Raw genomic sequence first — 72,089 nt, 5'->3', positions numbered from 1 at the left:
TTTTCCTGCTTTATCAAAGTTGGTTGGTCATACACTTGTGGGTCCATTTCTGGGTTCTCTATTATTCTATTCTATTCTATTCTATTCTCTATGTGTCTGTTTTTGTATCAGTACCATACTGTCTTGATGACTACAACTTTATAATATAGCTAAAAGCCCAAAATTGTGATGCCTCTGTTTTGCTCCCCCCCCCCCAATATTACTTTGGCCATTTGGGGTCTTTTGTTTCCATAACATTTTTCGAATTGCTAGTTCTAGCTCTAGGAAAAATGTTGATGTTATGTTAGTAGGGATTACATTGAATGTGTAGATTGCTTTGGGAATTATAGACACTTTAACCATGTTTTCTCTGCCAATCCATGAGCATGGACATGGACTCTTTTTCCATTTCTTTGTGTCTTCTTCAAGTTTTTTCATAAGTGTTCTAGAATTTTCAGCACACAGATAGTTTACCTCTTTGCTTAGGTTTATTCCTAGTTATCTGGTGGCTTTTGGTGCAATTATAAATGGGATTGATTCCTTGATTTATCTTTCTGCTGCTTCATTATTGGTGTATAGAAATGCAACAGATATATTTACTTTGATTTTATTTCCTGTGAATTTGCTTAATTCATGTATCAGTTCTAGCAATTTTTGGTGTAGTATTTGGGTTTTCCACATACAGTATTATGTCATCTGTGAAGAGTTAAAGTTTAACTTCTTCCTTGCCAATTTGTATGCCATTTATTTTCTTCTGTTGTGTGATTGCTGAGGCTAGTACTTCTAGTACTATGTTGAACAAGAGTGGTGACAGTGGATATCGCTGTCGTGTTCCTCACCTTAGGAGGAAAGCTCTTAGGTTTTCTCCCATTGAAGATGATATTAGCTGTGGGCCTTTCACATATGATTTTTATGATATTGAGGTACGTTTCTTTTATTCCTATTTTCTTGAGTGTTTCAATCATGAAAAATGCTGTATTTTTCAAATGTTTTTTCCACATCTATTGATGGGATCATATGATTCTTATCCTTTCTTTATTAATGTGGTGTATCACATTGATTGATTTGCCAATTTTGCACCATTCCAGAGGCCCAGGAATAAAGCCCACTTGATTGTGGTTAATAATTATCTTAAAGTACTGTTGAATTCAATTTACTAGTATCTAGTTGGGAATTTTTGAATCAAGGTTCATCAACGATATTGGCCTCTAATTCTCCTTTTCAGTCGAGTCTTTGGTTGTAGAATCAATGAAATTCTTGCCTCACAGATGAGGTTGGAAGTTTTCTTTCGATTTCTATTTTTTGGAACAGCTTCAAAAGAAAATGTATTTTCTCTTCTTCAAATGTTTGGTAGAATTCCCCTGGGAAGCCATCTGGGCCTGGACTTTGGTTTGATGGGAGATTTTTGATTTGTGATTCAATTTCTTTACTGGTTATGAGTCTGTTCAAATTTTCTATTTCTTCTTGTTTCAGTTTTGGTAGTTTATATCTCTAGGTATTTATCCATTTATCCCAGATTGTCCATTTTTGGCATATAATTGCTCATAATATTCTCTTATATATTTATGTGGTGTTGGTTGTGATATCTCCTCTTTTATTAATGATTGTATTTTGGGGGAGTTCTTTCCTTTTTTTTTGAGAAGTCTGGCTAGGAGTTTGTCAATTTTGTTAATTATTTCAAAGAACCAGCTCTTAGTTTTGTTGAATTGTTTTTTTTTTTTTAATTTGATATCATTTATTTCTACTCAAATCTTTGTTATTTACCTTCTTCTGTTGGTTTTGGGCTTTATGCCCTGTTCTTTTTCCAGCTTCTTTAGGTATAAAGTTAGGTTGTGTGCTTGGTACTTTTCTTTTTTCTTGACTTAGGCCTGAATTATATATATATTACATATATATAATATATATATAATTATTTATTTATAATTTATAATTATATATTTATAATTTATATTTATAATTATATAATTATAATATATATAATAATTATATATATATATATATATATATATATATATATATATATATTCCTCTTTTGACCACCTTTGTTGTATTCCAAAAATTGTGGACTGCAGTGTTTTCATTTTCATTTGCTTCCATGTAATTTTTAGTTTCTTCTTTAATTTCCTGGTTAAGCCATTCAATCTTTAGTAGGAGATTCTTTAATCTTCATGTATTGGTGGTCTTTCCCAATTTTTTTCTTGTGGTTGACTTCAAGTTTCATAGCATTGTGGTCTGAAAATATGTATGGTATGATTTCAATCTTTTTGTACTTGTTGAGGGCTGATTTGTCACTCAGTATGTGATCTATTCTGGAGAATGTTCCATGTGAACCTAAAAAGAATGTTTATTCTGCTGTTAGGTTGAAATGTTCTGAATATATCTATTAAGTCCATCTGGTCCAGTGTGTCATTCAAAGCCATTGTTTCCTTGTTGATCTGCTGCTTATATGATCTGTCCATTGCTGTAAGTTGGGGTGTTAAAGTGCTCTACTATTATCACATAATTATCAATGAGTGTCTCTATGTTTATTATTTTTTTAATGTTTATTTATTTTGAGAGAGAGAACACACCCATGCATGCATGCTTTGTGCATGCATGGGAGTGGTGGAAGGGCAGAGAGAGAGGGCGAGAGAAAACCCAAGGCCCAATGTGGGGCTCAGACTCAACAAGTCACAAGATCATGACCTTAGTTGAAATCAAGAGTCAGACACTTAGCCAACTGAACCACCCAAGAACCTCTGTTATTAATTGATTTATATATTTGGATTCTTCTAAGTTGGGTCCATAAATATTTACAATTCTTAGCACTTCTTTTTGGGTAGACCTCTTTATTATGATATAGTGCCTTTCTTCATCTCTTGTGACAGTCTTTGATTTAAAATCTAGTTTGTCTGACATAATTATGGCTACACAAACTTTCTTTTGACCTCCATCAGCATGATAAATGTCTCTCCACTCCATCACTTTCAATCTGAAGGTGACTTTGGGGCAAAAAGAGTCTCTTGTAACCTTCATATTGATGAGGCTTTTTTTTTTTTTTCATCCATTTTGACACCCTGTGTCTTTTGATTGGAACACTTAGTCCATTTACATTCATAGTAATTACTTATAGATATCTACAGTATTACATGTAAAGTCGCTCTTCCTGTAGATTGTCTCTGTTCCTTTCTAGTCTTTTTTGGTTTTGGCCTCTCTTCCCTGATCAAAGTGTCTCGTTTTATAATTCTTGCACAGCTGGCTTAGTTTTCATGAACTCTAGGTTTTGCTTCTCTTAGAAACTCTTTATCTCTCTTCTATTCTGAATGACTGCCTTGCTTTATAAATTATTCTTGGCTGCATATGTGTCCCATTCAGCATATTAAATATACCATGCCACTCCCTTCTTGCTTACCAAGTTTCTGTGGACAGGTCTGCTGCTAACTTTAACTACCCATGTAGGTTGTGAACATTTTGTGCCTAGCTACTTTCATAATTCTCTTTATCTTTGTATTTTTCAAGTTTCACTATGATTTGTCTTGGTGTTGACTTGTTTTGTTGATTTTGAAGGGAGTTCTCTGGGCCTCTTGGACTTGAATGCCTGTTTGCTTCCCAAGATTAGGGAAGTTCTCAGCTATAATTTGTTCATATAAATCTTTTCATTTTTCCCCACTCTTATTCTTTGGGGACTCTATGATACAGATATTATTGTGTTTTAAAATATCTCTGATTTCCCTAATTCTAAATTTTTGATCTAATATTTTTCTTTCTTTCTTCTTTACCGCTTCATAATTTTCCATAATTTTATATTCTATATCACCTATTTGATCCTCTGCTTCTTCAATTGTAATTACATCCAGTCAGCTTTAACACTTTTTATTTTGCCCCAAGTAGTTTTTAGGTCTCTTATCTCTGAAGCAAGGGTTTCTCTGGAGTCTTCTATGCTTTTTAAAAATCCATCTAGTATTCTTATCACTGCTGTGGTAAATTCTTGTTCAGATATATTATTTCTATCTGTTTTGAGCAAATCCCTGGTTATGGTTTCTTCCTGATCTTTCTTTGGGGGAAAATTCCTCCATCTCATCATTTTGTCTAGGTTTCTGTGTTTTGTGTGTTATGAAAGTTTGTTATGTTTCCTGCTCCTGAAAGTAATGCTATATTAATAAGGGATTATACATTGTTCAGGGTCCAGTGCTTCAGGAAGTGTTTCTGGTGTAAGCTGTGTACACTCTGTTGTTGTATTTTGGATTCTCTTTCCCACTGGTTAGTCGCCTGCAGAGCTCCTTTTTGTTTTCAGTAGGGAGTGTTTGGACTTTTATCTAAGTGTGTTTTGATATATTTGTTCAAACAAGCATGTTTTTTTTTTTAAAGCCTTATCCAAAAAAAAAAAAAAAGATAAAAATTAGGGAACAACAACAAAAAAACAACAGACACACAATCATAAAGTTATAAGCCTGATTTTAAAGAAAAATAAGGCAAAAAGAAGAAAAAGAAAGAAGAATCCTGTTCCCAAAAACAAGAAAAAAAGAAACAAAAGAACAAATAAATGAACAACTACAACAACAACTATAAGCCTGATTTAAAAAACAAAAACAAAACCAAAAACCAAAAAACAAAAGACTGATCTTATTACTGAAGGTGATACTTTGGAGCACTCTGTGATCAGTAGACTTGGTGCATGCAGGGGTTCCTGTTTTGGTCCTCTAGGGAGAGGTCCACTGCGAGACTTCCCTCATAAAGATGACCCTGTAGTGCGCAGAGTGGGCGCGGGGGAGAATGGGTGGGTAGGATTTGGTGTAAACAGTTCCAACCTCCACTGGGGACACTGTTACTCGCTGAAGTCTGACAATGTTGGTGGGCAAGGCAGATGGCGTCACCCTACTCTCTTGTCCCCAGGGAGGCAAGCTGTTTCCCACCCTTGCCCTGAAAGACAAGGGAACAATCTACCCTCCTGTGTCACAGGCTTCCATTAGATCCCTGACCTTAACCCTTCTGTGCCTTGGTCATAGACGTGCCTGGTGCCATAGCTCCCTGGTGTTTTATCTCTGGCACATGACTGGGATTCAATGCTTCAAATCTTAAAAGGCTGGTCAGGACACAGACCCACTACACCGACTCTGGAGGAGAGCCTCACAGTGTTGCGCCTGGCAGTATTCTGTCCCAGAAAAGCAGTCTCACAACTGAGCAAGTGTCTAGAGTTTATGGTGAAGAACAGTGAAAAGCTGTGGCCACTTTATCTGTCTTCTGCAAACACTCTTTCCCCTGAAGTTGAACTGCCACTCAAATGCACCAGCTGAGTCTTTTGTCCTTGCAGAGGCAATATACCCTCTTCCAAATGCACTCAGGGAAGGGAAACTTCCCTGCCATGTGCAACCCAGAGGATTCCCCACACCACGCTTTCCACTGTCCACTCCAAGGCTTCCCCTCCTTCTACCCAGGAGCACCATTTGTCCACTCCAGAAAATGGTGTAGATTTCCAAAAACTCAGAACTTCAGGTCCACTGTTTGCAAAAACTTGCAATATTCAGTTCCTAAGGACTCCCTGTCAATGGTTTGGAGGGAATGTTTTCCTTCTGCAAACCCAACACACTGCTCTCTCTCTCCCTCTGTTTTACCTCTCTGCAAAAAGGGCTGCCACCTCTCTGCAGCACCCTTTGCAGCTTTTCTCTCCCCCAGTTTCCTCTCTGCACCATGTACCTCCCATGTTTTCTCCCACAAATTATGCAGATTGTTCTCTTAATACTCATATCGATTTCCTAGGTGTTCAAAATAATTTGAGGTTGATCTAGGTATGTTAGAGGGACTAGACAAGCCCAGCGTCCCCTTACTACATCACTATCTTAATTCCTCTGACTCATTTTCTTTTTTGTTATTGTTGTTTTAAATTTTAAATGTTTTCATTTTAATTCCAGTATAGGTAACATACAGTGTTATATTAGTTTCAGGTGTTCAATATAGTGATTCAACAATTCCATACAATTGGATTATATTTTGATGTTGAGTTGTGTAGTTTCTTTATATGTTTTTGATACTAACACTTTATCAGATGTGTCATTTGCAAAATCTCCCATTCTGTAGCTTGCCTTTTAGTTTTGTTGATTGTTTCCTTTTTTGTGCAGAAGTTTTTTTTTTCTTTTATGTACTCCTAATATTGTATTTTTGCTTTTTAAAAATGTTTTTTATTGTTTATTTATTTTTGAGAGAGAGACAGAGTGAGAGCCAGAGAGGAGCAGAGAGAGAGGAAGACACAGAATCTGAAGCAGACTCCAGGCTCTGAGCTATTAGCATACAGCCTGACAAAGGACTTGAACCCATGAACCATGAGATCATGACTGAGCCAAAGTTGGATGCTTAACCAACTGAGCCAACCAGAGGCCCATATTTTTGTATTTATTTGCCTTCCCTCAGGAGACCATCTTGAAAATTTTGCTGCAACTGATATAAGAGAGATAATTGCCTGTGCTTTCTTCCAGGACTTCCATGGCTTCAAGTCTCACATTTAGATCTTTAATCCATTCTGAATTTATTTTTGTGTATGGTGTAAGTAAGTGGTCCAGTTTCATTTTTCTGCATGTTGCTGTCCAGTTCTCCCAAAACCATTTTTTGAAAACACTCTCTTTTGCCCATTGTATGTTCTTTCCTCCTTTGCCAAAGATTAATTGACCATTTATTTTTTAAACTTTTTATTTAAATTCCAATTAGTTAACATACAGTTTAATATTAGTTTCAGGTATACAATACAGTGATTCAACACTTTCTACAATACCCAGTATTGTACATCACAAGTGTACTCCTAATCCTCATCACCTATATAACCTATCCTCCACCCACCTCCCCTTTGGAAACCATCAGTTTGTTCTCTATAGTTAAGAGTTTGCTTTTGGTTTCTATTTTTCCCCATTGTTTTGTTTCTTAAATGTTATATATGAGTGACATCATATTGTCATCTGTGTTTTTCTGACTGACTTGTTTCACTTAACTTTATACTCCTTAGGCCACCCCTGTCTTTGCAAATGGCAAGATTTCATTCTTTTTTATGCATGAGTAATATTCCCTGTGTGTGTGTGTGTGTGTGTGTGTGTGTGTGTGTGTGTATGTATCACATCATCACTCTGGCTGCTTCCATAGTTTGGCTATTGTAAATAATGCTTCAATAAACATGGGAGTGAATGCATCCCTTTGAACTCATGTTTTTGTTTTCTTTGTGTAAATACCCAGCAGTGTTATTAGTAAATCATAGGGTAGTTCTATTATTAACTTTATGAGGAACCTCCACACTATTTTCCAGAGTGGCTGCAATACTTTGCATTCCTACCAAAAGGACACAAATGTTCCCTTTCTTCCACATTCCTCACCACCACCTGTCATTTCCTATGTTTTTTTTTTTTTTTTTTTAATTTTAGTCATTCTGACAGATATGAGGTGCTATCTTATTGTAGTTTTGATTTGTATTTCCCTGACTGGCCATTTGTGGGTTTATTTCTGGGTTTTCTATTCTTTCTTTTAAATGTTTATTTATTTTTGAAGGAGAGAGAGAGACAGAGGGAAACACAGAATCCAAAGCAGGCTCCAGGCTCTGAGCTGTCAGCACAGAGCCTGACACGGGGCTCGAACTCACAAACAGATCATGAGCTGAGCCAGAGGCAGATGCTTAACTGACTGAGCCACTCAGGTGCCCCCGGGTTTTCTATTCTGTTTCATTGATTTGATTCTATTTTTTGTGCCAGTACCATACTGTCTTTGTCACTACAGCTTTCTAATATAACTTAAAGTCTGGGATTGTGACACCTCCAGTTTGTTCTTCTTTTTCAAGATTGCTTTGGCTATACAGTCTTTTGTTGTTACATACAAATTTTAGGGTTGCTCTACATCTGTGATAAATGCTGTGATAAATATTTTGATAGGTATTGTATTACATCTGTAGATTGATTTGAGTATCATAGACATTTTAACAATATTATTTTTTTCCAATCCATAAGCATGAAGTATCTTTCCATTAGTTTGTGTCATCTTCAATTTCTTTCATCAATATTTTATAGTTTTCAGAGTACAGGTGAATTTGCTTCTAACTCCACAACACTTAGATCAGTTAAACTTCCATCTGAATATATTTGATGTTTTGAATTAAAATCATTCCCAGAAAAAGAAAAAATGGATTATTACCTATGGCATATTTTCATTTAGAAAATCTGAAATACACATATATGTATATGTATGTATATATACATATATACATACATATACATATATATGATATAAACATATTTTGTTCATGGATATACATTTCCATGTATATATGCACATGTGCACATATATTTAGCATCTGTGGTTGCAGGTTTGAAATACCTTAATGGAGACAACTTGCTTATCTCGGACTAAAGGTAGATGTTTATCTTCTATCATATCCCAGCCGTATTGTGTGCTTTAAGCTATGTGTTTATAAAGTACCATTTATATTTGACATTCAACCTTTAACTTTTAAGCTTTTCAGCCCCACACCATTGTCTTCCACTTCTGCCTCACAACTGGGTGAGATGATAAGAAAGCCTGCATCCTCCTCCCTTTGGAACATGTGATAAATTCAATCCATGCATGTCCAACCACTGTACAAACTTCAAGCCAGTCTCTTTCCCCTATTATCTCAAGGCATTTTTGGACCTGCCTGGGAGCTATGCTACTCTCTTAGAAAGCCTTCATTTTGTGAGTAATAAACGTTTCCATATGTTTTTGGCCTGTGTGTGTCATTATCAATCTGGATATCCAAACAAAATTTGGAGGGAAGGTTTATCTTATGTCTTCAAGTTGGCTATAACATGATATTTCTGTCATATAGTGTCTTTAAATTTCCTCTGACTCAATTTTGAGGTCCTGCACAGAGGCCAGTCAGTTCCCCTTTTTGAATAGCTGATTAGGTCCACACCCCAAGTGGCTTTACAAACAGGACCACTAGACCATTCACACTGACTTTTGGGTAGCTTTGTAAGAGGACTGCTCTAGGATTACTATTGGTTCCAGACCACTGCATAAGTGGCTTGGGACAGAATTTCCACCTGGTGATGTAACTACAGTTTAGCCTTGCTGCTATGTCTGCTGCTGGTTGCCATACATACCTCTCCTTTCCCAAATTTCCTGGGTGTCCAAATATTCAAGATGATTACTGCTAATTGGTTAAACCCAAGGGACTGTATGTGGCCCAGGTGGGGGGCCAATTTAGGGCAATCAGAATGATAATCCACTTGAGTCATATTTTCCAGGGGTGGGCATTCAGCTGCATTTCCAGTCACACTCTGTGTTTGGCAGAGGCCTGTTCTAGGTGTCTGTTACTTTTGGGGTGTCAGTACTTATTATTTGGGGAAGAACTCTAGTTTATCCTTGTGTTCTAGAGAAAGTCCTGTGGTAGAAGGTGTTAGTAGAACGTGCTCATGATGTAAAAGTGGCACCCAAATCACATTGTCAATGTTGTTCAGGCAGGGGTAGCAAACTACCTGTCTTCTTTCCTACTATGTACCCTGCAGCTGTCACGAGCTGTCTTGCTACCCTTCAGGTGCTACCTGAATAAGGTGCTATGTAGCACACTTTGGGGCCAGTAGCCCAATGTTTAATCCAAAGGGGAGAAGGAAAGAAATATTCAACCCCTGAACCCTTCTATCAGAACAGTTGCCAAAGTAATTCTATCACTTGAAAATTGCAAGACCTCTTCCCATGTTCTCTGAACTTAATAAATGCAGTTGAATATCAATATAAGAAGGGACTGATGGTTTGTACTAAAGGGCTAAATGTGCTGTCCCAAGGAGAGGTTTCTTTAGTTCTCTAAGTGCAAACCCCAATCCTGGGAGGTATATTTGGAGGCTTGGAACAAGAGGCAGTTACTACTGGCCTATCCTCCTCCCTTTCCCTAACCAAGAAAGTCAGTTCTAGTGATTTATCAGAGACAAACTGATGGCTACCAGAGGGTAAGGGGTGGGAAATGGGTTAAATAGGTGGTGGGGATTAAGGAGTTCACTTGTCATGATCAGCACCAGGTGTTGTATGGAATTATTAGATCACTATACTGTGTATACCCAAAGCTAATATTACACTGTATGTTAACTAACTGGAATTTATTTTTTTAAAATTTTTATTTTAGAAAGAGAGAAAGTGAGCACACAAGAGGGGGAGAGGGGCAGAGAATCCTAAGTAAGTTTCAAGCTCAGTGGAGAGCCCAATTTGAGGCTTAATCCCACGACCCTGGGATCATGACCTGAGCTCAGATCAAGAGTCAGATGCTTAACTGCCTGAGCCACCCAGGTACCCCTTAACTAGCTTGAATTTAAATAAAAACTTACACAAAAAATACATGGCTTTAAGTGAATAGAAGACAAAAACAGAAAAATAAATAAAATTGAAGAGCAAATTTAATGATAAAATTCTATAATTTAACCCAGTTGAAAACCAAAATTTATCTGAAGTTCATTCCTATTTTATTCTTTTTGATACTATTGTTAAAGGGTCTCACTGATGTCTTCTATTATTTCTCAAGCCCAGTGAGTATCCTTATAATTATTGCTTTAAATTCTCCATTAGACATGTTACTTATATCTGTTTCACTTACATCTCTGGGCCCATGGCCCAGTCTTGTTCTTTCATTTGGGATAAATTCCTCCAACTTCACTTAGATAAAGAGGCCTTTATCTAAGCCTCTACCTTGTTATTTGTGTTTGAAAATCCAGTTATGTCTCCTGTTCCTGAAAGTAATGGCCTTATGAAGAAGAGGTCATGCAGTGTCCAGGGTCTTGTGCTTCAGTAAGTGTCTCTGGTATGTACTGCATGCTCTCTGCTGTTGTGTTTTGGTTGATCTAGCCTTCAGGTTAGTCATCTGCAGAGGCTTTCCTTGCCTGGAGTGGACAATGTTTGGTCCCTAGCCTGAATGTGGTGAAGTTTAACTAGGTATTCTCTTGTCTGTTTGTGCAATGATACCTGACACCACTTCCACCAGAACTGAGGCCCTTGCAGAACTGTCTGGTTAGGAGACCTGTTGTAGGCAGGGGTTTTTGCTGGTCTTTCTGGGGGAGAGACCTGCTGCCCTAGGACTGAGATAAGTTACTACTGCAGAGTGCAGGGCAGTGGGTCTTGGTATAAGCAAATGAGGCAGCCACTGTCAGTGCTGGGCTACTTCCTAAGGGTTGCTCTGTGTTTATGCTAAGGAGTAGGGGAGGGCATTGGTGCCAGCCAGCTCATTTATTCACAGAGAGGCATCTCTGTGATCACTGCTTCTCGGTGGCACACTCCCAGAAGAGCAAATAACCTCCCTACCATGAGCCCCAGCATTCTTTAGATTGCTGTTTCAACACTGTCTGCCCTTGTGTGTTTTTGCCTGCCTTCTCTCCATAGGTAGGGCAGTGCCCTTTTGGTTCTATCCCAGTCAATCCTGCTGTCCTTTAAAACTCCAGACTTTAAACCCTACTAGTTGCAAGAACTCACAAAATTTAGCTCCTCTCATTTTCCAAGCCAATGGCTTTGGGGAAACATTCTTCTTGTGCACTCCGCTGAGTGCACCTCTCTCTCTTGCCTTTCTCTGTGACCATGGCTCCTTCCCCTATGCAGTACTGGGATTCATTTCTCCCCTAAACCACATATCCACACTTCCTACCATCTTCAATGTGGCCTCTTCTCTCCTTTAGTTGTGAAGTTTGTTCTGTCTGTCTTCAGTTGATTTGTGGAATATTTAGGATGATTTGATAGTTATCCAGTTGTGTACATGGGATGAGATGAGTCTTGGGTCCTTTCATTCTGCTTCCATCTTCTTGTTGCCCCATTCAAAGTAACTATTGATAGATATTTATTTATTGTCATTTTATTACTTGTTTTATTGGGGGTTGTTTTGTACTTTTTCTTTGATCTTTACTTCTCTTGCTCTCTTTTATGGTTTTCTGGCTTTGTTTAGTGATATACTTGGACTAATTTCTCTTTATTACTTGTATATCTGTTATTGTGTTTTGATTTGTGGTAACCATTAGGTTTGTATATAACATCTTCTGTATATAATAATGTATTTTAAGGTGATGGTCAATTGAATTTGAACTCATTCTTTATTCTTATCCCTCCACACTTCAGGTATATTGTGTCATAATTTACATCCTTTTATTTTGTGTATCCCTTGACTGATTTTTTGCAGATATACTTATTTTTACTGCTTTTGTGTTTCCTACTTTTCATAGTCTTATTCATGGTCTTTCTTTTCCACTCACAGAGTAGCCTTTACTATTTCCTGTAGGGCTCATTTAGTTATCAAAAACTTTTAGTTTTTATTTGTCTGAGAAACTCTTTCTCCTTCTATTATTAATGACAACCTTGCTAGATATGTCATTCTTGACTGCAGATTTTTCTTTTCCATCACTTTGAATATATCATGTCACTCCCTTCTGGCCTGCAGTTTCTGATGAAAAATATGAGAACCTTATGGGATTTCCCTTGTGTTTAATTGTCTTGCTTTCTCTTGGTGCTTTTAAATTTTTTAACATTACTTTTTTACTTTTTGCCATTTAATTACTATGTGTCTTGCAGTGGACCTCCTTGGTTTTATTTGGTTGGGGTAGCTGTATGTCTCTGGATCTGGACATTTGTTTCCTTCCCCAGGTTCGGGACATTGCCAGCTATTTTTTTCTCTAAAAATTTTCTGTCCCATTTTTTCCATCTTTTGGGATTCCTATAATGCACATGTTATTATGCTTGATGGAGTCACTGATTTTCCCGAGTCTATTCTCATTTTGCCTATTTTTTTCTCTCACTTTCTCATATTGATTACTTTTCATTACTCTGTCTTCCTGTTTGTTAATTTGTCTCTCTGCTCCCTCTATCCTGCTATTTATTCTATCTAGTGTATTTTTGCATTTTATTTATTGTGTTCTTCATCTCTGATTTTTAAAAATCTCTTCATTTAGGGTTTCACTGATGCCTTCCTCTCTTTTCCCAAGCCCAGTGAGTATCTTTATGATCATTACTTTAAATTCTCAATTTCAGCCCTAACAGAATAGCAAGGGCAGTCAGCTTGTCCTGGACCACAATTCTGTGACTTCTTGGCATTCAGCTGGGATTCAAAACCCAAAATCTTAAAAGACCCAACACAGTGCAGATCCAGATATGCTCCCCTCCTCCGGAGTAGAGCCCCACCACCTGCTGATGAAAGGCTTTTGGCTTGCACCTGCAGGGTCTTTTTGTCCTTGCGGAGGCAATAAACCATCTTTCCAAAGTACTCTGGCACGATTGTTCTCCCAGTGTGCCCTGGAGATTGCTACACCACACTATGCACTCCAGGGCCAGCTCCTTCTTCCCCAGGAGTGCACGCCACATCTCCACTCAGGGGAATGTCGTGCACCTCCAAAACCTCTGAGTCTCAGCTCCAAAGGCTGTTTTCAAAAAGAACTAGCACATCCCATACTTCTTGTTCCCCAGTCCATGATACAGACAGGTTTTCCTATTGTGCTAACTCAAAGCCACACTTTCACAACCCCTCTCCCTTTCTCTCCCTTTTGTCTCTCCACAGAAAGGGTTCCCTCTCCTCCATGGTTATGCCATTTTATCTCCTCTCTTCACTTCCACACACCTCACTCCTGTCAAGCTGTCTTGCTCCAACTGTGGAGGTCCTTCTACCCTCCACAGATCAACTTATTGGGTGTTCCAAGTGATCTGATCCCAATATAGCTGTGTTTGAGGGACAAGGAAAATCCCTGCCTCCCTACTTCTCCTCTGGAGTTTAAGCTGTATTACAAAGCTATAATCATCAAGACAGTATGGTATTGGCACAAAAACAGACACATAGATCAATGGAATAGAATAGAGAACCCAGAAATGGACCTACAAATATATGGCCAACTAATTTTTAACAAAGCGGGAAAGAGTATCTAACAGAAAAAAAGACAGTCTCTTCAGTAAATGATGCTGGGAGGACTGGAAATCTACATGCAGAAGAAAGACAGTGGACCGCTTTCTTACATCATACACAAAAGTAAATCCAAAATTAATGAAATAGCTAAGAGTGAGACAGGAAACCATCAAAATCCTACAGGAGAAAACATGTAGCAACCTCTTTGACCTTGGCTGTGGCAACTCCTTATTTGACATGTCTCTGGAGGCATGGGACACAAAAGCAAAAATGAACTATTGGGACCTCATTGAGATAAAGGAAACAATCAACAAAACTAAAGAGCAACAGATGGAATGGAGAAGATATTTGAAAATGATATATAACTGGTTATTAACCAGAATCTATAAAGAATCTATCAAACTCAACACCCCCCCCAAAAAAAACAAATAAATAATCTAGTGAGGAAATAGGAAGAAGACATGAATAAACATTTTCCCAAATTAGACATCCAGATGGCTAACAGACATGAAAAGATGCTCAACATCACTCATCTTCAGGGAAATATAAATAAAAACAATGAGATACCACCTTACACCTGTCAGAATGGCTAAAATGAACAGCTCAGGAAACAACAGATGTTGGTGAGGACATGGAGAAAGGGGAATCCTTTGTGTTGTGGTGGCAAGGGAAACTGGAGCAGCCAATTTGGAAAGCAGTATGGAGGTTTCTTAAAAAATTAAAAATAGAACTACCCTATGACCCAGCAATTGCACTATTAGGTATTTATCCAAAGGATACAAAAAATGCTGATTCGAGGAAGCACAGGCACCCCAATATTTGTAGCAGCACTATCAACAATAGCCAAATTATGGAAAGAGCCTAAATATCCATCAACTGATGACTGTATAAAGAAGATGTGGTATATATATATATATATATATATATATATATATATATAATACTACTTAGTGATGAAAAAGAATGAAATCTTGTCATTTGCAACAACCTGTATACAACTAGAGCGTATTATGTTAAGCAAAAATAGTCAGAGAAAGATATATGATTTCACTCATATGTGGAATTTGAGAAACACAACAAATGAAGATAGGAGAAGGGAAGGAAAAATAAGGTAAAAACTGAGAGGGAGGCAAACCATAAGAGACTCTTAAATACACAGAAAAAACTGAGGGTTTCTGGAGGTGAGGTGGCTGGGGGGATAAATTAAATGTGTGATGGGCATTAAGGAGGGCATTGCTGGGATGAGCACTGGGTGTTATATGAAAGTAATGAATCACTAGGTTCTACTCCTGAAGCCAAGGGTACACTGTATGTTATCTAACTTGAATTTAAATTAAAAAAATAAATAATGTCATCAAAAAATTAAAAAAAAAATAAGTACATACACATGCTACAACATGGATGAAACTTGAAAAATTATGCTAAGTGAAAAATGTGCAATTTTGCCTCTTCTTTTCTAATCTGGATTTATTTCTTTTTTGTGCATATTATTCTGCCTAAAGACTTATATTTGAAACACTTTAAATAGATTAAAATTATCTGCCACCAAACATAACTGGCTCAAAAAAGCAAAAGATATGGGGTACCTGGGTGGCTCAGTCGGTTAAGGGTCCGACTTCAGCTCAGGTCATGATCTCACGGTCTGTGAGTTCGAGCCCCGCGTCGGGCTCTGTGCTGACAGCTCAGAGCCTGGAGCTTGTTTCCAATTATGTGTCTCCCTCTTTCTCTGACCCTCCCCAGTTTACGCTCTGTATCTCTCTGTCTCAAAAATAAATAAACGTTAAAAAATTTTTAAAAAGCAACAGATAATGATAATGTACAGAATAAATTTTTCCATATTTTTATACAAAGTAATCAGAATTCAACTAAAAATCTGCATGCATACCAAAAAAACAAGAGACTGGAAGAAAAGTCAAAAGGAGTACCATAGGAACTCTAGATAAGAGAACAGTCAAAATAGCTTTTAAAATACTAATAAATATAACCAAGAAAAGATTATAAGGTTAAAATTGCTGGCATAGAATAAAAACAAAAAAGGATCAAATAGAAATTCTGAAGTGACAAAATAGAATAACTGTAATTAAGAACATACAGATAAAGCATCTGATTGAACACAGTTCAATAGAAAATATTCCAATAAGCTCCAAAAGACAAAGAGTATGAAAAATACAATAATAAACAAAGGAAACATATAAAAATGATTGAAAGTCTACTGTGTAATTTGAGTATTATAAAAGAAGACAGATGAATGCAGCCAAAGTAACACTTAAAAAGACAATAAGAATTTTCCAAAGTGAGAATTTCCAAAACTGGCAATAAACATCAAGAAGCATATTCAAGTGTAATGAAATATAAGCAATATAGAACAACAACAACAACAACAAAAATGAAATATATATCACATCAAAGTACATCCTAGCAAAATAGCTGTAAGCCAAAAGAGGGAAAATCTTAAAGGGCAGTCCAAGAGATGAAGGAAGGAGAATCTTAGTATATTACCTTCAAATACAGCAACAAGAATATTAAAAAACTCAGTGCCATGGAAATTATGCAATCCGGAATATACTTTTTTAGATAATATTCTTTTAAATACTGAAAAGGAGTAATTGCCTACCTAGAAATTGATACCCAGTAAAAATAACCTGTACCAGATACCTTTCAGTACAAAGCAACCAAAGCTTAGTGGTATAAAACAATAATGATCATTTATATTTATAATTTCTCATGGTCCTCGGGGTTGATGAAGTTCAGCTAGGTAGTTCTCACTCAGGAGTCTCTGCTATAGGCAGGAATCATCTCAAGAGCTTCTTCACTTCACCATGTCTGGTGCTGAGAAGACTCAAAAGTTGGGACTTTTCCAATATCACTTTCTATGTGATCTCTCTGCAGTGTGGCTTGTGGTAGCTAGACTTCTTACATAATGGTCAGGGATTTAAAGGCACATGTCCTAAAATGAAGAAAGCCCAGTGGAAGCTATATCACCTTTTTATGGCCTAGCCTCAGAAGTAACACAGCATCACTCCCACCACATCCTATTCATCAGAAGTGAGCCAACATGACAAATCCCAAGAGAGGGTATTAGAATCAATCTTTCAATGTGAGAAATTTCAATGAATTCATGGGCATTTTTTAAACTAACCATATCCCTTAAAAATTAAGATAAAATAAATATCATTTTGAAACAACAAAAAAATGAATATTAATTACCAGCACATCCAAATGGAGATATTAACTCGAGTTAATTTACACCAAAGTAAAATGATCACAGCTTAAAGCATAAAAATGAATAAAGGAATGAATATCAACAAATTGTTAAATATTTAGCTAAGTTTAAATAGCTATACACTCTATAATGGTATCTCGGGTTAAAATGTACATAGAAATAAGATACACAACAAAAACAGTCTAATAGCTGATGTTAAGAAGGAGGTGGTGGTTAATGACCTTATATTGTTCTGAGATCTTTGTAGTTTCCAGAAACTGCTTGGAGTATCAATTTTTATTTGACTCATGATATCTAGGATGCAAGCTTTACTCTCTCTCTCTCTCTCTGTCTCTCTCTCGATCTCACACACATACACGTTATTACATATATACTTACTTATTACATATATTAGTAATATAAACTAAAAACCTATTAAAAAGGACAGATATTTAAAGAAACTTGGTTACTCAGATAAAAAGAGCAAACTACAAGAAAAACATCGATAAAATGGGACGAATATAAAATGTAAAATGCAAGAAGGATAAAGCTTAATCTAATGAGACTAATGACCTATAGGGTAGTTCAGATGAGGAAGACAAAGTAAATAATGAATAATAACTCTTCATTTTAGTACATTTCTAAATTGTAGAACCATGTCAACATTATAAACAAAAAAAAATCAACAAGGATGAGGGACATTTTCTAAAATGTAATTGTATTAGTTTGTTAGGTCTACTATAACAAAATACCACAGTTTGGGTGGCTTAAGCAACAGAAATTTAATTTGGGGGCTAGTTTTGGAGGCTAGAAGTTCTGGAGTCTAGAAATCCATGATCAAGATGTTGGCAGGTTTGATTTCTTCTGATATCTCTCTCCTAGCTTACAAATGGCTGTCTTCTCTCTGTGTCCTTACATGCTCTTTCCTCTGTGTACACCCATCCCTGGTGTCTCTTTGTGTGCCCAAATTTTCTCTTGTTATAAGGACACTGGTCAAATTGGATTAGGGCCCACCCTAACAGCCTCATTTTAACTTAATGATCTCTTTAAAACACTACCTACAAATATGGTCACATTTCGAGGTACGTGTGTAAGAGTTTTACTATATAAATTGGGTGAGGGCACACAATCCAGCACATAATAAGAATACAAAGAAAATCAAATGAATATAACTTAATTTCTAATGAATAATATACATAATACCTACACTAAAGGGGAAGAAAAATAACTTACCAAAGTAATTTCTGAACCAGTATTTTGACTATATTCCCTCAGTCTTAGGATATAAGAACTATAAACAAATATTGAAGCTAGTAGTTTTGCTTTTCATAGGCATATGGGCTGGAAAAACTACTTTCTGTGTATTCTAGGATTGAGCAAATAAGTAAATATATTTAGGATAATGAGAGCCAGTTTTCTCATTTTGAAGAAGGGAGTTACAAAGAAAGCAAGGAAGAATACATGAATTAACTCTATGGTTTGGACTGGTATTGGTATGAATTAATGGCTTTTAATATATAGATATAGTTATGTATGTGTATATATATATGTAACATGTGTATGCACATTTGTATATAGATTTGTCCACTGGGAGGGCCTATAAGAAATAACATCATTGTAGTAGTGAGTACACCTAGCACCCAGATTTGTTTTCTACAGTACCAATTTCCCCTTAAAGCAACCAAAACTCCTTGGAGAAGTGGCTGATTCCAGAGTAGAGCCAACGAAAGAATAAGATGATTCTAAAAGTATCTTGTTGTGATAAAAAAAAAAAAAGAAAATACACTCAAAAAATGATAGTTACATGTCAAAAGAATACAGAAGCTGGTATGAATGGACTTCCACAGAGCGAATTTGGGTAATTTCAGTATCAAAATCAATATTAATAGTAACATATTATAACCTATTGAATAAAGATCTGTGAGTTCCTGCTGATATAAATAAATGAATAGATGAAGTAGAAGGGACAGCTCTTCCTTATAGTAAAACAATATTAATGTAGAAAGAGTTATTAACACAGTTATAAAATCACCGGTTTTCAATAATTGTAGTAATAACTGGTTTACACAGGAATCATAAATGAATGTTATATGTATTGGATGACATTCTGATAAACAAGAGATTTACATAGCATTAAAATATTTTATCATTTACTTCAAAAAAATTTAATCTTTATTTATTTTTGAGATAGAGACACAAAGCATGAGAAGGGGAGGGACAGAGAGAGAGGGAGACATAGAATTTGAAGCAGGCTCCAGTCTCTGAGCTGTCAACACAGAGCCGGATGTGGGGCTCGAACTCACGGACTGCAAGATCATGACCTGAGCCGAAGTTGGACACTCAACCGACTGAGCCACCCAGGTGCCCCTACTTTTTATATTTTACAGTTCCCCTAGGACATAAATACATGAATTGTTAAACTGTTTAAAAAAGCCTGATGGATATTAGGTGCTCACTAAATGTGAGAAGTGTTTCCTCTCAGAAAGTATTCTGGCTGCTTAGGGTGTTTCTTCCTCTTACACTGTCTAAAATTCTAATTTGCCCTTTGCGCAGGGCTGTGCGTGCATAAACAACACCACTTTGTGGGGGCTGGTATTTACTCTGAGGACCAAAATTAACTCTCTATTCACTTGCCAAATGATTAGCGCTTATTCTACAAAATAAAGGGTCACAATTCTATTGGATCTCTGTCTCGGAAATTAATGGTCTGGCCTCTTCCATTGAGGCTTGGAAGAGGGCTTTGGCAGAAAGGTTCTAGCAGGTTTCGCCCACTGCCAGATCCAACCTACAGACGGGTTGGGTGCTCCTGAGAACAGTGCAGGTGGTGCGCAAGAAGAGACTCATGGAATGAAAGTGCCTGGGAAAGGGTGTGCTAGGGACACACAGATCAGTAGGACACACCCTGGCTTCTAGGAGCTCAAGATTAATCATAAAGTCACAGGACTGTGAAACTTGCCTTCTTTGGGGAGTAAAGTTCTTATCGTGTTGTTCTGAAATTAACCATTTGGTGTGTCTTCCCCGTTAGACTTGTAAAATCTGAACGACGGCAACCCTTTCCCGTCTCAGGACCCAGGACAGGTCCCAGGCATCTAAGAAAGCCAAGAACTGATAGCTACGCTACTGCTCTGCGGAGCATGCGCAGCGCGCTCTCTAGGGGCCGACGCGCGCTTCTTAGCACCGGCGCGCACAAACGGGCTGAGCTTTTCCAGTGTCACCGTTCCACTGCGCCAACACCTTCCTTCCATTCCCGCTCCCAGCGCTCCTTCAACTCCTACGACCCGGCCTGGCTCCGAGCACCATGCGGCCTAAGTCCGTTTCGGAGCAGGGTCAGACGAGATCCAGGATCTGACAGGGCAACCGGAAGCGGAAAGTCTATGCTGAGGCTTCCTGAACTACAGTCCCCACAATGCCCCGGAGCGTCCATCTGCGCGCTAATCTGTGGCTACCCCTCCAGGGGTCTGGGCTCCAGTTCCAGGAATGCAGCGGTGCAGTGACCAAGTACGGTCTGGCTCTGCCCCGTTAATCGCTGAAGTTCTGTTATTTTATCATTAACCAACCTCTAAAGGGGGGGGGGGGGGATGTTTTTCTTTCTGGTGTGGATTAAATATATTGAATATGTATTTATGCTCATATTTTTAATACATATTTTCATATTATTTGCTCATTTTTCTATGGGGTGTTTGTTTTACTGTATTTAAGTACAGATTGCATATTCAAATCTATTTATTTTCTTTATATTATGGCTTTTAAAACCTCAAAGTTTAACTTACTAAAGCAGTAAAGACTCAATTCTGTTCTTTTTGTTGTTACGTTGATTTGAAATCTTTTTTAAAAAAATTAATTTTATTGATGAAATTTACATGTTTTGTTTTGTTTTGTTTTGTTTCGTTTTGTTTTCCAGTAATCTCTACACCCAAAGGCACGACTGGAGATTAAGAGTCACATGCTTTACCTATTGAGCTAGCCAGGTACCCTGAAATAGCTCTTTGATTTAAATATTATCAAGTATGTTTTGGGGTGCCTGGTTGGCTCAGTAGGTTAAGCCTCCAGCTTTGGCTCAGGTCATGATCTCATGGTTTGTGAGTTTGAGCCCCGTTGGGCTCTGTGCTGAGAGCTTAGAGCCCAGAGCCTACTTCAGATTCTGTGTCTCTGTCTCTTCCTCTTCCCTGCTCACACTCTGTCTCTCTGTCTCTTAAAAATAAACATTAAAAAATTGAAAAGATATATTATCAAGTATGCTTTAAGTATTTGTCCTCATTACTTCTGTGGTCTTTTTTTTTTCTCTGTATATTTTTATATATGTGCTGCTAATATACAGCTATAGAAAAATTCAGAATATTTTTAATCTTAATTAAAATTCACCATCAACTTGAATATTCACATGCCTTTTTGTAATCTCTTCCCAGTTTTATTTCTTCTATAGTGGAATCCTTACCCTTGATTACTAACCCAAAGATTCTAAATCATTGCACTATTTGTCTTAGATTACAGACAGTACTATGGGATTCCTTACCAAGAAATTAAGGACCTGAATAGTAATCATTTCAAAACTCTAGTGCGTGTTGGGTAAAAGTTTCTTCTCAACCCAGTGGTTAATTCTACTTACTACTCTCAATAAGAATACTATTTATTTATTTATTTATTTATTTATTCATTCATTCATTTATTCATTTATTTAAGTCTTCATAAAAGCAAACAAGAGTTAGCAAAATAGTAAGAATTGTCAAACTGAGATCTCAGAAAATTAAAGAGTACTTGAAGCTACTTTTACCATGAAGATATTTGCTTATCCTGAGGCAACAAGAATGGAAGTCAAAACCCAGAGACACCCAGAGATAAGAAGTCAAACAGGAGAATTACTATATATTATGTTGAAATAACAAAAGGCTTAAACCACATAAGATATAGAAGTCTAGGTTGACAGCTATTTTAGCACACTAAGCTACTGTTTTCTGGCTTAATTTTCTATCGAGAAACCAACTGACAATATAACTGCCACTTCTTTTAGAGTAGAATATCTTTTAAGATTTTGCTCTTTGTTTTTGCTTTTCTGATTTAACATTATTAAGTTGTCTTCTGTGTTCTTTCACATGATGATCAGTCAGGGTGGCCATAGGAGAAGACACAGGGAGACCTCAGAAAAACGAAGTGTATTATAGTCTCAAATCCTAGAAATAGGAGGCACAACACATACAGGACCACATGGGGAAGCACCATCATTGGCCAGGAGGAGACGGGCAGGAACATGGGCAGAGTCTAGATTGTACCTTTTATTGGAGGTATGTGGAAAAGGGTAGGTATGGTAGTATAAGCAGTTTAGGATTGGTTAAGTTGAATGATTTCAGTGGGCTTTAAGATATAGGGTGGCCTCTGGTGTCCTGGTACCTGGCACTAAAATGATTAAGACAAAGGAATAATGTCTCCTCCTGGAGACAGGAGGGTCAGATAGAGGATGTATTGCTCTAGATTGGTTATTTTGTATATCAAAGACATGCTCTTGGCTGGGCGCTTTGCTATCTCTAAGAATTGATTAGCCCTGAGAAGGGCAGTTTTCTCAACCAGAAAGGATTTTAAGATGTTAACTTTAATCAAAAAACAGTCAAACAAATGGTAGCAGGAAATAAAAAATCTTGAAATCACTGAAAAAAACAAAAAAGAGAGTACAAAAATACTATACTCAACAAAAATAAAGCAACGTGGGCAAAATACACTTTTCGATTTAAACACTGTAAAACCAAAACTCAGAAAGTCCATGTTGTAGCCATTTTCAGAGCAATGGACTGTTACCTAAAATTTGGTTTAATTGCCAAGACTAGTGATGACAACCCAATAGAATATAAAAAGTTTAAAAACTTAACATGAAGATTTCTGAGGAGAGCAGTGTAGGTTTTCAAAGGTGGTCTGAAGTGTCTTGAGAAAGCAAGGAAAGAAGATGGGCTTGAGGCTTTTATCATGGTTATAGGGTATGGCTGGGGTAAATGTTCCTGTGTGTTGTTTGAATATCCCTCCTTGGATCAAGCACCTTGGCGTTATTATAAGCATGCTCAGAAGTATGGCAGGAGAGGGGAAGGCTATGACAGACAAATACAAAAATTGGGGCACCTGGGTGCCTCAGTTGATTAAGCATCCAGCTCTTGATTTCAGCTCAGGTCATGATCTCACAGTTTGTGAGATGGAGCCCTGTGTTGGGCTCTGTGCTTACAGTGCAGAATCTGCTTGGGATTTTCTCTATCCCTCTCTCTCTCCCTTTCTCTCTCTCTCAAAATAAATAAATATACATTAAAAATAAAAATAAAAATTGGAGTCAGAGTCTTTATTACAGTACACCAGCACCAGATTTTGACCAAAGGAAATTCTAAAAGGTATGCATTTTAGGCAGAAGAGAAGTTAAGGAGAAACATAGAAGAGAGAAAGGGTAAGTGTGTGGGTGAATGTAAATGAACAGTAATTTTAAAGAACATCAATAAAATTGTCTCGTGGGCTTAAGGAAAAAAAAACTTCAAAAAGCAGACAATAGGGCATGTAACAGATACGGCATAATGGATTAATTGTTTCAAGTATCTTGTTTATGGAAAAATTAAACATTACTTTGATTACATTTCAAAAATGTGAGTATTTTTGCATACCCATTAAAGATAACAACTAACAAACATAATATTCAAAACAGAAGGGGAAATATTATAATTAAAAAATAGACAACATGGTGTATTGAAAAACAAATTATTAGTAACTACACATAAATTGACTAAATCTTCTGTATTTAAAACCCAAAACATTGTCATATTATATTTTAAAAAAAAAACATAAGCTCTCCATAGTAGATACATCCAAATAAAAGGCTCAGAAAAATTAATTGTACAAGGATGGTGAAGATAACCAAATGACATGGGGTGCCTGGGTGGAGCAGTTGGTTAAGCATCCAACTTCAGCTCAGGTCATGATCTCATAGTTCATGAGTTTGAGCTCTGTGTTGGGCTCTGTGCTAACAGCTCAGAGTCTGGAGCTTGTTTCAGATTCTGTGTCTCCCTCTCTCTGTCCCTCTTCCACTCACACTCTGTCTCTCTCTTTCAAAAATAAACATTAAAGAAAATTAAAAAAAAAAAAAAAAGATAACCAAATGGCAGTCCAAAGAAAAATGGTATCAAGAAGAGACTTTAATAAATATACTTTATGATGAAAGCTAATTACAAAAAAAAAAAAAAAAATTGGGGGCGCCTGGGTGGCTCAGTCGGTTAAGCGTCCGACTTCAGCTCAGGTCACGATCTCACGTTCCCTGAGTTCGAGCCCTGCATTGGGCTCTGGGCTGATGGCTCAGAGCCTGGAGCCTGCTTCCGATTCTGTGTCTCCCTCTCTCTCTGCCCTTCCCCCGTTCATGCTCTGTCTCTCTCTGTCTCAAAAATAAATAAACGTTAAAAAAAATTTAAAAAAAAAATGACTTTAAGGCAAAAAGCATTGTAACAAATTTATTTCATTATTGTAAAATATTCAATTCACCCAGAATATGCATATACGCTTGCAACTAATAATATAGTCTAACTAATAGAAATTTAAGGGAAAATAGAAAATACCAAACAACAGTGGGGTGTTTGGGACATGTCCACTTCAACTGATAAAACAAATAAAAATTTAGTTGACAATGGTGCCTGGCTGGCTCAGTCAGTAGAGCATGTTACTCTTGATCTTGGGGCTGTAAGTTCGAGCCCCATGTTGGGTGTAAAGATTACTTAAAAATGCAATCTTTTAAAAAATAGCAGACAAAATATCAGTAAAGATATTAAGCAAGTCAAAATTCTTATTACCAAATTGATTTAATACAAATATATGAAATATTGAACCCATGAACTTTACAGCACACATTTATCAAGCACATATTTAGAAAATATGACTATATCATTGGCCATATATAACATCTGAATAATTTATAAAACTCTGCAATCACAGAGAACATGTTCTCTGACAACAAGAAGATCAGTTACGTAAAATTGAAATAAAGCAACATTTCAATGTTTTCCTGAGTCAAAGAGGAAACCAAAAAGACACTTGAAGTTATTTTAAGCTGAGCAATGCTGTACAATAAGACTTGTCATAATCAAAAGAAAATGTATCAACATAACTATGCATATGTTGGGGAAATTATGAATAGTAATGACATACACAGATGTGTCTGATATATGGCAAACGGCCACACAAACTTTAAAACATATAAAAGAAAATAAAGATAAAAAATAGCAATGGGGCCAAAGTTCATGTAGGATCACTGTCAGAAATAGTAAGTCTACTGTAATTGTGAGTGTACTGAAGGGATCCAAGTAGATTAGAACGCGGGATAAAAGGAAAGAACTTAGAGTACACACAATTTAAAACATCAGTCTTTCAAAGTGTATTTCTTTCAAAGGGACACAAAATCCTGAAAGAAAGTATGAGGTATCCTTTGGAAATTACATGGTGAGAAGTACATGAAATAGACATTTTAACTAAGAGAAAAAGGACATTGGAGGACACCAGAATCAACCATAAACCAACAGAACAAAACCACTATATAACTGAAATTTGTTATACTGACAGTAGAGGGTGCCATTGAACTGGGAATCTTGGAAGTCAGCAAAATCCACAAATAAAGGGAAGAAATCTCAGTGTCTTAGAGAGTTACTGTAAAAAATTAGATGCAATACACTTCAACTGAAAATCCCCCACAACATAGTAAATATGATCAGAATAAAACTTTAAATCAATTCTGCAAATGGAATAAAATATATTCAAACAAGCATTTTTGGTCATGAAAAACCACCTCAAATTAGACATGTAAAAAAAGAAACAAAAATGAACAGAAATGTGAAGAAATGAAAATACAGTTAATTAGACTCAGAAAAGAAAAAAATGACAAATTTATCTTATGAATAAAAAGTAGATTTCAAGGAGACAAAATGAATAGACTCAAATGAAAATGTAATGACAGGCATTGAAGAAAGACAAGAAAGAATAAAAATAGGATTAAAAGAACAAATTAAGTAGGATTTTAAAGAATAAAAATAGGATTAAAAGAAAAACAAAGTCAGAAAAGAGTGGTAGACTTAGAAATTCAGCAGATACCATTCATATAACTGGAGTCTCTGGAAAAGGAAAACAATGGGATAAACTAAAAAGATCTAATATTTTTAAGTATATTGCAAGAAATCAATGTCTCAAAAATCAACCTGAATGTACTGGTTTGGTTTCTTCTCTCCTTGGCTTGCAGATGGCCACCATCTAGCTGTATTCTCACATGGCCCTTTCTCTCTGTACATACATCCCTCAAGTTTCTTTTCTTATAGTTACACCAGGCTATTGGATTAGCCTCACTCAATACCATGTTTAACCTTATTATCTCCTCAAAGGTCCCAACTACAAATACATTCACACTAGGACATAGGGCTTCAGGATATGAATTTTTAGGAGGACTCAATTCATTCAGCTACAGACACTTTAGTTTCTAGTGTCTTAATTTAATTTAAATTTAGCAGTAAGAAATTTAATAATCTCACCTTCTCTCATCTCTTACAGCTGGGTAACTAGGATTTCACAGGGACTAACATTAACAGCTAAGGGTAAGTTAGATTACCCTGGTTACCAGTAGCCTTAATGTAGTGTCCCACATGGTAATGACCTACACTAATTCCACTTTTATTATTATTCCTTTATGATAAAAGAAATAGACGCACATAGTAAAAAAACTTTAAATGCAAAGTGATAATAACTGAAAAGTGTCTCATCCTTCCTCCTATCCCAGTATCTATCACTAGCCATTAACTTTTTAGCCATTTTCACATGTCAAAATTCTGTTTTGTTGTTGTTGTTTATTTACTCAAAGAGTTCAAGTTGGTCTGTATAAAATGGGGGAATGTATGGTCTTTGATAAAATAAAAAATTTCAGGTTTGTTGGGATCCAGATTTCAAATTAAATTATCAGGTTTCTCATTGTCTTTGACCAACTCTCCTGTGGGATGAAATGTTCTGCCTGGCCATGCCTGAGTTATGTGACTATTGTACTTTTATGGTACATACATACAAGGAAAACTAGGTGCTGTAACAGAAGGGGAAAGGGACAATAGGGAAGCAAATGCAATAGGTATTCATATGCAAGTAACATTTTAAAATATAATGCATACAGTTTTATTTTTTAAAGAATATCTAACTCCTTAATTTGAGATATTGTTAGCTAGCACACTAGTACTTCTCCCTCATATCCTGAAAAACCACCTAGAGTCAACTCTCATTATTTGTGGTCATTATATTATATAAAATCATCACAATCAACTGAATCAGCAAATACTGAATGGTTACTCCCAGGGGAAACACAGAATTAGATCTATGCAAGCCCTCTGGTCACCACATTTGCATCAACCAATCAATACATAATCTTGTTTTATGCCTGTTTCCATTTAGAGGCTTCTTATTTAATACATACTGTTGATTCATCAACGCTTAATTCATCGCCAAAAGTGCTATAACTCATGCCTGAACGAAGCTTATCTAACATACCTATTTTCTCCATAAGACACATCACAGCTTTTTTGCACTAAGTACATTAGACAGCATGCTGGCACTAGACTTGGAGTGCATTTTAAATAGTGAAATCACCAATAAAAGGCACAAACATGCAAAACACATGGAAGTAAGTAAACCACAAAAAGGACACTTGTTTACAATATGAGGGCTGAAACAGAAGGCAGAGCCTCTCCTTTTTCAACTTCAACTGGAAACCTGCACGTTGGGTGACTCAAATTTTTTTGCTTCTCTGCACATGTCTGCAAATGGTTGGAAAGCACTGTGCATGTTGATTAGGGAGTTCATATCATTTTGGATTTATATATACAAGTTTAGCAAGTAAATAAATATGCAAATACAGAATCTGGGAATAGTGAGAATCTATTTAATCGGACCTAAAAGGAAGGAGAACTAATCATATTTTATTAATCCCATACGGCTTGAGGTGGAATGGTCCAAGTTTAAATTAAATTATGTTTTCTTTTAAATTTTACAGAATTAATTAGTATTTGATTTGTGTAGCTTTTTGCTTGTTTCCCTCGCAGTTTCTAATTGCCTCTCTTCATCTCATTGAAAAAAGATCACTGGCAGTTAGATTCACCTAACTTAAATTCACATAGCTTAATCCCTGCATTTGTTCAGTGGTCTAATTTGCACCAAGAGTTTTACTATTGGTTTCACTTTACTTTATTTTCATAGCAGGATGTCACAGCTGCTGTCAGCCTTAGTGCGATTCTGAAAGTAAGAAGCTCAGTCTTTTCCCAAGCCAGGTTTTCTTCTTATATAAGAGACAGGGAAGGCAGAGTGAGTTTTAAAGACAACTGAAATGATAAAAAGGCATGAAATAATACCAAAATTCTCAGAATTTCATGAAAAGGTTATCCCCACACTATTTCCATAATTATCCCCTGTACAAAGTCCACACTATGTCCACTCTGTCAGCAGTAAGAGGATAAAAATTAAATAATTACTTTTTCTTTTCCATAATTACTTTTCTGTTCCCAACTATCTTATTAACCTATATCTGTTTTGTTGATTAAGTCATATTTACTTTCTTACAAATTAGCACAATGATTTCCACAGGCATGATTTATTTAACAAAACATGTTAAAGCACCCTTGATCTTATATAATTTTTCTATTTAATCTCATAAAATAAAATAAGATACGTTATAACATATATCTTATGTTATAATGATATATTTTTTCCAGATCAAAATTACCCATTAAAACTCTTTGGTACTGTTTTTCTAAGAATAACCTAACATCACCACTCTCAGCCAACGGGACTTCCAACTAACAAATTCTAGGAATATTCCAGTCCAGTTGTAGATGGCTGTACAAAATGGACTTCTAACCTTACATCAAGAATGAAATGCATGATTTTAAGTAGATTCTTATACAAAAATCAGTGGGGAAAAAGTGACTGTTTATGTATTGATCATCTCTCTCCTTGCACTAGAATGTTATCTTTATGAAAAGATTTTCTTTATTCACAGCTGAAACTCCTGTGCCATGCCTGGTGAAGGCTTTAAGTAAATACTTTTGGAATGAATTGATGTTACTTATTGCTGCATTAAAAAGTCACCCTAAAATTTAGTGACTTAAAATATTTTGTTATCACTTGTGGTTCTAAGAAGTTGGCTGGGCTATTGTAGAAGTGATTCTTACTCAAGGTCTGTCACATGTTTGCAGTGAGATGGTGGCTGCAGCTGAAGTCACCTTGAAGGCTTTCTCACTCATGTCTGGAAGTTGGTGTTGGCTGCCAGCAGAACAGTAGTGCTGTCATTCAAAACACTTGCATGAGGCCTGTCTGTGTGGCCTGCCCCACAGCATGGTGGCTAGATTCCAAGAGCTAACTTCTCCCAGAAAAAAAAGAGAAAGTATGTGCATTTTTTACATGTATTTATTTTGGAAAGAGTGCAAGTGGGAGAGGGACAGAGAGGAAGACAGAGGATCCAAAGCAGGCTCTGCACTGACAGGCTGATAGTACTGAGCCCCATGGAGGGCTCGAACTCACGAACTGCAAGATCATGACCTGAGCCAAAGTCAGACACTCAACGGACTGAGTCATCCAGGAACCCCCAAAGTATGTGTATTTTTATAAACTAGTTTTGGAAGTCACATAACATTGCTTCTATCATGTAGTTCCAAGCAGGTTAAAGGGGATGGGTGATAGCTCCCATTGCTTGATGGAAGGTATGCTAATGCCATATTTTATGAGCATGGGGGATAAAATATATTGAGACAGCCATCTTTAGACAACTCAATCTTCCACAAAGGCTGATCAACAACAAACTATACTTGTTCATAAGCACATATGAGACATCCCCAGGTAGTATAAAAATAAGTTAGAAAAAAATAAGTTAGAGAAATTTTGAAGTCAGATGAAGATCCTCTAGTAGCACATAAGTTATGTGATTAAAATAGAAAACTATGTTATGGATGTTTTATACACCTTGTTATGGTTGTGCAGAGATACTGACTCTTTTAGTGCCCGGAGAGCTCATCCAGGGGGATGGGAGCAACCGGGATATGGAAAAAGCGAAGGTCTGCTTCTTCTCTTCTACTTCAATCAAAGCATCTCTATTTTAATTTGCTTTATGTAAACACAGAACTTTGGTTTTGTTTATTGATCAGTTGAAGAGAAATATCTTGCCAATGAAAAGTTTGGTAACCTGTAGAGATGTATAAAATTATAGACATGCAAATATGCTTGATTTCTGTTGATTCAGCTGCTGTCAATATTTCTTGTTTGTTTTTTGTCATTTTCAGAGATTTGATGGGAAATATTGAGAGAGAATTCAGAGGAAATGAATTGCAATTACATGGCATTCAAGCCGCCATTTACCCTTCCAGATATCAGATGTTGCTTAATCCCTCTAATTCTTCCTTCCGACATATCTTTCTAGCTGTCACTGTCAATTGGATTTAGTGCATTAAAAATAACTGCTTACATGGTTAAAAACTATCTTTGCTTATTAAAGTCTTTATCTTTCAGACAGACCACCATTCCTCCTTATCATCATGTGCCGTATTCCTGTTAGTTTCTCATTCATAAGAAGAAGAAGGCAAGATGAATTACATTTATTTTTCTTTTTGGAGACTCCTTTAGCAAAAGTTTATGGATATTTTCTTTACTATTTACCATAAAGGATTAATTTTAAAAAAAGAGTTGTTACTAGCTAAAAGAAGAAACAATGTTGAATATGACCCTTGTATTAGTTAGGACAGACGCAATTTATGCCATGGTAATACAAAACTTATAAATATTAGTGATTTAGCACATAAATTATTTTTGCCCATGCAATGTTAGTGTATCTTGGACTAATCTCTACGTCTGTTATCTTCCACATGGTAACTCAACTGCACAGGCTTCTTTTATTTTGTGGCTCTACCATCTCAGTATACAGTCTCAATTAAGGAGGAAAGACACTAGAAGTTGAGTACGTTTTCACTGCCTTAGCCCAGAAGTGATTCTTCAGATCACTGTCCACTGGTTAGAACTAGTTCTGTGTCCCTGCTTAAGCATAAAGTGGCTGGGAATTGTGATCTTCCCTGTGACCAGGAAGGAGAGGAGAACCAAACACTGGAAGTGCCTGTCATGGTATCAAATGCTGTCAACATTTTTGCAATCATTTGGAAAGTACTGAGGATGCTCTTTGACCCAGTGATTCTACTCATGGAGAGTTGGAAAATTATTCTGAATAAACAATCTCTCCAAATGACAAAAAGTATCTCCTTTGATCTCTCATAACAACATGGACATTATCTACCATAGTTCACATTGCATTATTTTATCATTATGCATTTCTGTGCTTGATCTTCATGCTAGTCTGTTAAGATCTTTAAGGCATGGCCAAGATCTTATTTATTTTTGAATCCCAAGCCACAGAAATGCATAACGTTCACTAACAATGGAAGTTGTAGTATAAATGTCTACAGTGGGAATCATCTACAAGTACCAAAAACTCAGTCTGCACCTGCCATGCCTTAGCTATGTAAGCTGGTAGATGAGTCTCTGAAACATCATGTGAGAAGACATTTTATACCGGGATTTTATCTTCAACTGGGTTTGAAATATTAATAAAAGATATGGACTGAAAGGAAAGGTGATATTAGATGCCACCTCCACCTAGATCTTCTAATTCATAGCACTGACTGATTCAGTGAACCAACACTGATAGATATGTATCTGCAGATTCAGGTCCACCAGCAATGACGTCTAGAATTACTTTTTATCTTTGTCTGGTTTCTAGTGTATCCTTGATGAAATTGTATTGTTGTTCAAACAGGTATTAATGAATGGTATCTGTTATCCTTCCAACCACTCTCACCTTGGATTCCGATTTGCCTGTCAACTTACATACTCCATTTTGAACATACTCCCATCTTGGACTCATCAATCTGTGCCATCATTCTTGGTTCCCCATGGTTATGGTCTTGCCTTCCAACAGCCTGGATCTCATACTAACCCAGTTGGGCTACTGGGAATCAATGATGCCTCTTGTCTGATTCTAGGTTATATTATTTGCAGACACCTGCTCTTTTGCTGTTTCCTAGACAGTAGTGGATATTTCCTTTCATATAAACATTGATCTAGAATCATCCGGTGAGTCTGCAAGAACTAAATAGGCTTTAGGTTGTAAAAGACCAAGTGAGAAATTTGGCATGCAGATCAGAACCTGATTAAAATTCATTTTACAACCCCATTGGTCTGTATGCTCCAGCCCCTTTGGTCTAAATGTCCTCCTCTTCTGCACCAGTCTAGCACCAAGGTCCTAGCATGAGTCTAAAGGAACATACCTAAAATATAAGTATTATAATACCAAGTTGACAGATAATATGAGAGGGAACAAAGATGATAATGCATACAACATATATAGAAATGATAACTGAGTATAGAGAGTAAGGTAAATGGTTTCCACTGGAGATGGTCCAGGTTCAGGCTTAAAAGGAAGGTGGGATCTATGTCATATAACTCCTTTAATGCTAAGTTAATAGAATATGAATTTATTCTGTAGAGAAAAGTTCACTCTAGTGCAGTTTATAGAACCTGAGATGGTTATTAAACCAAAGCTGGGCCTTTTATTTTTATTTATTTATTTATTTATTTATCTTTATTAGATGCCAATGCTTTATTTTTATATGAAATTTATTATCAAATTGGTTTCCATACAACACCCTGTGCTCATCCCAACAGGTGCCCTCCTCAATGCAAAGCTGGGCCTTTTAATCTCGTTATATTACTCATTTCCTATATGGTTAGACAAATGGTGCTAATTATATGAACTTAATTTCTACCTTCTGCAAATTAAGCATACCCGTTTTGCTGATTTGTGAACATTAGAATCAATAACTAAAACAATTAGCACAGTGCTGGCAGGAGCACATATTTAAAATGGGCTAAATTATTAATGAAATTTGGGGAGAATGTATGTATAAGAGTGGTATTTTAGGAAGAATAACTTGACTGTTTACTGAATAGAATTGTAGCTGCAGCATGTTATGAAGGCAAGAAGAATCAACAAATGTATCTATATAATAATAATAAGGAACAAAGTTCTGTACTAAGACAAGATTTATTGGTAGAAAAAGAAAGAACAAAACAATGCTCTGTATATATGTCCCTCAAATATCAAGTAAGTAAGAAAATGTTGGGGCTGAGGAAACAGGTTTATAGTGAATATGAGATTTGACTTTAAAAGTACTGATATTTACATCAAAGTGGCAAATCTACAAGTATATGTATGCTTGAGACATCACAAAATATTTGGATTTGGAAATGTTCTGCATATAAGTTGTATTGGGAAGGATGACAAGATTAAGACATGTTCCAAGCACAAAACAAACACTTTCTAAAGGTCAGGAGGAAAAAAAAAGAACCCAATGAATATATATATATATATATATATATATATATATATACACACATATATATATAATTATATATATATATCTCTACATATATATAATTATATATATATATATATATCTACATATATATATAATTATATATATATCTACATATATATATAATTATATATATATCTACATATGTACATATGTATCTACATATGATATCTACATATCTTGAAGATGGAAAGTTGCTTCCTTGGCAACTGTGAACTCTCTGTTCCTGGATGCATACTTGTGGTTTTCTCATGTTACCACCAGGTGGAGCTCACACTTCACTATATCTAATGAACTAAGTTCAAGATACTTTGGGCCATTTACTGACTGCTTGACTGAAGATAATTTGCATGAGAATTTACATACAAAGGATTTGTAAAAAGATCTAAAAAAGGACTATAGGTCTCCCATATTTCCCTAGAACATGGGCCTGTTACCAGTCATTAACAGCTATTTTGGAGTAATTAATTGGAAGAAATTAGTAACTAATTTCTGTTCTCTGAGGTCACTTTTATTTAGATGTGCTTCTTGTCCACAAACTCTTACTTTCTCCAAAGCACACATTCATATATTAACTATTATTGTAATGCTGAACAGCATGAATCTCAGGAAAAATAGAATTTAGATATTTTTACAGCAAAATTAAATCATCCTCTACAAGCATTGTTTTTTAAAGTTTTTATTTAAATTCCAGTTAGTACAGTGTACCATTAGTTTCAGGTGTACAATTTAGTGATTCAACACTTCCATACAACACCTGGTGCTTATCACAAGTGCACTCCTTAATCCCCATCACCTATTTAACCCATCCCCCAGCCACCTCCCCTCTGGTAACCATTAGTTTATTCTCTATAGTTAAGAGTCTTTCTTAATTTGCCTCTCTCTCTCTCTTTTGTTCCCTTAGGTCATTTGTTTTGCTTCGTAAATTCCACATATGAGTGAAATCATATGATATTTCTCTTTCACTCACTGACTTATTTTGCTTAGCGTAATACTCTTTAGTTCCCATTATGTCCTTGCAATTGCAAGAGTTCATTCTTTTTTTATGGCTAATATTCCATTGTAGGTATATAACACTTCTTTATCCACTCATCACTTGATGGACATTATTGTGGATAATGCTACTATAAACATTAGATGCATATATCCCTTCAAATTTGTATTTTTGTAGCCTTTGGGTAAATACCTACTAGTGCAATTGCTGGATCATAGGGTACTTCTATTTTTCACTTTGTGAGGAACCTCCATACTATTTCCCACAGTCATTGCACCAATTTGCATTCCTACCAACAATACAGTTTTCCTCATTCCCCACAGCTTAGCTAACACTTGCTGTTTCCTGTGTTGTTGGTTTTAGCCATTCTGACAGGTATGAGGCAATACTGCATTGTAGTTTTGATTTTTATTTCCCTAATGATGTGTGATGTTGAGTGCCTTTTCATGGGTCTGTTGGTCATCTGTATGTCTTCCTTGGAAAAATCTCCAATCATGTCTTCTGCCCATTTTTTTCACTGGAGTGTTTTTTTTTTAAATTTATTTATTAAGTTTTTTTTAGGAAACGTTGAGTTTTATAAGTTCTTTATATATTTTAGATAACAACCCTTTATCAGATATGTCATTTGCAAATATCTTCTCCCATTCCATGGGTTGCCTTCTAGTTTTGTTGATTTCTTCCTTTGTTGAACAGAAGTTTTTATTTTGATGAAGTCTTAATAGTTTATTTTTGCTTTTGTTTTCCTTGCTTCAAGAGACCTATCTAATAAGTGGCTATGTGGGGCACCTGGGTGGTTCAGTTGGTTGAGCATCTGACTTCGGCTCAGGTCATGATCTCGCAGTTCATGGGTTTGAGGCCTGCGTCAGGCTCTGTGCTGACAGCTTAGCAGAGCCTGGAGCCTGCTTTGGATTCTGTGTCTCCCCTCTCTCTGCCCCTCCCCACTCACACTCTATCTCTCAAAAATAAATAAATGTTTAAAAAAATAAAAAAAAGAAGTTGCTACAGCCAATTTCAAAGAAATTACTAACTGTGTTCTCTGGGTTTTAAAAAATGTTTATTTATTTATTTACTTGAGAGAGAGAAAGGGAGAGAGTGTGTGAGAGAGAGACACAAAGAGAGACACAGAGAAAGGGAGAGAGAGAATCACCCGCTGGCTCTGTGCACAGAGCCTGACATGGGGTTCAATTTGATGAACTGTGAGATCATGACCTGAGCCCAAATCAAAAGTCAGACCCTTAAGTGACTGAGCCACCCAGGTGTTCCTCTCCTCCAGGATTTTAATGGTTTCCTGTCTCACATTTAGGTCTTTTATTCATTTATATTTATTTTTGTATATGGTGTAAGACAGTGGTCCAGTTTCATTCTTTTGCAGTTTGCTGTTCAGTTTTCCCAACACCATTTTTTGAAGAGACAAAAACCTTACAATACCTAGGAATAAACCTTAACAAAGAGGGTAAAGACCTGTACTCTGAAAAGTATAAAACACTTATGAAAGAAATTGAAGAGAACATACAGAAATGGAAAGACATTCTATGTTCATGGGTTGGGAGAACAAATATTGTTAAAATATCTACACTACCCAAAGCAATCTACACATTTAATGTAATCCTTATCAAAATACCAATAGCATTTTCACAGATCTAGAACAAACAATTTTAAAATATGTATGGAACTACAAAAGACCCTGAAAAGCCAAAGTAATGTTGAAAAAGAAAAGCAAAGCTGGAGGCATCACAATTCTAGATTTCAAATTATATTACAAACTGTAGTGATTGAAACAGTATGGTACTGGCACCAAAATAGACACTTAGATCAATAGAACAGAATGAAACACAGAAATAAAGCCACGACTATATGGTTGATTAATTTTTGCCGAAGCAGGAAAAGAATATCCAATGTGAAAAAGAAAGATTCACTTTGTCTTTTATTACAGTCTTTATTTTAAAGTCTATGTTGTCAGTTATGAATATAGCTATACTAGCTTTCTTTTTCTTTCTATATCAGCTTTTATTTTCTTTTTTAGATTCTTTAGAAAAAAAGTATATATATATATATATATATATATATATATATATATACTTTTTATATATATATAAAAGTGTCATATATATATATATATATATATATATATATATATATATATAATGGAATAGTACTCAGCCACAAAAATTAATGAAATTTTGCCATTTGCAATGATGTGAATAGAGCTGAAACAATGATGTGAATGTTTGCTTGGAATTACAGCAAAACAAGTAAGTCAGAGATGGTTATACTTTAAAAAATTAGTTAGGATATTTGTTTTCCTTTTCAAAAACTCTGAATGTCTTGCTTTATACTGTACACATCTGGAATCTATTATCTCCTTTTATATTGACTGTTGCATTATATACATTTTTTTTAGTTTTGTAGTGTAATTTTTTAAAAATTTTATTTATTTTCAATTGGTTTCCATACAACACCCAGTGCTCATTCCAACAAGTGCCCTCCTCAATGCCCATCACCCACTTTCCCCTCTCCCCCACCACCCCCATCAACCCTCAGTTTGTTTTCAGTATTTAAGAGTCTCTTATGGTTTCCCTCCCTCCCTCTCTGTAACTTTTTTTCTCCCCCTTAGCCTCCCCCATAGTCTTCTGTTAAGTTTCTCAAGATCCACATATGAGTGAACACATATGGTATCTTTCTTTCTCTGACCTATTTCACTTAGCATGATACAATCCAGTTCCATCCACCTTGCTGCAAATAGTCAGATTTCATTCTTTCTCATTGCCAAGTAGTATTCCATGGTATATATAAATCACATCTTCTTTATCCATTCATCAGTCGATGGACATTTAGGCTCTTTTCATAATTTGGCTATTGTTGAAAGTGCTGCTATAAACATTGGGGTACACGTGCCCCTATGCATCAGCACTCCTGTATCCTTTGGGTAAGTTCCTAGCAGTGCTATTGCTGGGTTATAGGGCAGTTCTATTTTAAATTTTTTGAGGAACCTCCACACTGTTTTCCAGAGCGACTGCACCAGTTTCCATTACCATCAACAGTGCATGAGGGTTCCCGTTTCTCCACATCCTCGCCAGCATCTATAGTCTCCTGATTTGTTCATTTTAGCCACCCTGACTGGCGTGAGGTGGTATCTGAGTGTTGTTTTGATTTGTATTTCCCTGATGATGAGTGATGTTGAGCATCTTTTCATGTGTCTGTTGGCCATCTGGATGTCTTCTTTGGAAAAGTGTCTATTCATGTCTTCTGCCCATTTCTTCACTGGATTATTATTATTTTTTTTTTGGGTGTGGAGTTTGGTGAGTTCTTTATAGATTTTAGATACTAACCCTTATCCGATATGCCATTGGAAAATATATTTTCCCATTTTTCATCGGTTGTTTTGTTGATTGTTTCCTTTGCCGTGCAGCAGCTTTTTATCTTGATGAGGCCCCAATAGTTCATTTTTGCTTTTAATTCCCTTGCCTTTGGAGATATGCTGAGTAAGAAATTTCTGTGGCTGAGGTCAAAGAAGCTTTTTCCTGCTTTCTCCTCTAGGATATTTATGGTTTCCTGTCTCACATTCAGGTCCTCATTCATTTTTAGTTTATTTTTGTGTTTGGTGCAAGAAAGTGGTCTAGTTTCATTCTTCTTCATGTTGCTGTCCAGTTCTCCCAGCACCATTTGTAATTGCACCAAGAACCATAGAATACCTAGGAATAAACCTAACCAAAGATGTAAAAGATCTGTATGCTGAAAACTATAGAAAGCTTATGAAACAAATTGAAGAAGACACAAAGAAATGGAAAAACATTCCATGCTCATGGATTGGAAGAATAAATATTGTTAAAATGTCAATATTACCCAAAGCAATCTACACATTCAGTGAAATACCAATCAAAATTTCACCAGAATTCTTCTCAAAGCTAGAACAAACAATCCTAAAATTTGTATGGAACCAAAAAAGACCCCGAATAGCCAAAGTAATATTGAAGAAGAAGACCAAAGTAGGAGGCATCACAATCCCAGACTTTAGCCTCTACTACAAAGCTATAATCATCAAGACAGTATGGTATTGGCACAAAAACAGACATACAGACCAATAGAATAGAATAGAGACTCCAGAATTGGACCCACAGATGCATAGCCAACTAATCTTTGACAAAGCAGCAGAGTATCCAATGGAAAAAAAGTTAGTCTCTTCACTGTTGCACTGTATTTTTTTAATTGAGGTACATGAAGAAAACCTGGCCTTGTACAGACATATATTTGATAAAAGGAAATGTTTTATTGACCTTTATAGATTTTCTTCATATATTTCAGCCAAAACAACATAGTTCAACACACTGAATGTTGAAGTAGATATGTGAATATTTTTTGATAACCACTGTCTTAGTCCTTTTGGGCTGTTATAACAAAATGCCATAGACTAGGTAATAAACAACAGAAATTAGTTTCTCACAGTTTTGAAAGCTGGGAAGTCCAAGATCAAGGCACTGGCAAATTTGGTGTCTAATCAGACACCATTTCCTGCTTTATAAACAGTTATCTTTTCCTTGAGTCTTCTAATGGCATAAGGGACAAGAGGTCTTTCTGGGGTCTTTTTTATAAAGGCACAAATTTCATTCATGAGGGTTTTTTTCCTCATGAGTTGACAAACTCCCAGTGGCCCCACTTCCAAATATCACACATCAAAGATTAGGTTGAATATATAAATTTTGGGAGGACATAAACATTCAGCCTATGGCAATGATGAACACACTCAACAAGTGGTAGTTTTTTTTTTTTTTTTTAAATAAGCTGCACTATATCATCTGAAACCATGTCAGTGAGTCTTTTACGTTGGAATGCATTGTTTCATTTTGTATGAGATGAATGCATAGTTTCCTAATAGAACTTCCAACATAACTTTCTAAAATAATGAAAATGTTCTAATCTGTGCTATTTGTATGGTAGCCACTAGCCACATGTGGTTACTGAACTTATTGACTATGGGTAGTGAGACTGAAAAGCTAAATATTTATTATATTTTACCCCAATTAAAATTAAAATTTAAATAGCCACATGTGACTGGTGGCTCCCATATTGGACAGCATAGCTTTGTAATGTCATGTATTTGGAAAATAATTGTTCCCTGAGTCATACAGACGTTCCAAATGTAGATATACTTTATTATGAAATACATAAAAAAATCTTTCATTAATTACCACGAATCTTATCAGAAAAGTCATTAAATGTTAAGAAAGCTGTCGGGGCGCCTGGGTGGCTCAGTCAGTTGGATGTCCGACTTCGGCTCAGGTCATGATCTCGTGGTCCGTGAATTTGAGCCCCGCGTCAGGCTCCGTGCTGACAGCTCAGAGCCTGGAGCCTTTTTTTTAGATTCTGTGTCTCCCTCTCTCTGACCCTCCCCCGTTCATGCTCTGTCTCTCTCTGTCTCAAAAATAAATAAACGTTAAAAAAAAATTAAAAAAAAAGAAAGCTGTCAAAAATTACTGTTTTTTTCCTTGAAAGCTCACATTTTAGTTTTGGAAACTCATATTATTAGTTGTTTTGTTTGAAGTTACTTGCACTGTTTGTCATTTTGGAAAAAAAAAACTGACAAATATCTAAACATCTGACTAACTTCAGTTTATCTACCACTCAGTTTAAAATGATACTCTATGAACAAAAAGGCAGCTAGTTTAGCTTATAATTCAAATGATTACACAAGTGTTTTTCTACAAGTAAACCATCCCTTAAATTGCAATAGAAGTGTGCTTCATGTAGATTTCCAATATCTTCACACAAATTATTAAAAGGATGTGCATAGAAGGGCTAACATTTAAAAATTAGAATTTTTTTATTGTTTTACCAATGGAATTATAAAGTGAGTTTCATTTTTTTTTTCTTGCAGAGCCATAATGGTGAAAAACACATTGCACTGCTACATTTTGACAACACAGTGTTAATTCATGCTAAGTCATCAGCAGCTTTACCATTGTTTCCCCCTATAATTACTAGCGTCAACAGTTAAAAATAATATCTTAGCAATATTATGACATTATTTTGATCTCAGGATTCCTTAAAATATTGTCAAGGACCCCCAATAATCCATAGGAAAACTTATTATAAATGTTAATCTATAGTACTGTAGGATATCTCTTTGTGAGGTAAAGGACAAATGATTGAATGCATTAATGGTGCAATAGAAATCATATTATTAAGAATGAGATACAGCACTTGGTAGAGGACTTTAGATTTTGGAGATTTACACTTGGGAATACTGCTGTGACTTGTATGTTATGTACCTTGGAAGACTGAGAGTTTTAAGTGGGATTCATAGCAATAGAGGGCTTTGCAGAAGATCCAGACTGTGGTTCAAGTTACCCTGATGCATAGGCCATCACCTGACAAATTAAATGGTGCTAGATGTACTTATGGAAGATAGGATCTTTGTGTGGGTCCTTGGCACATTCCATTAAGAGGGTCAGAGTGTAATCCCTTAGGGGTTTGGAGCATGGCTAGGTCTTTACACCATTTCATAAACGACTTCTAGACATTCTCTCCAAGAGAGAATGAACACTGACCTGAGGGTATTCTATCAGAACTGACTATAACACTAGGTATTATCATTTTTTTCCAAGTCATTAAGTGATGTAGACATATAGCAGACTAGGAGGGGTTCAATTATGCCTAAAACTTTATCTGTTGCCTGGTCATGTTGGGGTCTTCATGGCAGAAGATAAACAAGGATGAGAGTAATTGCTATGATTATGATAACAAACTAGAGTTGCAGCTCCATACGGTGGGAAACTAGGGAGAGCTGAGAATTTTCTCTGGATCCTTTGAGATTTCATGCCTAGTGATAACAAATAAATAAGCAATTAAAATACCCAATATACCTAGGATAGAGTAAAACTTTTGGCAAGCCACATAGGAAGCTGAGGGGCAGGCCAGCGTGAAGGAATATAGGCCAGAAGTATTTATCTATAGTTCTCTTGACACCTTGAAGTGCCAGAGTATCAGAATGGATTTCCTACAGGTCTTTAATAAATCTGACAAGGACCCGGAGTGTATCAGACACTCTACTCCATCAGTCCTTGGCCCACTTGAGTTTGTTTACAGCTGCAATGGAAAATTATGGAACACAAGTACTAAATTCATTTTCAGCTTGAGGACTTTCTTTAGCACTGGTGAAGATTGATCAGCTTAGTCACTGGGCAGTTTAGATATGCCACAGTTTTAATATCTCCAGTATTCTGTGAAAAGGATATAAATTGATGGATAGTATCACAATTTATCAGTGTGATATCCTGAAATTCATTCTATATCGTTTCCTCCAATGAGTTTCTAGTGGAAATAAGCTTGTTTGCCCAGTTACCTGCTCATTAACACTTTTTTTCATTGCCTCCACCCCTTGTCCTATTTCTGGGTCTCTCACTTACACATCCTATGGTCATCTCCCAAATAAATTACCTGCAAGTAGGTCCTTGACACAATGTTTGCTTTTGTGAGAACTCAAAGCAACACAAGTGGTATCAGATAAATTAATGTTTGATAAATATATTTAATTTTAATGTTTGTTTTCTTTTCTGCTTCCCGAATATTAAGCAATGACTAGAACTTTCTTTTTGCCACTGCACTTTATTTAAAGCCATGAGGTCACTTTGTGGTTATTGCACTTTGCTGCTGCAAAGGCTTAACCTCAGTGGGAATATGGTCTAAGAATGAAGAATTACTGGTATGAGATTAAACATATTTTACCTCACAGATTACTAGTGTGTAACTTCAGGATAGGCAGCCTATCTATCTCTACTAATCAGTGATTCAAAATGTAGTCAAAATTTTGTTTGCAGACATCTGTTTTCTTGTGCAATTATTACTCCTGGGGAATACTTTATTCCTAACTAACATCAGCTGTTGTGAAAGAATGAGTGACTCAGGCTACCTCAAGACAAGAGGGAAATATATGGAAATATATGACCCATGGACAGTAAACAGGATGCTCCAATCTTCATGGAATGACAAGCTATTTCCATCTAAAAGCATCCTTTAGAATTACCTGTGTCTCATTCACCTTCTTTTTTAGAATATATGCTAATAATTTTGAGAAATTGACTTCCTCTGTTGCCTTATAATTTATTTTCTATCACTCCAGCTTACTTATGACTTTGGCTTCTATGGTATTACCCAGCCTCAACTCTATACGACTTTCAGATCAAGATACCTAGAGCTGATAAGTGTCTGGGTCTCAACCCTCAATTTTCAGTTGAGGTTTATGATTAACTACAATTGGGTCAGGTGTCCACCCCAGTCCATTTATTTGTGGCAGGAGGATGGTTGCACAGTACCTGGGTTTTCTCCTTTAGATCAGAAAAAGTTTTACATTCAGAATTTTATTCTTATGGTGGAAAATATTTTTCTAACAGAGAACAAGGGTATGCTGGACTGGGAAACTATACTAAATTATGCCCTGTGCTGATTTCCTTATCTTGCTACATTTCTCAGGGTCCTTGGAGTGAAGGAAACATTAGTAGACTTTAGTTTGACCTAATGACAGTTTTCAGCCTCCTTAGGGGCTGTAATAATTAATACATTCCTTTATATCAGACGTTTAACAATACTATCTATGAAAAATGGTGTTTGCTCATTATAGATCTATAAGGCATTGAGGACTGATAAAGATGCTGCCAAGTTAGCTTCATTCCTGAACTTTTAAATTCAATTATTTTTGGTTCTCATCATTTTGCTCCTGTCCCACCCCACAATACCAATAAGAAGGTGTCTATACCAAATGTATAGGCTGCTAGATTCTATAAAACCAAGATTTCTGGGAAATAAATAAATTGATTGTCAAAAATAAAGTGATTGTCAAAAATTCCAATTGAATTAACACAAAGTTAATAGACTACTCCATATGGCAGAATTCCAGAAGGAACTCAGGACACTCAGACATGAACAAAATCAAAACATAGAGAAAAAGTGACAACTGGTGGATAATCATCTAAAAAATTCCTTTGGTCATACCTGTTTAATCATTTATAAACTGCTTAGTTTGTAGAATTGGCATCATGTGGGAAAAGATTTCAATGAAGGACATAAAATAATCTTTAAACCTGAAATACTTATGTCTTAGGTGACAGCAAAGAAACATTATAATAATGAAGACAATATTCAGAAGAATTCCATAATAAAATGGAAATGGTTTATGCACTAATATGCTAAAAGGATAATTCAGAAAGGTACCTATCATATTCCCAGACAGGTAGACTTTGTTCCCCTAGGGCTAAGTTTGAAGCCACCTAAACAGCAGCCAGATTGTGGTGCCCTATAAGCTGCTCCTTATTGACCATAAAATAGATATTTAGTTTGTGGATAACAGTTCCAATATGGAGGGACAGTATCCTGTATGAAAGGCCACCACAAAATGACTCACTGACAGAAAAAGTCTGATTGAAGAAAGTAAGAAAAAAATCAGCCAAAGGATGAATTGCACACTATTTTCTTTACAGTGATGAAAGAATTGAGCCATTGTAAGCACCCTTATGTTTGGAGTTTTACAAACTCATGGGCAGTGGCCAATGGCCCGGCCAAATGGTCATCAGGGGCACTGGAAAACTGGACCATTAAAAAGATACCCACTTGGGTCATGTGAAGGAAAAAAAAAATGTTCAGTGACATGTATTAGAGATGATACGGCATACTTTACTTAGAATCTTTGCAACAGGTATAGGGACCACTGCAATGGGATTCTACAGTAGGAGAGAGAGAGATTTGTCTCAACTTCAAATATGGCATGGCAAGTGGGATTTTATAGCCAAGTAGCAGGATGGGAGTTAGTGAATGGAAAATTACTAAGAGGAAACATTGGGGTAAGGGGAATTCTGGTTAAACCAACCTAATAGGATTCCTCGCTGAAAACAGGCTAGCATTATCAGACATCACCCAGAGAGATGGTAGAGAATCAGAAACCCTATCAGATTTAAGAAGTGAGGGATTTGGGTTAACATGATTTAGCAGTGTTCTTGTTAAAACTAGATTCTAGAAGAAAGTGGATAAATGAGCCTGCAAAGAATTTCAGAGTCCTGTATATAGTTTGAATCTTTGTCATCCTACCTGTGTTCAAGGGAAGAAAAAACATTATTTTTCCTTTGTATGGTGTAAGTCCATTTCTTATTTGTTCATCTTTTGTTTTTTAAGGACAAGCTGGATCATCTTTTGAGACTAGAGTGTAAAAAGTACATGCTGGCTATGATGCTGGCCATCAGTTTTTTAACTGGTGCTATTTCTATGAAAATAGAAGAAAAAACAAAGATTAGTAGTTGGAAGCCGGGTGAACTTTACGAGTGGCCCACACAGCAGCAGGTATGAAAGTTGCCCATATGTGATGTGCTGTGGTGATTTCTCCAAAGTTCGTAACAAGTCACCCATTTAACTTGCAAGGCTTCAGGAAAAAGGTCTGTTTTAGTTCTCAATGATTCCAAGTCAGAAGGGAGAAAACGGGAAACATTGGTTTGGGGAATTGTAACCAATACTGGAAGAAACAAGAATAATTCAGGATTTTGTCCAGTTACAAGTAGGTAACAAAACCTTAAATAAAATGAAAAAAAAAAAAACACTAGAAATTAATACCAACAAAAGTGTGCTATAGTTTTCCACTGAAATGTAATTTTTTCCTCTATAGTCACTCCCATTTTTTCAATTAATTAATTAATTTTTAAATTTACATTCAATTTAGCATATAGTGCAACAATTATTTCACGGGTAGATTACTTTTTTTTTTCAATATATGAAATTTATTGTCAAATTGGATTCCATACAACACCCAGTGCTTATCCCAAAAGGTGCCCTCCTCAATACCCATCACCCACCTTCCCCTCCCTGCCACCCCCATCAACCCTCAGTTTGTTCTCAGTTTTTAAGAGTCTCTTATGCTTTGGCTCTATCCCACTCTAACCTCTTTTTTTTTTCCCTTCCCCTCCCCCATGGGTTTCTGTTAAGTTTCTCAGGATCCACATAAGAGTGAAACCATATGGTATCTGTCTTTCTCTGTATGGCTTATTTCACTTAGCATCACACTCTCCAGTTCCATCCACGTTGCTACAAAAGGCCATATTTCATTCTTTCTCATTGCCATGTAGTACTCAATTGTGTATATAAACCACAGTTTCTTTATCCATTCGTCAGTTGATGGACATTTAGGCTCTTTCCATAATTTGGCTATTGTTGAAAGTGCTGCTATAAACATTGGGGTACAAGTGCCCCTATGCCTCAGTACTCCTGTATCCCTTGGGTAAATTCCTAGCAGTGTTATTGCTGGGTCATAGGGTAGGTCTCTTTTTAATTTTCTGAGGAACCTCCACACTGTTTTCCAGAGTGGCTGCACCAATTTGCATTCCCACCAACAGTGCAAGAGGGTTCCCGTTTCTCCACATCCTCTCCAGCATCTATAGTCTCCTGATTGGTTCATTTTAGCCACTCTGACTGGCGTGAGGTGATATCTGAGTGTGGTTTTGATTTGTATTTCCCTGATGAGGAGCGACGTTGAGTATCTTTTCATGTGCCTGTTGGCCATCCGGATGTCTTCTTTAGAGAAGTGTCTATTCATGTTTTCTGCCCATTTCTTCACTGGGTTATTTGTTTTTCAAGTGTGGACTTTGGTGAGCTCTTTATAGATTTTGGATACTAGCCCTTTGTCTGATATGTCATTTGCAAATATCTTTTCCCATTCCGTTGGTTGCCTGTTAGTTTTGTTGGTTGTTTCCTTTGCTGTGCAGAAGCTTTTTATCTTCATAAGGTCCCAGTAATTCATTTTTGCTTTTAATTCCCTTGCCTTTGGGGATGTGTCGAGTAAGAGATTGCTACAGCTGAGGTCAGAGAGGTCTTTTCCTGCTTTCTCCTCTAGGCTTTGGATGGTTTCCTGTCTCACATTCAGGTCCTTTATCCATTTTGAGTTTATTTTTGTGAATGGTGTGAGAAAGTGGTCTAGTTTCAACCTTCTGCATGTTGCTGTCCAGTTCTCCCAGCACCATTTGTTAAAGAGACTGTCTTTTTTCCATTGGATGTTCTTTCCTGCTTTGTCAAAGATTAGTTGGCCATACGTTTGTGGGTCTAGTTCTGGGGTTTCTATTCTATTCCATTGGTCTATGTGTCTGTTTTTGTGCCAATACCATGCTGTGTTGATGATTACAGCTTTGTAGTAGAGGCTAAAATCTGGGATTGTGATGCCTCCTGCTTTGGTCTTCTTCTTCAAAATTACTTTGGCTTTTCGGGGCCTTTTGTGGTTCCATATGAATTTTAGGATTGCTTGTTCTAGTTTCGAGAAGAATGCTGGTGCAATTTTGATTGGGATTGCATTGAATGTGTAGATAGCTTTGGGTAGGATTGACATTTAACAATATTTATTCTTCCAATCCATGAGCAGGGAATGTCTTTCCATTTCTTTATATCTTCTTCAATTACCTTCATAAGCTTTCTGTACTTTTCAGCATACAGTTCTTTTACATCTTTGGTTAGGTTTATTCCTAGGTATTTTATGCTTCTTGGTACAATTATGAATGGGATCAGTTTCTTTATTTGTCTTTCTGTTGCTTCATTATTGGTGTATAAGAATGCAACTGATTCGTGTACATTGATTTTGTATCCTGCAACTTTGCTAAATTCATATATCAGTTCTAGCAGACTTTTGGTGGAGTCTATCTGGTTTTCCATGTATAATATCATGTCATCTGCAAAAAGTGAAAGCTTGACTTCATCTTTGCCTATTTTGTTGCCTTTGATTTCCTTTTGTTGTCTGATTGCTGATGCTAGTACTTCCAACACTATGTTAAATAACAGCGGTGAGAGTGGGCATCCCTGTCATGTTCCTGATCTCAGGGGAAAAGCTCTCAGTTTTTCCCCATTGAGGATGATGTTAGCTGTGGGCTTTTCATAAATGGCTTTTATGATCTTTAAGTATGTTCCTTCTATCCCGACTTTCTCAAGGGTTTTTATTAAGAAAGTGTGCTGAATTTTGTCAAAGGCCTTTTCTGCATTGATTGACAGGATCATATGGTTCTTATCTTTTCTTTTATTCCTGTGATGTATCACGTTGATTGATTTGCGAATGTTGAACCAGCCCTGCATCCCAGGAATGAATCCCACTTGATCATGGTAAATAATTCTTTTTATATGCTGTTGAATTCGAATGGCTAGTATCTTATTGAGAATTTTTGCATCCATATTCATCAGAGATATTGGCTTGTAGTTCTCTTTTTTTACTGGGTCTCTGTCTGATTTAGGAATCAAAGTAATACTGGCTTCATAGAATGAGTCTGGAAGTTTTCCTTCCCTTTCTATTTCTTGGAATAGCTTGAGAAGGATAGGTATTATTTCTGCTTTAAACGTCTAGTAGAACTCCCCTGGGAAGCCATCTGGTCCTGGACTCTTATTTGTTGGGAGATTTTTGATAACCGATTCAATTTCTTCGCTGGTTATGGGTCTGTTCAAGCTTTCTATTTCCTCCTGATTGAGTTTTGGAAGAGTGTGGGTGTTTAGGAATTTGTCTATTTCTTCCAGGTTGTCCAATTTGTTGGCATATTTTTTCATAGTATTCCCTGATAATTGTTTGTATCTCTGAGGGATTGGTTGTAATAATTCCATTTTCATTCATGATTTTATCTATTTGGGTCATCTCCCTTTTCTTTTTGAGAAGCCTGGCTAGAGGTTTGTCAATTTTGTTTATGTTTTCAAAAAACCAACTCTTGGTTAAGTTGATCTGCTCTACAGTGTTTTTAGATTCTATATTGTTTATTTCTGCTCTGATCTTTATTATTTCTCTTCTTCTGCTGGGTTTAAGCTGCCTTTGCTGTTCTGCTTCTATTTCCTTTAGGTATGCTGTTAGATTTTGTATTTGGGATTTTTCTTGTTTCTTGAGATAGGCCTGGATTGCAATGTATTTTCCTCTCAGGACTGCCTTCGCTGCGTCCCAAAGCGTTTGGATTGCTGTATTTTCATTTTCATTTGTTTCCATATGTTTTTTTTAATTTCTTCTCTAATTGCCTGGTTGACCCACTCATTCTTTGGTAGGGTGTTCTTTAACCTCCATGCTTTTGGAGGTTTTCCAGACTTTTTCCTGTAGTTGATGTCAAGCTTCATAGCATTGTGGTCTGAAAGTATGCATGGTATGATCTCAATTCTTGTATACTTATGAAGGGCTGTTTTGTGACCCAGTATGTGATCTATCTTGGAGAATGATCTATGAGCACTCGAGAAGAAAGTATATTCTGTTGCTTTGGGATGCAGAGTTCTAAATATATCTGTCAAGTCCATCTGATCCAATGTATCATTCAGGGCCCTTGTTTCTTTATTGACCATGTGTCTAGATATCTATCCATTTCTGTAAATGGAGTGTTAAAGTCCCTGCAATTACCACATTCTTATCAATAAGGTTGCTTATGTTTATGAGTAATTGCTTTATATATTTGGGGGCTCCCATATTCGGCACATAGACAATTATAACTGTTAGCTCTTCCTGATGGATAGACCCTGTAATTATTATATAATGCCATCTTCATCTCTTGTTACAGCCTTTTATTTAAAGTCTAGTTTGTCTGATATAAGTATGGCTACTCCAGCTTTCTTTTGACCTCCAGTAGCATGATAAATAGTTCTCCATCCCCTCACTCTCAATCTAAAGGTGTCCTCAGGTCTAAAATGAGTCTCTTGTAGACAGCAAATAGATGGGTCTTGTTTTTTTATCCATTCTGATACCCTATGTCTTTTGGTGGGCGCATTTAATCATTTACATCCAGTGTTATTATAGAAAGATGCGGGTTTAGAGTCATTGTGATATCTGTATGTTTTATGCTTGTAGTGATGTCTCTGGTACTTTGTCTCACAGGATCGCCCTTAGGATCTCTTGTAGGGCTGGTTTAGTGGTGACAAATTCCTTCAGTTTTTGTTTGTTTGGGAAGACCTTTATCTCTCCCTCTATTCTAAATGACAGACTTGCTAGATAAAGGATTCTTGGCTGCATATTTTTTTTTCTGTTCAACACATTGAAGATCTCCTGCCAATCCTTTCTGGCCTGCCAAGTTTCAAAAGAGAGATCAGTCTCGAGTCTTATAGGTCTCCCTTTATATGTGAGGGCACGTTTATCCCTTGCTGCTTTCAGAATTTTCTCTTTATCCTTGTATTTTGCCAGTTTCACTATGATATGTCGTGCAGAAGATCGATTCAAGTTACGTCTGAAGGGAGTTCTCTGTGCCTCTTGGATTTCCATGCCTTTTTCCTTCCCCAGATCAGGGAAGTTCTCAGCTATTATTTCTTCAAGTATACCTTCAGCACCTTTCCCTCTCTCTTCCTCCTCTGGGATATCAGTTATGCGTATATTATTTCTTTTTAGTGTATCACTTAGTTCTCTAATTCTCCCCTCATACTCCTGGATTTTTTTATCTCTCTTTTTCTCAGCTTCCTCTTTTTTCATAATTTTATCTTCTAGTTCACCTATTCTCTCCTCTGCCTCCTCAATCCGAGCCGTGGTCATTTCCATTTCAATTTGCATCTCGTTTAAAGCATTTTTCAGCTCCTCCTGACTGTTCCTTAGTCCCTTGATCTTGTAGCAAGAGATTCTCTGCTGTCCTCTATAGTGTTTTCAAGCCCAGCGATTAATTTTATGACTATTATTCTAAATTCACTTTCTGTTATATTATTTAAATCCTTTTTGATCAGCAGTTGTTATTTCCTGGAGATTCTTCTGAGGGGAATTCTTCTGTTTGGTCATTTTGGATAGTCCCTGGAGTGGTGCGGACCTGCATGGCACTTCCCCTGTGCTGTGGTGTATAACTGGGGTTGGTGGGTGGGGCCACAGTCAGACCTGATGTCTGTCCACAGCCCACCGCTGGGGCCACAGTCAGACTGGTGTGTGCCTTCTCTTCCCCTCTCCTAGGGGCGGGATTCACTGTGGGGTGGCGTGGCCCGTCTGGGCTACTTGCACACTGCCAGGCTTGTGGTGCTGGGGATCTGGCATATTAGCTGGGGTGGGTAGGCAAGGTACACTGGGGGGCAGGAGGGGCAGGCTTAGCTCGCTTCTCCTTAGGTGATCCACTTCAGGAGGGGCCCTGTGGCAGCGGGAGGGAGTCAGACCTGCTGCTGGAGGGGTGGCTCCACAGAAGTACAGCATTGGGTGTTTGCGAGGAGCAAGCAAGTTCCCTGGAAGGAACTGGTTCCCTTTGGGATTTTGGCTGGGGGATGGGCGAGGGAGATGGCACTGGCAAGAGCCTTTGTTCCCCGCCAAACTGAGCTCTGTCATCCTGGGGCTCAGCAACTCTCCCTCCCTTTGTCCTCCAGCCTTCCCGCTTTCCAAGCAGAGCTGTTAACTTATGACCTCCCAGATGCTAAGTCTCAGGGGTAGATTTCTTAATGCCCTCACCCATTTACCCCATTTCCCCTCCCACAATCCTTCCAGCAACCCTGTTTGTTGTCTATATTTAAGAGTTCCTTATGTTTTATCCCTTCCTTGTTTTTATATTATTTTTGCTTCCCTTCCCTTATGTTCACCTGTTTTGTATCTTAAAGTCCTCATGAGTGAAGTCATATGATATTAGTCTTTCTCTGACTAATTTCATTTAGCATAATACCCTCCAGTTCCATCCATGTAGTTGCAAATGGCAAGATTTCATTCTTTTTGATTGCCAAGTAATACTCCATCATATATGTATACCAATTTTCTTTATCCAATCATCCATAAATGAACATTTGGGCTCTTTCTATACTTTGGCTATTATTGATAGTGCTGCTATAAACATTGGGAGACATGTGCCCCTTCAAAACAGCACATCTGTATCCTTTGGATAAATACCTTGTAGTGCAATTTCTGGGTCATTGGGTGGTTCTATTTTTTAATTTTTTAAGGGATATCCATACTGTTTTCAAGGGTGGCTGTACCAGTTTGTATTCCCAAAAGCAGCACAAAAAAGATCCTCTTTCTCTGCAACGTTGCCAACATCTGTTGATGCCTGAGTTATTAATGCTAGCCATTCTGACAGGTGTGAGGTGGTATCTCATTGTGGTTTTGATTTGTATTTCCCTGATGAGTGATGAGCATTTTTTCATGTGTCGGTCGGCCATGTAGATGTCTTCTTTGAAGTGTCTATTCATGTCGTCTGCCCATTTCTTCAATGGATTATTTGCTCTTTGATTGTTGAGTTTGATAAGTTCTTTATATATTTTGGATACTAACACTTTATCTGACATGTCATTTGCAGACATCTTCTCCCATTCTGTTGGTTGCATTTTAGTTTTACTGATTGCTTCCTTCACTGTGCATGAGATTTTTATTTTTTTGAGGTCCCAATGGTTCATTTTTGCTTTTGTTTCCCTTGCTTCTGGAGATGTGTTGAGTAAGAAGTTGCTTCAGCCAAGGTCAACGTGGTTTTTGCCTGCTTTCTCCTTGAGGATTTTGATGGCTTCCTCTGTTACATTTAGGTCTTTCATCCATTTTGAGTTTATTTTTTTGTATGGTGTAAAAAGGGTCCAGGTTTATTTTTCTGCATGCCGCTGTCCAGTTTTTCCAGCACAATTTGCTGAAGAGACTGTCATTTTTTATTGGATATTCTTTCCTGCTTTCTCAAAATTAATTGCCCACACCTTTGTGGTCCATTCCTGGGTTCTCTAGTCCATTCCATTAATCTGTGTGTCTGTTTTTGTGCCAGTACCATACTGTCGTGATTATTATAGCTTTGTAATACAACTTGAAGTCTGTGATTGTGATGACTCCAGCTTTGTTTTTTTGTTTTGTTTTGGTTTTGTTTTGTTTTGTTTTTTTCAAGATTGTTTTGGCTATTCAGGGTCTTTTCTGGTTCCGTACAAATTTTAGGATTGTTTGTTCTAGCTATGTGAAGAATGCTAATGTCATTTTGATAGGGATTACATTGAATATGTAGATTGCTTTGGGTAGTATTGACATTTTAATAATATTTGTTTTTTCCAGTTCAGAAGCATGGAATCTTTTTCCATTTTTTAGTGTCTTCTTCAATTTATTTCATAAGCTTTCTATAGTTTTTCATGTATGGATATTTCACCTCTTTGGTTAGATTTGTTCTTGGCATTTTATGGTTTTTGGTGGAATTGCAAATGGGACCAATTCCTTGATTTCTCTTTCTGCTACTTCATTATTGGTGTATAGAAATGCAACTTATTTCTGTGCATTGATTTTATATCCTGCGACTTTGCTGAATTCATGGATCAGTTCTAGCAGTTTTTTGGTGTACTCCTCTGGGTTTTCCATATAGAGTATCATGTCATCTGTAAAGAGTGAAAGTTTGACTTCCTCCTGGCCAATTTGGATGCTTTTACTCCTTTATTTTGTCTGATTGCTGATGCTAAGACTTCCAACACTATGTTGAATAACAGTGGTGACAGTGGACATCCTGTCATGTTCCTGACCTTAGGGGGGAAGCTGTCAGTTTTTCCCCATTGAGGATGATATTAGCGGTGGGTCTTTCATATATGGCTTTTATGATCTTGAAGTATGATCCCTCCATCCCTACTTTCTTGAGGGTTTTTATCAAGAAAGCTTGCTGTATTTTGTCAAATGCTTTCTCTGCATCTATGGAGAGGATCCTGTGCTTCTTGTCCTTTCTTTTATTGATGTGATGTACCACACTGATTGTTTTGTGGATGTTGAACCAGCCCTGCATCCCAAGTATAAATCCCACTTGGTTATAGTAAATAATTCTTTTAATGTATTGTTGGATCCGGTTGGCTAGTATCTTGTTGAGGATTTTTGCAACCATGTTCATTGGGGAAATTGTTCTGTAGTTCTCCTTTTTAGTGGGATCTTTGTCTTGTTTTGGAATCAAGGTAATGCTGGCTTCATAGAAAGAGTTTGGAAGTCTTCCTTCCATTTATATTTTTTGGTACAGCTTCAAGATAATAGGTGTTAACTCTTCCTTAAATGTTTGGTAGAATTCCCTGGAAAGCCATATATGACCCTGACTCTTGTTTTTTGGAAGATTTTTGATTACTAATTTGATTTCTTTAATGGTTATAAGTGTGTTCAAACTTTCTATTTCTTCCTGTTTCATTACTGGCAGTTTATATGTTTCTAGGAATTTGTCTATTTCTTCCAGATTGTCCATTTTATCGGCATATAATTGTCCATAAATTCTCTTATTATTGTTTGTATTTCTGTTGTGTTGGTTGTGATCTCTTCTTTCATTCTTGATTTTATTCATTTGGATATTTCCTTTTTGTTTTTGATCAAACTGGCTAGGGGTTTATCAATTTTGTTAATTCTTTCAAAGAACCAGCTCCTGGTTTCTTTGATCTGTATTACTGTTTTGTTTGTTTGTTTAGTTTGATTTGGTTTGATAGCATTGATTTCTGCTCTAATCTTTATTATTTCCTGTCTTCTGCTGGTTTGGGGTTTTATTTGCTCTTCTTTTCCAGCTCTTTAAGGTGTAAGGTTAAGTTGTGTATCTGAAACATTTCTTCCTTTTTTAGGAAGGCCTGGATTGCTATATGCTTCCCTCTTATGACCGAGTTTGCTGCATTCCAGAAGTTATGGGCTGTGGTGTTATCATTTTCATTAGCTTCCATGTACTTTTTAATTTCCTCTTTAACTTCTTGGTTAGCCCATTCTCTCTTTAGCAGGATGTTCTTAACTCCAAGTATTTGTTATCTTTCTAAGTTTTTTTCCTGTGGATGGTTTCAAGTTTCATATCATTCTGGCCTGAAGTATGCAAGGTATGATCTCAATCTTTTTGTACTTGTTGGGGGCTGATTTGTGTCCCAGTATGTGGTCTATTCTAGAGAATGTTCCAAGTGCACTGGAGAAGAATGTATATTCTGCTGCTTTAGGATGATATGTTCTCACTATATCTGTTAAGTCCATTCAGCCCAGTGTGTCATTAAAAGCCACTGTTTCCTTGTTGATATTCTGTTTAGATGATCAGTCCATTGTTGTAAGTGGGGTGTTTAAGTCCCCTACTACTATTATATTATTATCAATGAGTTTCTTTATATTTGTGATTAAACCATTTATATATTTGGGTTCTCTCACGTTTGGAGCATAAATGTTTACAATTGTTAGATCTTCTTCGTGGATAGACCCCTTGGTTATGATATAATGTCCTTCTTCATCTCTTGGTACAGTCTTTAGTTTAAAATCTGGATTGTCTGATATAAGTATAGCTACTCCAGCTTTCTTTTGGCAACCGTTATTATGATAGATGGTTCTCCATCCCCTTACTTTCAATCTGAAGGTGTCTGTAGGTCTAAAATGGTTCTATTTTAAACAGCATATAGATGGATCTTGTTTTCTTATCCATTCTGTTACCCTATGTCTTTTGATTGGAGCATTTAGCCCATTAACATTTAGAATGAGTACCCAAAGATAGGAATTTATTGTCATTATGTTGCCTGTGGAGTTGGAGTTTCTGGAGGTGTTCTCTGGTCCTTTCTAATCTTTGTTGCTTTTGGCCTTTTTGTTTTGTTTTCATCTTTTCTCCCCTCAGAGAGTACCCCTTAAAATTTCTTGCAGGGCTGGTTTAGTGTCACAAACTCCTTTAATTTTTGTTTTTCAGGGAAACATTTTATCTCTCCTTCTATTTTGAATGACAGACTTGCTGAATATGACAGACTCTTGGCTGCCTATTTTTCTGACTCAGCACATTGAATATATCCTGCCACCCCTTTCTGTCTTGCCAAGTTTCTTTGGATAGGTTTCTCCTCCAAACCTGATCTCTCTTCCCTTATAGATTACAGACTTTTCCCCTTGCTGCTTTCATGATTATTTCCTTGCCTGAGTATTTTGTGAATTTGACTATGATATGCCTTGTTGATGGTCTGGTTTGTTGAATATAATGGGAGTTCTCTGTGCTTCCTGGATTTTGATGTCTTTGTCTTTCCCAGGTTAGGAAAAATTTCCTCTATTATTTGCTCACCTAAACCTCCTACCCCTTTTTCTCTCTCTTTATCTTCTGGAACCTTTATGATTCTGATGTGTTTTTTTTTTCTTTTTCTTTTTTTTTTTTTTCTTTTCAATGGGTCACTGAGTTCTCTAATTTTTATATCATGCCCTTTTACCTTAATCTCTTTTTTTTTCTTCATCATTATTCTCCATAAGTTTGTCCTATATTTCACTGTTCACTGCTCTGCTTCAAAAATCCTTACTGCCGTGGCATCCATTTGAGATTGCAGCTCGGTTATAGCATTTTTTTATTGCATGCTGACTAGGTTTTACTTCTTTCATCTCTGCAGAAGGGGATTATAATCTATTTTCGACCCAAGTTAGTGCTTTTATTATTGTGATTCTAAATTCTGTTTCAGACATCTTGTTGACTTTAAGTTATGTTTCAGACATCTGTGATGATTAAGTCCCTGGCTCTCATTTCTTTCTGTTCTTTCTCTTGGGGCGAATTCCTTACTTTTGTCATTTTGAAGGAAGAAAAGAAATTAACAAAGTAAATAAAAATTAAAAACAACACAAAAAAGTCAAATAAAGAATACTATATCCTAGGTGTATTTTGGTCTGGTTGTTGAAAGAAGTTGGATAGATTAGAGAAAAAAGGGAAATATAAGAAAAGAAAAAAGGAAGATGTTTGAAAATTTGAAAAAAAATGAATACAACAAAATAGAATAAAATGAAGTGATGAAAGTAAAATAGAATTTTAAAAATTTACAAAAAATAAACAATATAGTAGAAAGAATTTAAAGATAAATCTTTTTAATAAAAATGGAAAATAAAAATATTTTTTCTCTATATGTATTCAAGAATAAGTTAAGAAAAAGAAAAAAAAGTTGAATAGATGGACCAGCAAACAGAATGAAATATGACTGAAATTACATCTGTTTTCCCCTACAAGTCAAACTATGAAGCACTTTATAGTTTATAAACTAAGCAGGCAGAGAGAATTGTGATTTTCCTCAAGAGCATGGTTGGCCCAGTTGGGCAGGGCTTAGTGTAATAGCTCAGTTCTTCACTACATGGTGCTGTTTAGCTTAGTGGGGTGGATTGTTGTGGCATGTGTAGGTGTGTATGTGCATGCACGGGAGCAGTGAAAATGGTGTCACCCAGCTACCCAGTCTCTAGTATCAGAACTCTGTGCTCTCCCCAACCAACAATCAAGTACCCCTCCTTTGTCTCTGGCTTCTGTCCACTCCCTGCTTCTACACTGTTAGTGACCATGCTGTCAGGCTGCCAGGAGGCACCTCCCTCCTGAGTTTTATCTCAGATGAGGCTGTATTTCCCAACCCCTCACTTCTAGAGGACTGTGGTTTTGACCTGTTCTGACACTCTGCGGGAAGGTCTCGCTGAGCAATGGCTGGGTGCTGGCCCACCCTCAGAAACTTTCATGAGACTGTGTTGCTGCCAATGCCCAGAGACTGTGGCTAGGTGCTAGCCCACCCCCAAAAATGTTCCTGCAATCATGTACATTCAGCAGCATTTCAGGATTATGGTAAATCACAGTACACATCTGGTGTCAGGCTTCACCCTTAATGTCCTTTTTCCAACAATAGTAAACGTGGTTGTTCTCCGAGGTCCACTGTGACCTTTGCCTGTGGGGTGGCTGCACAGCCTCTACAAAATGTCCTTCCAGCAGGGGAACTGCCTCTTCCCATGTGGCCCGTGGACCCTTCAGACCTCACTTTCTGCTCCTGGGGATTCACCTTTCCCACCAGAGCACCACTAGGTATCAAGCTGAGAAGTTTTAGACTTTGCACTTCCCCTGTTTATAGAGTCTTAATGGAATTTAAACCCTCTCCTTTCTCCTTTCTCCCTTTTTTTTCAGTCCCTTGCATCTGCTTCCACTCTTCCTCTTTCTCTCCAGCTGCTTTTGGGGGGAAGGTGTGGCTTTTCCATACTCTCCCCCCATCTCCATCCTCTCTCCACAAGCAAAAGCAGCTCCCTGCCCTCTGAAGCTTCTCTCTCCCCCCATTCACCTCCCCATGCTGTGTACCTGCTGAGCTCTGTGGTTCAGGTTGTGAGGATTATTGTGTTAATCCTGAAATCAGTTTTCTAGGTGTGTAAGATGGTTTAGTGTTGATCTGGCTGAAATTCAGGGGTGAAAGACACACAAAAAAAACAAAAAAACACAACTTCCATGCTGTTCTGCCAACTTGGCCCTTCCTCTGTTACTGCCATTTATATCAAAGGTAATCAAGTACAACTAATGTGTTTGGAGAGAGAGAGAGAGAGAGAGAGAGAACTAATTTGTTTGCAAAATGTCTCATTAAAGTTGACTGATTACTTACATAAGTAAGCAGCAAGAATAGTAATTGATCACATAGATCTCTTAAGTTTGCTTTGCTGGAACTTTTAAGAATCTCAGATTAAACTTTTCAAAGACTTTGAAACTAGAAAGCCAAGCCAATAATTTCACATCAGATTTTTATGGCAATACCTATAGTTTGGGTGAATTCCTCCCTTCTTGAAGTCCACAAAATATCTTCAGGTTCCTGAGCCTCTCATAAACTGACCTTCCCTTACCTTGTAAGGCCGTCAGAAACCCTGTAAACAAGATACCAGTAGTTTTCCCAAGGTGAGCCTTTTAAGTGTTGTCTCCATAAAGTCAACCTTAGTTCCTTAAAGCTTTCTAGTCACCTGATTCCATGTACCATTCTCAAATATAGCATTCCAATCAAAGCCTTGGTACTATAATCAATACTTCCAATTGTATCCTGATACAAGAAAAAATTCTTATTGAACTTATTCAAATGTCTATCTTGCCTTGAAAATAAAAATATTCACTGAGAGTTTCTGAATTCTGGAGGGAGCAAGTAATGAAAAAATATATTTATTTTCTTTGTTCACTAAGGGATACTTTACTAAATTTCTATGTTATAGAGAGCTTTATAGAAAAGAAAAAAAAGATTTCCTTAAATATAAGAATGAAACATTAAAACACCAACAATGTTTCAAAGAATTGTAAAAATTTATAATCATCTTCATCAATTTACTCAGTTCCATTCAGTTAACTTTTGTTCTGCATGATCTTGAGTTAGCAGTTTCATAAATACATCAACTTCTTCATTAGTTCTATAAAGTCTTAGTCTAGAGTCATGATCATGAAGTTTTTTTAAGTGATGCCATCATAGAGTATCCTCACTATAGCTAATTGTAAATGCTTGAAGAGAAGAATTAGAGTAAAATAACTGTCTGTGAATGATGAGACTTAAAGCGGCCAAGGTTAAAGAATGATAGAAATTCATTTGATAAGAAAAATTAGTTATTTATGTGGTGTCCAATATTTTAACGTAACAAGACAATGGAGGTATTGACACATTTCTATGAGTGTTTTACAACTTCTGGAATACTTACATTAGTAACATGTATCCATATACTTGTAACCTAAAAAGTTTTATCATTACTTTTATCATTACTTATTATTTAACAATGTTTCCTACATAATTTAACATATAAAATAAACCAAATTATTTTAATATCTCTCTTTGACAAAGTGAGAGACCAATTTGAGATTTTTCAGGAGTGTTATGGGAGATTTCAAAGTTAGGTTAAGGTAAAAAATATTCCATTTAGAATTTGATTTGGCACAGCTTGACAAAGATATTAAAGATTCTGAACACTTTATTAACTAAAATTTTGATTATCTGTTCATAAAATATTTCAAAGGCAAATACAGAAGGTTATATAATAGTGAACATAACATATCTTTTACAATTGAGAAAACTTGATTTTCTTAAGTGATCATAGGGTTGATAAAAATAACATAAAGCACAGAATATTACTCTAAAACACAAAATCTTTGTTTTCCAGGCAGGTTAATAAAAAAAGTAAAGAAAAAAAAACTTTTAAAATAATTTCTTATTAAGAGCAGACTAATAATCTATGAAAACTATTGTTTTTTTACAGAGAAACCCAAATTCTAGTTTTACTCCAATGTGCTTTTGACATAAAAGCTCATTTTTTTTTTAAATTTTAAGTAAATTCAGTCTTAGTAGCTCTGACTACTAAGATAGCATTTTTTCCCCAAGATTTCTTTTACAATACATTTAAATATCTACTTACTTTTTGTCCTACTCTTTTTATCTTTCTCATTTTGAAAAAAAAAATACAGTCATTCTACTCTAGGACAAAATTACTTCTTTTCCCCTTAACAAAGACATGTCTTTCTTTCCTTTTCTTATAAAAAGTGGCAAATTTCTCTAGCAAATTTATAAATACATTATTTAATAATTTTCTAGTGTCATATGACTTGTTCGCAGTACAATTTCTCATGTTTACTAACAGAGATAAATATACTTCCCTTATTTTTACCATATAAGAACAAGATTCCAAAAGTAGATAAATTTATGTTCATCATGTTTCAAAATTTAAACGATCTAGATATTCAATGAATATCCATCGTTTAACTTAGCATAGCTTTAAGTATCAAGTTGTCATAAATATTTTAACCTATTTTTAAGTAGACATATAAAACATAATTACTGTTAAAAAGTTTATTTATAAAATTCTACTCCACTTACATCTATTTAATTAGCTTGTTCTGAACAATTATGCATGAATTGATAAAAAAAAAAAACTCATGGGACATTAAATAAAGCAAACCTTTATATATTTTTTCTTGTTGACAAATTAAGCAATTTCCAAAGAGAAATCCCAATGGGAACAGAGTATTTCCCTCCCCATTCTTATTGTCATAATTGACATGAATCAATAAACTATGTTTTATTATACTTTTTGCTTTTTGATTGGATTGACACTTTATAATTATAAACCTCTACTAGAGATAACATAAACTTGTTTCACTAGTAAATCTAGGTAGAATAAATTGTCTCTTCATTATGTTGAATACTGACAACTCTGAAAACATGCCTATTGGGAATTTATCGATAGTTTTAAAACTATCTTTATTTTCCAAAGATTACTCCAGGTCATGTTAACTTACAAACAAAACAAATATTTAGAATAGTTTCCCTACTTCCAAGAGTTTAAAGAATTATTATTTTTCTTTTTTGTTCTTTACAAAATTTATTTTATTATTATATTTATTTATTTATTTAAATTCAAGTTTGTTAACATACAGTCTAGTATTGGTTTCAGTCTAGTAATGCTTAATTTATGTTATCACTCATTTGTGTCTAAATCATACTGAAAAGGATCCATACTGAATGTCTTTAAGGTGTTTTATAAATTAATTTGATAACACTATCCAGAAGTAGAAAAATATCACATAAACAGAACATACATGCATGTATACATACACACATAAACACACAGACCCAAATAGAGATTTATGGCATTCTAAAATTTTAGCCATGAGTCAGTAAAACAGTAATATAGAACTCACTGGTTTATACCCACATTATTTTTCTTTCAATTTTTTATTTAAATACAAGTTAGCTAACATACAGTGCAATATTGATTTTAGGAGTAGAAATCAGTGATTCATCACTTACTTAAAACAGTACTCATCATAACAAGTGGCCTCCTTTATACCCATCACCTTTCTATCCCATCTCCCATTTACCTCCCTCCATCAATCCTCAGTTTGTCCTCTATCTTTAAGAATCTCTCATGGTTTGGGGCACCTGGGTGGCTCAGTAACTTGATCATCCAACTTCAACTTAGGTCATGATCACATGATTTGTGAGTTCAAGCCCCACATAGGGCTTGCTGCTGTCAACACAGAGCTTGCTTTAGATCCTCTGCAATCCTCTGTCCCTCCCCAGCTCCACTTTCTCTTGAAAATAAATATAACATTAAAAAAATAGACTCTCTCATGGTTTGTTTCCCTCTCTTCTTGCCCTCCCTCTATATGCTCATCTGTTAATTTCTTAAACTCTAGATATGAGCCAAATCATATGGTATTTGTCTCTGACTGACTTACTTTGCTTAGCATTGTACATGCTTGCTCCATCCATGTTGTTGCAAATGCCAAGATTTCATTCTTTTTGATGGCAGAGTAATATTCCATTAAAATACATATATCACATCTTTATTCATTAATCAGTCTATGGACATTTGGTCTGTCTCCATACCTTGGCTATTATTGATAATGCTGCTATAAATGCATGCTTTGGTGTGTATGTGCCCCTTTGAATATGTATTTTTGTATCCTTTGGGTAAATACCTACTAGTGCAATTACTCGATCCAACAATAGTTCTATTTTTTTATTTTTTGAGGAAACTCCATACGGTTTTCCACAGTGGCTGCACCAGTTTGCATTCCCCTCAGTAGTGCAAGAGGATTGCCCTTTCTCTGCATCTTCACCAAAACTTAGTGTTTCTTGTGTTGCTAATTTTAGCCATTCTAACGGGTTTGAGGTGGTATCTCATCATGGTTTTGATATTTACTTGATGATAAGTGTGTTGACATATTTTCATGTGTCTCTTGGTCGCCTGGATGTCTTCTTTAGAAAAGTGTCTAATCATGAATTCTGCCCATTCCTTAACTGGATTTTTTGTTTTTTGGGGGTTGAGGTTGCTAAACTCGATATAGATTTTGGAAAGTAACCCTTTATCAGATATGTCATTTGCAAATGTCTTCTCCCATTCCATCGGCTGCCTTTTAGTTTTGTTGACTGTTTCCTTCACTGTGTGGGGGTTTCTTATCCTGATGAAGTCTCAATAGTTCATTTTTGCTTTTGTTTCCCTTGCCTCCAGAGAAATGTTTAGTAAGAAAATGCTATGGCTGAGGTCAAAGAGATTGCTGCCTGTGTTTTTCGGTAGGATTTTTGTGGTTTCCTATCTCACATTTAGGTCTTTCATTACTTTTGAATTTATTTTTGTGTATGGTGTGAGAAAGTCATCCAGTTTCATTCCTTTGCATGTCACTGTCCAGTTTTCCCAGCACCATTTGCTGAAGAGACTTTTTTCTTTTTCTTTTTTTCTTTTTTTGATTATTTTTAAATATTTATTTATTTATTTATTTATTTATTTTTAAGTATTTTTTTAATCTTCATTTATTTTTGAGAGAGAGAGAGAGAGACAGAGTGTGAATGGGGGAAGAACAGAGAGAGAGGGAGACACAGAATCTGTAGCAGACTCCAGACTCCGAGATATTGGCACAGAGCCCGATGCGGTGCTTGAACTCACAAATTGCAAGTTCATGACCTGAGCCGAAGTCAGATGCTGAACTGACTGAGCCACCCAGGCACCCCTAAACATTTATTTATTTTTGAGAGAGAAACAGTTTGTGAGCAAGGGAGGGGCAGAGAGAGAGGGAGACACAGAATCCAAAGCAAGCTCCAGGCTCTGAGCTGTCAGAGCAGAGCCCAATGTGGGACTCAAACTCATGAACCATGAGATCATGACCTGAGCTGAAGTTGGACACTTAACAGACCGAGCCACCCAGGTGCCCTGAGACTGTCTTTTTTCATTTGATTATCTTCCTTGATATGTCGAAGATTAGTTGGCCATACATTTGTGGGTCCATTTCTGGATTCCCTATTCTCTTCCAATGATCTATGTATCTGTTTTTGTTGTTAAGGATGATATTAGCTGTGGATCTTTCATATATGGACTTTATGATGTTGAGATATGTTATTTCTATCCCTACTTTGTTGAGGTTTTTTTACAAGAAGTTATGCTGTGTTTTGTCAAATGCTTTTTCTGAATCTATTGAGAGAATAATATGGTTCTTATTCTTTAATTAATGTGGTGTATACATTGATTTATTTGTGAATATTTTTTTTAATTTTTAATGTTATTTTTGAGTGAGAGAGACAGATCATGAGTGGGGGAAGTGCAGAGAGAGGGGGAGACACAGAATCTGAAGCAGGCTTCCAGCCAGTATGCTCCATATTCAATGGAAAGACAGTCTCTTCAACAAATGGCGCTGAGAAAACCAGATAACCACATGCAGAAGAATAAAAGTGTACCACTTTATCACACCATACACAAAAACTAAATTCAAAATGGATGAAAGACCTAAGTGTGAGACCATAAAAATCCTAGAAGAGAAAACAGGCAGCTACCTCAATGAGCTAGGCTTCAGCAACTTCTTACTAAGCACGTCTCCAGAGGCAAGGGACACAAAAGCAAATGTGAACTATTGCAACCTCATCAAGAAAAAAAAAACAACAAAAAAACAAAAAAACAAAAAAAAAGCTTCTGCAGAGAGAAGGAAACAATGAACAGAACTAAAAGGCAACTGATGGAATGGGAGAATACATTTGTAAATGATATCAGATAGACTTAGTATCCTAAATCTATAAAAGATAGGACACAAAGTCTATAAAAAACTTATCAAACTCAATATCCAAAAACCAAATAATCCAGTGAAGAAATGGACAAAGACATGAATAGACATTTATCCAATCAAGACATACAGGTGAGCAACAGACACAAAAAATGATGCTCAATATCACTTATCATCAGGGAAATAGAAATCAAAACCACGATGAGACACTAGCTCACCCCTGTCAGAATGAACAAAATTAACAATTCAGGAAACAACAGAAGTTGGTGAGGATGTGGAGGAAGGTAAACACTTTTGCAGTGTTGGTGGAAGTGTAAGCTGGTGCAGTCACTCTGAAAAACAATATGGAGGTTCCTCAAAAACTTAAAAGTAGAAATACCATAGGATCCAGCAATTGCAGTAGTAGGTATTCACCTAAAGGATACAAAAATACTGATTTGATGGGGCACATGCACCCCAATGTTTATAGTAGTACTATCAGCAATAGCCAAATTATGGAAAAAGCCCAAATGATGTCCATTGACTGATGAACAGATAAAGAAGATGTGATATATATATATATATATATATATATATATATATATGAATAAATATATATGAATAACATATATATTGTTCAATATTATTCAATAAATATATAACATATATATGTGAATATTACTCAGCAATCAAAAAGAATGTAATATTGCCATTTGCAACAACATGGATAGAACTAGAGTGTATAATGTTAAGCAAAATAAGTCAGAGAAAGACAAATATATGATTTCACTCATATGTGGAATTTAAGAAGCTCAACAGATGAACACAGGAGAATGGAGAAAAAATAAGAAAAACAGAGAAGGAGGTAAACAATGAGACTCTTAAATATGGAGAACAAACTGAGGGTTGCTGGAGGGGAGATGAGTGTGGGATGGGCTAAAATGTGATGGGTATTAAGGAGAACACTTGTTGGGATGAACATTGGGTTTTACATGTCTGTGATGAATCACTAAATTCTACTGAAACCAATACTACACTATGTATGTTAACTAACTTGAATTTATACAGATAGATGATAGATGATAGATTAGAAAGATAAATAGAGAGGTGATAGATAAAAATAAAGGTTATTAACTTCTTTAAATGTCTGTTAGAATTCTCCTGGGAAGTTGTCTGGCTCTGGACTTTGGTTTGTTGGGAGATTTTTGTTACTGATTTGATTTCTTTGCTAGTTATGGGTCTGTTCAATTTTTTCATTTGTTCCTGTTTCAGTTTTGGTAGTCTGTATGTTTTTAGTAATTTATCCTTTCCTTCCAGGGTGCCCAGTTTGTTGGCATATAATTTTTGTAATACTCTCTTATGATACATATATATATATATATATATATATATATATATATATATATTTTTTTTTTTTTTTTTTTTTTTAATTTCTATGTTGGTAGTTGTGATCCCTCCTCTTTCATTTGTGACTTTTTTTTTTTAATTTGGGTCCTTTCTTTTTTGTTTTTGAGAATTCTGGATAGGGGATTTATCAATTTTATTACTTGTTTGGAAGAACCATCTCTTAGTTTTGTTGGTCTGTTCTACTATTCTACCAATTTCATAGGTAGAGTGTTTTCACTCTTTCTTTCTCTCTCTCCTTCTCTCTTACTACTTTTGGGGGGAGTGCTTTTCTTGCACAAACCTGATTCACTGCTCAATCTCCCCCTCTCTGTCTCCTCTTCGTGAAAAGAGCTCCCACTCCTCAGCAACACTACCACTTTTCTCTCCCTAATTCATCTCTCCCCACCACATACTTGCTGTGTTCTCTCTCAAATTAAGCATATTATTTTGTTTATTCTCAGATCAATTTCCAAGGTGTTCAAAAATAGTTTGAGGTTGATCTAGCTGTGTTCAAGGGAGGAGACAAGCCCCAGTCCTCCTACTACTCCACCATCTTAACTCCTCCACCACAAACACATGTAACTTACTCTCCATATTGTTATCCAAATTGTGTTTTTTTACATAAATGAAACAAGTTGAGGTTTCCCAATGCAATCAGGGATATATATATTTTTTACTAATATTCAGGAAATTTAAGATTTTCTTTTGTCCTGGCATGTAATCTGATGCAGGCTCTGGAGTAAATTTTAGGCAAGTGACTGATGAAATTCTAGCAGCTCTCCGAATGTCTCCATAACCCATCTGAGTGAAGAAACATCCAGTTTTGTTTCCAAATAGCTTTTTCCTTCCTTTTTAACCTCAATTTGTTGTTTTTGGAAGTCCTCTTTATCCCTTGAAAGCCTGAGAGGAGGGGGGCTAGATTCCATGTGATTTAGGGAGAAGGGGGGCTGAAGAGGGAAAGGAAAAGTCTGACATGGGTGGACAGAACAATGAAGGAAATAAGGGTGTGAAGGGGGACATCATCAAAGATTCACAGCATGTTGCTGCCCAGTCCTCCCAGCACCATTTGTTAAAGAGACTGCCTTTTTTCCACTGGATATTCTTTCCTGCTTTGTCAAAGATTAGTTGGCCATACATATGTGGGTCCAATTCTGGAGTCTCTATTTTATTCCATTGGTCTATGTGTCTGTTTTTGTGCCAATACCATGCTGTCTTGATGGTTACAGCTTTGTAGTAGAGGCTAGAGTTTGGGATTGTGATGTCTTCTGCTTTGGTTTCTTCTTCAATATTACTTTGGGTATTCAGGGTCTTTTGTGGTTCCATACAAATTTAAGGATTGTTGAGATAAGCACTGGTTGTTATATGTAAGAGATGTATCACTGTGTTCTACTCCTGAAACCAATACTACACTGTATGTTAACTAACTTGAATTTAAATAAATAAATTTTTAAAAAGAATAAAAGTCATATCTAAATAAATGCAAAAAAGCATTTGACAAAATTCAACATTCATCATGAGAGCTTTTTTTATAAGACAACAAGACAAGGATTCCCCTCTTGCCAATTTTACTCAACATGGTATTGGAAGTCCTAGCCACAGCAATTAGGAAATAAAATGAAATAAGGAACATCCATATTGGTAAAAATGATGTTAAACTGTCACTATTTGCAGATGACATGACACCATGCATAGAAAACTTCAAAGGCTCCACCAAAGAACTATTAGAAGTAATAAATTAATTCGGTAATGTTGCAGGATACAAATCTAATACTCAGAAATTGGTAGAATTTCTATACATGAATAACAAAATAGCAGAAAGATCAATTAAGAAAACAATTCAATTTACAATTTCACCAAAATAGAATAAAATGCCTCCTTAACTATGGAGGTGAAATATTTACTCTGGGAATTATAAAACATTAATGAAATAAATTGAAGATGATATATCTACATTTATTTAAATGGAAGGATATTTCATGGATCAGGAGAATTAATATTGTTAGAATGTCCATACTCTCCAAAGCAATCTACAAATTCAATGCAATACCTATCAAAATATCAACAGTATTTTTCACACATCTAGAACAAATAATGCTAAATTTGTATGGAACCACACACACACACACACACCGACACACTCACAGACACACACACACACACACACACACACACACACACACAACATGAATAGGCAAAGCAATCTTGAGAAATAGGAACCAAGCTGGAAGTATTACATCCTGAAGATACACTACAATGCTGTGCTAATCAAAGCAATATGGTACTGGCAGAAAAGTAGAGACATAGATCAATGTAACTAAGTAGAGATGTCATATATAAGCCCATGATTATATGGTCATGTAATCTGTTACAAAGAAGGCAAGAATACAATGGATAAAAGACAATTTCTTTAGTAAATGATGTTGGGAAATTGTGGGCAGCTACATGCAAAAGAATAAGACTGGACCACTTTCAGACATCATACATAAAAATAGAACTCAAATGGATTAAAAACCTAATTAGAGTTTAATACACAAAATATAAGAGGTTAATGTGCAAAATATATAAATAACTTATGCAACTCAATATCCAAAAAAAAGAAATAATTCCACTAAAAATGGGTAGAAGATCATAAGGGTGCATGTATCCCTTTGAATTAGTGTTTTTTGTTTGTTTGTTTGTTTGTTGCTTTATTTTTGGGGTTTGTTTGTTTGTTTGTTTTGGTAAATACCCAGTAGCGTGATTGCTGGATCATAGGGTAGATTTATTTTTAACTTTTTGAGGGACATCCATAATGTTTTCCCCAGTAGCTGCACCAGTTTGCATTCTCACCAACAGCATCTTTCCATGCCATAAAAAAAGAATGAAATCTTACCATTTGTAACAACATAGATAGATTTTATAATGTTAAGTGAAATAAGTCAAAGAAAGACAAATGCCATACAATCTCACTCACATGTGAAATTTAAGAAACAAAACAAACAAGCAAAAGGTAAAAAAAAATGACAGACAAACCAAGAAATAGTCTCTTACCTATAGAGAACAAATTGATGGTTACCCATAGGGGGTGGGGGGAAAGTTGGAGAATGGCTTAAATAGGTGATGGGGATTAAAGAGTACACTTATCATGATGATAAAAAAAAATAAAAAAAAAACTATGAAAAAAACTATGAAAAACACTAACCTAAACAGCCATTTTTCCAGAGACGTACAGATGACCAACAGACAAATGAAAAAGTTCTTGACATCACTAGTCATCAAGGAAATGTAAATCAAAATTACAATGATATATCACCTTACACCTGTCAGAATAACTAAAATAAAAAAGATAAAAATAAGTATGGCAAGGATGTGGGGAAAAGGAATTCTCATATACTGTTAGTGGGAATCCAAATTGGTGCAGTCACTGTGGAAAAGAATATAAAGATCCATCAAAATATTAATAATGGGAATACCATATGATCCAATAATTCCACTATTTACCCAAAGAAAACAGAAACATTAAATCAAAAGACATACACAACCCTATGTTTATCACAGCACTATTTACAATAGTCAAGATACAGAAGCAATCCATGTATCCATTGATAGATGAATGGATAAAGACAACGTGAGATAGATAGATAGATAGACAGATAGATAGATAATATGGTGGAATATTACACAGTCATTAAAAAGGAATGGATTTTGCCACTTATGAAACCATGGATGGACCTAGAGGGAATTATGCTAAGTAAAATAAATCAAATAGATAAAGACAAATATTATATAATTTTGCTTATATGTGGAATCTAAATAACAGAACAAATGAATGAACAAACAAACAAAAAGCAGAATCAGACCTAAAAATAAAGAGAACAAACTGATGGCTGCCAGAGGAGAGGGGATGTGGGAATGAGCAAAATGGGTGAAGGAAAGTGGGAGATACAGGCTTCCAGTTATGGAATGAATAAGTCATGGGAATATAAGACACAGCATAATGATAATGTAATAGAGATGTTTTGGGACAGATGGTAGCATAGACAGATGGTGAACATAGCGTAATAGTATGATGTATAAACTTACCAAATCAGTTTGTTGTTCACCTGAAATTAATGGAACACTGTGTGTTAACTATATTCAAATAAAAATATTTTAAAATAAATAGAGTCTCTTGTAAAAATATATTCTAGAGGTGGGCTGGGAGGGTCTGGATGGAGGAGTTGCTCCCCACCCCGCCCCTTCCTCTGTGAAGTGGTCTCCATTGGTGGCCAGTCCTTGGGAAGGCTTTGGGGAACTACTATTCCCAGAGCATCCCAGGCACCCAATCTCTGCCTTCCTGGCTTTTTGCATGGAGCACTACTACTCTGGAAATGCAGTGAACTTGATGGCCCAGTCTCTGGTGTCCCCCACCATGCATAGAATGTGGAGGATTCAGTGCCCCCAGGCTGTAGCAAGCACACCTGGAGAAGCTGACCCTGGGAATCACCTGCATACTACAATCTTCCCCAGGTGGGACAGAGGGTGACTGTCATAGAAAAAAAACCTGCTGAATGTCATAAGATTTCTTCATGGGAATAAAAAATAACTGTGTGTTACCTGAGGATGTGAAGAACTTTTACCTGATGACCACTGGCTTCCACAGGACATGGAATGTGAAACTGGATGAGCATATCATTCTACTGGGCATCATGGCAATTAAAAGAATCTCAAAACTGACTCAATTCAACCAGTTTTCTGTGTATTCACTCCCTAATCCACCAACCCTGGTAAACCTGGAGGATGACGGTCTTGAAGCCAGTGAGAACCAGCCAGAGAAGACTCACTTTGATTCTCCAAGTGTGATATTTGAGCTGGATCCTTGCAACGGGAATAGGAAGTTTTCCTTGTCTACAAAGAGGGAAAGCAGTGTTAGTGTGACACTGAAATCTGGTTCCTGGACAGAGTGTTATACTGGCATTTTCTTACAGATACCTTTACCACTTACTATCTCCTGCTCATCATGCACATGGGTCTGCCGCAGTGGCAGTAGGACTTCATCAGCTATGGAATTAGCCCACAAGACAAAAAAAAATGGTTCAACACGTATCAATCCATCACCTACAGCACAAACCTGCTTGCAGAAGGGACCAACTCCTTTGTGAACAAAGCTGGATCCCAGCAAAGTGTTCAAAAGCAAGAATAAGGCATTAATCCCTCAAAAGAAAATTCCTGTCCAGTCTGCATAGGCAGGATGCAAGGAAAGGACTCTGGGGGAGATCTGAGCCCTTCAAGTGCTGGCTAATACCAAAAGGAGTATAAGGCCTAGGATTTGGCCAGAAGGGGCCCTCAGGTCCTCCCTCCACCTCTAAATCCTTTTCTAGCCCTGGAAACCCTGTCCATAAATGAGCACCCCCACCTTCCCACCAGCCCCATCAGATGATGCACAGATGACCCAAGGCTCAGATTCTGTGTGTGGACCATAAGCATCTTCCCATCTGAGTGAGTCAAACCCTAGGCTTTCTATGTGCCTTGGTATTCGCCAGGAGTTCAATGGTGTACTCAGGTCTCCCCCAGAGTCTTTTCTTCATGCCCTGCCTCTGAAAGATGTGGAGAGTTTCAGAACTTGTTTAAGTAGCTAAATAAATCTGTTAAGGGCTTTCCTCTATTTCCATCCCCAACCCTCTGCACCCCTCAGCAGTGATTAGAGAAGTCTCACAAATAAACCACTGTTTTGACCCATGAGAGATTAGAGCTGTGCTGTTCAACTGGTAGCCACTAGCCACATGTGGTTGTTTAAACTATATTAAAAATTCAGTTCCTCAGTCTCAAACCATAAGGGACTAATATATAGAGACCAAACTTAAGGTTTCTGACAGGGTTCTGGGTGGGGGGGATGGGCTAACTGGGTTACGGGCATTAAGGAGGGCACTTGGGATAAGCACTGGGTGGTATATGTAAGTGATGAATCACTGAATTCTATACATGAAACCATGATTACACTATATGTTAACTGACTTGTATTTAAATTAAAAAAAATCAGTTCTTCAATCACATTACCCACATTGTTAGTATCCATGTGGCTGGCAGATTCTGTATTAGACAACATAGAGATAATACAACATTTCCATCATCACAGAAAGTTCTCTTGGGCAGTACTGCATTAGAATATTTTCATGCTGCCCTTGCTTAGATCAGTTCATTTTTGTTAGACAATGTGAATACCTTAATCTGATAGGTCATAATGTTTCATGAAAACTCTTGAAGATACAGTTATGTGTTTTTATTTTTCATGAGTAATTCTCACTCTGCTCCTTTTTCAGTTTCCTATAAAGTTTATTGCTTCCAAAAAAATATTCTAGGGATTTCAGTGAGGATGTTTTGTATGGGAATAAGATTTAAATAAGAAGACTGGGAACCTGGGTGGCCGAGTTGGTTGAGAGTCTGACTCTTGATTTCGGCTCAGGTCATGATCCCAGGGTTGTGGTGTCATGCCCCATGTCAGGCTCCAGGCTTAGTGTGCTTAAGATTCTCTCTCTCTCCCTCTGCCCCTCTGCCCCTGCTCATGAACTCTTTTTTTTCCCTTCTCTCTCTTAAAAAATGAACTTAAAAATTAAAAATAAGGGGCACCTGGGTGGCTCTGTCAGTTAAATGTCAGGCTATTGCTCAGGTCATGATTTCGTGGTTCATGGGTTCAAGCCCTGCATCGGGCTAACTGCTGTCAGCACAGAGCGTACTTTGGATCCTCTGTCACTCTCTCTCTGCCCCTTCCACACTTGAACTCTCTCTTTCAAAAATAAACATTTTAAAACTTATTTTAAAAATTAAAAATAAATAAATAAATAAATAAATAAATAAATAAATCAGGAGACTGAGTGATTTGGAGACTGAGTGATATGGACTATCCTCCGTAATGTGGTCTCCCACATCAGTCAGTTGAATGCCTCAGGGGAATAAAAAGGCTGACCCTAAGTAAGAGAAGTTTTATTGCCAGGTAGTCTTTGATCTGGTGTCAGCTGTTTTCCTGCCTTCAGACTTGAACTGAACCATTGGTTCTTCCTGGGGTTCAACCGTGCTGGTCTTCAGACTTCAAGTTTCCAGCTTGACATCTCATCCTGCAGAACTTAGAATTTGCCAGCCTCCATAATAGCGTGAATCAATTCCTTATAATAAACGTGTGTGTGTGTGTGTGTGTGTGTGTGTGTGTGTATAAATC

At 36.4% G+C, this 72,089-nt stretch overlaps 1 pseudogene; it reads left to right on the top strand.

Moving 5' to 3' along the window:
* Positions 1–22,220: 22,220 nt before the first annotated feature.
* On the top strand, positions 22,221–70,122 carry LOC122222509 (annotated as a pseudogene).
* The last annotated feature ends 1,967 nt before the right edge of the window (positions 70,123–72,089 follow it).

The sequence above is a fragment of the Panthera leo genome, chromosome B3 (genome assembly GCF_018350215.1).
Source record: "Panthera leo isolate Ple1 chromosome B3, P.leo_Ple1_pat1.1, whole genome shotgun sequence".
Classification (NCBI taxonomy): Eukaryota; Metazoa; Chordata; class Mammalia; order Carnivora; family Felidae; genus Panthera; species Panthera leo.
The sequence above is the reverse complement of the archived record's forward strand: the minus strand, read 5'-3'. Positions and strand labels throughout refer to the sequence as shown.